Genomic DNA, 72,089 nt, shown 5'->3' with positions numbered 1-72,089 from the left:
GATGAAGTTGCTGACAGACCCTGAAAACGAAACTGACAACCCAGCAGTAGCAGTCAGGGAGAGGGGCAGCTCAACTGCTCTAAAAAAGTGAGCGTGGGATTGTCAGATAAATTGGAATTCATTGGTAGCTGGGCAAGTAACTCCCTTTAGACTTCCTGAAAATCCCAGTCTTTGGGAAAATGATCAGAGATGACTGTGTTATGAGCACATCATGGAAGGAGCTGGAAATGAAGAGAGAAGAAACAGAAGATGCGTAAGGGAGATGCAGGGGGTAAATGCATCATGCACTCATAGTCAGTAGATACAAATAGAGCTCTGCTTCACTGCCATTGGAAAAACTGACAGCAAGGATATACTGTAGAATGTTAGCATACCATTACCAGTTTGGTCACTCGTTTATCTTTCTTACATCTTCCAAGCTTCTAATCATCACCCCAAGATGTTCCTAAGTATCGCCTCTGTGTCCTCTGCCCAATCCACTCTTTGCCAGATCATCAGCTTTCTTTAGTTTCTCAGATACACTTTAGATACCATGAATCTCAGTAGCAGAGACCTCTGGACCATCCCTTGAAATTAGGTTTGTCTGTTTGTTCATTTAAAGTTGTGTTATAAAACATGCTGAAGTGTTCTTTCTTTAATTAAGCTATGTAAAAAAAGGAAACTATGCTATCAGAAATGACTTAATAAGTCTTGCTGTTACTCTCACACAACTGCTAATTATAAGGTCATAAAACCATTCTCCTCCCACTTAGGCTAAAATAGTCAAGTCTCACACATAACCAAGTACCCAAGAAGCAACTAATGCTTCATCACTTACTTGTAGCCCATCACCGTCAATATCTGCTGCTTGAACCTAGCATACTCCTGAAAAAGGTTGGCAGAAGAACACTTGTACCACACTACTTTTCCTAACATTACGGTTAGAATCTCTAAAGAGTAAGAGGCAAATCCTCAGTGGTCTCTGGGGCACTTAGGAATGTTGTCTATGGCACTAATTGTACTTTTTTTAAAAAAGGAAGTAATAATGGAAGCAGAGGTTGGAGGCCAGGCCCCTTTGCCAGCCCAGCAGCCAAATACTTTTCACCATTACAGGCACATCCTCTAGCCATCAGTGAAGCCTGCTCCCTGCACTCTTTGCCCCTCAGAAGTGGCAGGGAGTAACTCGTGCATCAGATGAGCCGTTCTGACAGCCCAACACCTAGGAAACCTGGAGTTTGGGGTGTCCCACTGTCTCTCCTTTATCTTATATGCTATTGTTCAACTAAAATGCGTGTGACCCTAGCCAGTGACTTCCATCAGCATGTCCACCCCCATGCAAGGCTGGCACGTATCCTAGTTCTCATAGCCAAAGGGCCTTTTGCATTCCCTACATGGGTCTCCGAGATGAGTGCGCTGGCCATTACACTGCTGAATAAAAGGCTCTGAACTGCAGCAGAGCAGCTTCCCTCTCCTGCTACTATGCTGACTTCAAAAGGGTGCTTTCTGTTTGCTCACTTCAAAATAACCACAAGCATTTCTTCTTGGGAGAGGATTTTGGAAGTGCCTGTCCAAAGCCCTGAGTCCATCACTAGCACTCGAGAGAAGAGGAGAGATTGCAACAACCTCCTGCATTTGCAAGCTTCCAGCTGGCTGCCTTTTGGGTGTTCCTCATTCAGCATGCAGCTTCCTTATGGTGCCCATGCCTTGTCACACACTGGAGACCAGAGGTCTGGCTGTGGGACCTTAATCAGGGCAGTCAAACATACTGAAGCTCAAAACTTTGCCTCCACATTTAAAGCAGCCCTTGTGTTCTCTATTGGTTCCCACCCTGGTACAAATCCCTGCTCAGAGCAGATCCTGCTTCATCTGCTGCTGAGGTGCAGAGTACAGGGTGCTGATAGGAAACAGTCACTTTTCTCTTTGGCCATGTGCTTCTCTTCAGCTTTAATTGTGTTGGCACCCTCAGCTGGGCTCCCCCCTCCCTCTTCTGCCAACTTCATGTACATATCTCTGCATCTGAGCTCTGCAGATGTGAACTCCAGCTGCAGAGCCATCCCACTGGCAAAATGTAGTTCAGTCCCACCAATCACCCAGCCCTTCTTGATCACTACTGCAATGCCAGTTAGCATAAATTTTTGGGGGGGGGGTAGTTTCTGTCATGCAGACGTATCATGGATGTGTGTCTACATAAAGGCTTTCCCCAGGGAAACCTCCATGAGATTATTCAGGATAGAATGTCTACTAGCCTGCATCTGCTCTAAAAATCAGGAGAAAGTGTAGAGGCAATGAGTTAGGTAGCTCCTTTCCCTACGGCAGGACTAGGACATGCACATAGGTCAGTTGATTTGGCATAAGTCACAGAGAATCCGTCAAACAGTAATTAATAGCCCAAGCTCTGGAGTCTTAATAACAGACCACAATAAAGAACTGATGTCCAAATCCTCCAAGGTATTCAGATGCCTAAGTTCCTTTGGTTTCAGCACCATTAAGTATCTGGGCCTGACCTACAAAACTTTGCCTGCAAAAGCAAGGCCACACTCACGGATAACATAATTGTTTTCTCCATTGAGTTCATAAAGACTTCAGAACCAGCTTGCATAGAAGCATGGTAGTAGGTGGTCTTTAACAACCCTAGAACAAGCTGCAAGGGCAGGCTAATTGAGAAGCATCCTTTTTTTTGTATAACAGAAATACAAGTTTTTTTCATTGCTGCCTGTGCTACTCTTTAAATGAATCCCACATAGACAGTTAGTTGGATCCTATGAAACAAGAAGGCTACACTTGGCACCTGCTGTGTTACAGATTGTGCCTGTGAAATTGAATTTACAAGGACAAGACCAGAGAGAATGGCAAAAAACAAGGAGCTGTTGAAATGACGTATTTGCCTATATTATATTAATAATTTGTCATTAAGAATAAGCAAAGACTGCCATGCACTTAGCAGTGAACATCTCCTTCAATAAGTCTTCAGCATGGGACCTAAGCTATTTACAAAATCAGTGTTTTGGGAGAATGACTCTCTCTATCATACATTGCCAATGCACAAGAAACTAAAACCAGCTGACTTGTAAGTACTACTATAGTGTACATATTTATTAGACAATGCCTATGAAAAGTTTACATTGTGAGTGACAGGTGGCGTTACCAATGTAACTTCACTCTGCAGAACTGAAACCCAGGCTCATTGCTAATTCATAGATTTAAAACCACCACATCCCTAAACAAAAGAAGTATAAAGACTATCGGACAGCTGCCTGATGTTTGGGCTTGTCTGTTGAGAGCAGAGAAGAAATCTCAGTAAGTCAAAGCTAACTATTCACTTGAACAATTGTTAGTAGGGGAAGAACTTTATGCAACTCATCAGAAACCCCCTCCAGGACATGTAGAGTGTGTGTGCATGTGTGTAATGTATACAGAAAAGATAACTGTGTTTGTGTGAGTAACTTTTTCCCAGTTTGTAAGCTTGCTCATGTAGACCAGCCAAGGGTCACCGACATAGTCAGAAGAAAGATTTCAAAAAGTGTGGCATTAAAATACATAGCATCTTGTAATACTGCATAGTGTCAAGCTTGATGAAAAAGCACCAGTGTCTGGAGTCATGCAGTAACACGGGAAGCAACTTGGTGTTAGGAAATCAAATCTATGCTTGAAAAAAAAAAGGAATATTATTAGAATACAAAAAACAAGGGGACAACCAAAATTCAGATTTCACTACATGAACCTCAAACAACTTGGGGACCCACAGGACCCACACTGGTGGTGACTGTCTGCCTTTGCAGTGGGGGTGTTCCCTGCGTGGAAGAGCCTCTGGCGGGCAGCTCCCAGCTCTTCATGGGGTTGTTGCTGCAGCACGTGCTTTGCAGGTGGGCTCGGAGCAGCGGTGAGGAGACGCCGGCACCCCCGCAAAGGGATGCAGGCAACCCGGGGCATGAAGACCCTCGGTGCTCGCAAAGGGCTGCCCGCCGCCACACGGCGAGCAGCGCTTCGCCCGCCCTCAAAGCCGCGGCGGACGCACAAAGGGAGGGAGGGAGGGAGGGAGGGAGCGGGAAGGGAAGGGAAGGGAAACCGGCACCTGCTCCCGCCGCTCGCCGCTCCTCCCGCTTGCAACACGGGCGGCGGCGGGCGGGGCGGCGCGGGGGGGGCGTGCTTGCTCGCAGCGGGAGCGGCGGGGAGGGCACGGCGGCAGCGCTCCCCCCGCCCCCGGTGCCTTCCGCAGGGAGGACAGCGGACCGGGACCGGGACCGGGACCGGCACCGGGACCGGGACTGGGACGGCGCCGTGCCCCGGGGCCGACCGGGCGGCGGCAGCGGCGGGCGCGCGCCACCTGCCGGCGGGCGCGCGGCGGCGGCGCGGCCACGTGGCGCCGCCCGGGCCGGGGCGCGCCCGCGCGCGCGCTTTCCCGCGCCCGCCTCCCCTCGCCCCTCCCGCCCTCCCCCCCGGTAAATCCCCTTCCTCCTCGTCCCCCGGGTAGCCGTGGGCCCCGTGGTCCCGCGGGGAAGCGGATGCTGCAGCCTTCCCCGAGGAACAGCCGTGCGGGAAGACCGTGGGAGGCTGGAGACACCCTCCCTTCCCCCGCCATCCCAGAAGTTTTCCTGTGTTCCCAACCCAACCTTCAAAACCAAGTTGCACTTTACATCTTTGTTACAGCCCGACCGGCATATGCTTTCACACGTGCTGGACTTTCAACTTGTCCAACCCCACCCCCTGCCTCTCCTCGTCTCAAAAATGCACGGTCCCTTTTCAACGTTAGCCACCTGGGTGTCCAATTTAGCGAGTTTATCTGCAAGAACGTCGGCGGCGCCATCCAGGGTTATCAAAGCGTTTGCAGCTTTTCTGTTCTGCCGAGGATGGCTTCAAACATGGGGTCCTTCGTTTCAGCATCTACAATCAGGTCAGCATAGATTCAGAGGCCAAGGTGGCAGTTTTACTCTAAAGTTGTACTCTAAATACTTCAGTTTGATTGGCTTTGGGTGTACTTTTTTGTATTTGTTTGTCTTGCAGAAATAACAGCTCTGAGCTTCAAAATAAGTAAAAGCCCTGAAGCCATCTATACTGTCTGTGGGCACAAGAAGATTCTGTGGCAGATCATTTGCCATCCAGAAAAGACTTTCGGGGGAGGAGAGTGTGCAAAATTCATCAAAACAAATTCTGCAAAATGAAGCCAAAGTAGACAAGAGATCAGCATGGGAAGCTTAGCCAAGTAGGTTATTTCCCACCAACTCTATTGCCAATTGTTAGAGGGGGCTTAAACAAAGCTAATTTTTCAGCTTTAATCCAGAACCATTGCAGAAACAGAGAACTGACATAGAAGTATCTGTGCTCCGGAGTCTCACTTGTTTTAAATTGGGACAACACTTGCATCTGTTGACAATCAACTGCTGTGTTAGAGCATATCCTTAAGAGATAATAGAGAAATAATTTCTGACAGTATCCATCTTTTGAGATCTTTATTACATGGTTTCTTTTTAAAATTCTGTACCATGTCATAATACATCCCAGTGCAGAAAGATTTATGTAAACAATTCTGTCACGCTACCGCCTGCACTGAAGGAGCTGATAACCCACCTGTACTCGATTCCCCTCCGGGCACGACAGAACAGATGGGTTCCTTCGATGCTCAGTTCCAGGTGATTACCTAAGGATGGCAGTAGCATGGGCAAGACACTCCAATATTGGCCTCCGTCTTCCATATCCTCCAAGATTTCTGGTGAAAATGTACGGTCAGGTACAGCCTGCACCCACTATAAATAACAAGAATTTGTCAGAGTCTTGCTGCTACTCTAGAATGACATTATAAATACATGAAAGTACTGCAGCCCATACACGCAGATGTGTATCCTTTGAATTCTTCTGGCATCCACACAGCAGTATCTTGGAAACACAGGACTGAAAAGGCCCCCTCAGTTCTCAAATAGAGTCCCTATTATTGTAGGTAACTGCATCTTATGGTTCCCTTCATAAACATTTCAAGCTCTACCTTAAATCAAGTTAGTTTTCTCAGGCTTATCGTTTACATGGGTGGGGAGTGACCAAGGTATAAAGATGCAAATGCTGATTTTTGATAGGGAAAGTGTAAAGAAAAGTGAATGAAAAGGAAGATTTTAATAACAGAAAACATTATCAAAGTACTTCTGGCAGTACCTTTTTTTACCTCTTTTGAACAATATCCTGGTCTGTTAGCAGTTCCCCCAAGATCATGTTAGTAACCTACTGCAGAATTGATCTGGCCATCAGGTTGCCTGTAGACACTTCCTGGCTTCACCACTGATTTAGGGTACATGCTGCTAGATGGAGACCTTCCACTGATTCCAGTAAATTTGACATCTAAGCATTGCTGAGAAACACTGAAAAACAACCAAGTACATGTATGGAATATAATAATCGTCTGGGTCACTACGAGTTTGCTAAGCTTGATACTTAGAAGGCCAAGAGTAAGATACATTGTGCATGCAGCCCATCTGAAATTTCAGCACACAGTAATTTCTAAGAATCAAGTGTCGTCCACAGAGATACTAAGGTGACTACCTCCCATTTATCAATCAGTTAGTGGGAGTTTCAGGATCAAAAGAGACTTGCAGGCAGGTTCCTGTTCATATCCCCAGGGCATTGCTGGAAAAGGAGCTTCAGCATGCACAAAAATCCTTGACTTCTGCTCTGATAACCGAAGGACGCATGCCAGAGCCATCATCTGCAGAACAAAATACTGATGGAAAAGCCAAAGTCTCAGACTTCCCAGGGAGATCTTCCAAGAAGAGACTGTTACTCATGGCAATTGATGGTACTTTAAGCTGATTGGAGCCAGCAGTAGCAGTGGGACAGGAGGATATAGTGGGAGAGGAAGGGTTGCTAGAAGAGGCGTTGTTACAGTTAACTTCTAGCATAGCTGTAACAGCAGAGGTCCTTAGGTTCTTGAGACGCTTGGGTGTTAGGAGTCTGCTACGAAAGGTAGAAAGCATTGCTGGTGGGCAAGGGCAGGATGGGAAAAAAGCACATGAATGCAACAGTGGTGTAAATGCTCTTAAAAAGTCCTAACAAAGGCATATTTTAAACATGTCAATTTTACACGTGTCAGTTTTATACACAGGTCTTGGTTAGGTAAACAAGTCTAGGACTAGTGTGCCACACCACCACTACCCACTAAGTCAAATATACACTTCTGTGTACAAAGGGAAAAGGATATCTGACTTACATTGCATGGGAAATACTGTCAGCATTCTGTACAGCCCAGCCAAGTTTGTGGCAGACCTTGCAGCCTAGCAAAGTGCCAAAATACATGACCTAATGGGTTTTGCAGTGTACATGGTCTCATATTTTATTTGGTGATGAATACTTGCCATAAAGTGTTTGTGGAGACAAAGAGAATAAAGCAAGAGTGGTATTCATGTTGTTTGCCAAGAATAATACCACAATATTTGTTTATGTAGTTTGCCAAAAATATCAAGTATCACAATATACAGGCATTAGGCCAAATTTATCTGTTACTGACTCCATCTACCCAGCTGACTGCAGCTGAAACCATCATTTGGTCCTCTATTTTAAATATTTCAAAGAATACAGGGCATCTCTTTTTGATTTTACTCAAACACTCTTTGCATACGTATATATTATACATCACACATACACACTTTACTCTTGCAGGATACAACATGAACAACCATTCCAAAGAGAATGACACAGAGCCAAAGCCTCCTCTAATTAAAGTTAACAAGGAAGCATAACCAGTACCTAAAGTGAATGCATTCATGAACACGTGCAAATCAAAGAGACATAACAGCAGTAGAAAGTTACTTTCACCATTCTCCGTCTTCTCTGGGATCAGCCAGCCCTGTCAGCTGAATTATAAATGAGCCTTGTGACACAGACATATTTTAAGTTTGTTTACCTTGATTTAATTTTTTTTTTTTTAAAGGGAGAAGAGGGGTAATTTCAAAACAAAACCCCAAACTTGAAAAACAATAGCTCAGGAAAAAATTGTACAACATAATCCAAGCTTAAATATTTTGCTCCTTTTTACCTCTTTTATTAACAAAAGTCCATAAGGAATCAAGCTCCCAGATACAATTTCTGAGCTACTTTGGACCTAGACTGAAATTTTGTGACTGGACATTGCCTCCAATGAGTTCCCAGATGAAGTACTACCACACTTTCAGGAAAGATGTTTTTACATCCCGGCCCAGATTGTGGAACTGAAAATTACAAGGAGCAGGAGGAATGAGTAGTGTTAAAAATTGTAAAGAAGACTAATGCATTTCAAATTAGATTCTGGTAGAATATAAAACAGTGAACGTGAAATATCATTTGCAATAGAAAAGCAGAAGGAAATGAGAGAAAACCTGAATAACAAGCAATGGAATAATCACATCTGACACATAGCTGTATGCTGTAGAGGGTGAAATGATTCAAAGGATCATAGTTGAGCAGTAATGACGTAAGGTCCACTGCTGCTGAAGTCAGTGAAGACATTGCTTCTGACTTTACCAAGATAAGGATTATACAGCTCAGAGTTTGAAGGCCAAGTGTCAGATATCTGTAAACTGATAACCTTGGAAAAAGATCACTTGTCCATTTAAATCACCTTGACTTCAAGGACTTTGGATTAATTTTGCCAGCCTGCTCCAGCTGGGATTCAGTCGTCAGTGGATAAAATGACCACATGAAAATGTGTTGTGAGGAAAGAAACTCATGATGGAACACAGTTTTAATTGTACTTAATTAAATTGAGTATTTCTTACTGATGCTGAGTAATATTTTCTCACACTGTAACTACTGTCATGAGCAATGAAGAAGAAGAGCACTTGATTTGGCCACAAACAAAGGCTGCTGAATTTCATCGTATCGAAAAGGGAGCTTCAAGAGAGGCTTCAGGACTCCAGATGAACACTTGGAAGTGATGGGGAACCCTCTGTGTCCACTGAAGATTTATTTCTGAAACTAATCACTTTCCCTTTTCAGCTGTGTACCTTAAGCACAGCACATGCCTCCTTCTCAAGGCTTTGCCATCAGGCTGTCCTTTTCATCAAGAACAACTCAGGCTTCCCTTGAACAAAGTAGTTGAGCTTGAAGTCCTAAAATCCATTCCTCTCCCAGTTCCTTGTCACGTATTTTCCAATACTCATAAGCTATAAATAGAGAGAGAGAGAAAAATAAAGACACTCATTCCCTTGAAACCTTTTGGGCCAGAAGAACTTTCTGGCAGGAAGCAATGGAAGAATGGTAACTATTTTGCTTTTAAAAACGTTTGAGTTGTTCCTCCTAAGTAAGGCCAGCTGATGTGTAAGGCAGTCAACTATTTTAGTACTGTCGTGGAATTGGCCAAGGAGTTGCTGAAATACTAATTCCTTTTGACAGAATCCCTGTAAGTCAACTCCAGACAATTACCTCTGGAACTTCCCAAAAGACAGACTTCAACCATGGCAAATTTTGTATACATACAGGAAGGCACAGAGAAGGTGACTGTTACTTGTATAATATTGCCAGTTTCAGGGATGCACAATAGCTACGGGAGATAGCTTTCACAAGGCCATTTTCACATCCAGATACTTATTGTCAGGAGGAGACTTGTTTTGAAAATGTGCTGTGGGGGATTGTTCCAAAGACCTGACGCTTGTCCTCTAGAGCAACTCTGATCTCTGGCTATGCTTCAGCTAGTTGATAGTGCAGATTTCTATCCTCCATCAAATTTCAGTGAAAGACACAGAACTTTTGCATGCATATATGGTTGGAGACAGGTTGACCGTATTTTAACTAGCAAAGCTGCTACGTGAAAGATAAATTGTAATTTATAAGCAACTTAAATTATATGCAATTTACATGCAATTTAAATTATATATGTCTCAATTCTAATGCAAACCTCTTCCTTGGAAGTAACAGTTAAACAAACATGCAAATCAACTACTAGATCTATGTTACTGTTGATGGTTTTCACCTTGCCTATTTTGTACGGATGTAACAATTTAAATGTAGGAGGTGAAATGCAAAGCTTTTGTTCCTCAAAACAGGACCTCCATGCTGTTTGGTCACCATATTTTCCTAGTTTTGGAAAAGAAAAATGTGACAGCTTTTGGACTAGGTCATCAGCCAATTTGGACTAGCACAGCTCCTTTAAAGCAAATACTGTTTCTTTGTTTTGGAAAAGAAATAAAAAATCAGTCCCTACTTTTACCAAAAGAAACAATAAGTCCTACAATATGTTGATGGATCCCATGACCCTTTCAGATGGGTCAAGAAGCACCTTTTGATTGCATAAACGTGAGGCTGAACACACCCATTTGCTTTCAAACCAGGGCAGCAGTTGTGTATGCAAAAAGTGCATTTACACAATTAGACAGTTGGTTAAGTTGGACTAGTTATCTGCCTCTGTACTTACTAGTTTTCTGTTAACCTTTTCCTCCTTGAATTGCTTGACATGTGTGATATTACTGCCATCTCTGTCATTACTGTCTAGACTGCCTGCGTTTCAAATTCGGTATTCATGCAAAATGCTACAATAGCTTTCACCAGCAGATGTCTCTCAGGCTGTGCAGAAGCGCAGCCTGAAAGCATGTGTGGTAAGACAGTAAGGCAGCTGAACAGCTACAAACCCTGTTACAATTCCAGGATGTGACATACGGAAATTTTAATGAACATGCTTCAGCAGCATGACTACTGCATATAAAAAGTAGCAAACCCTAGTTCAATGCATCTCATGCTCTACACTAAATCGTGCATACCTTTCACTGTTCAGCATGAGAGTTCCCTTGCTCCGTGAATAGCCACCACCACTTCTTTGCAACATCCTCCATGATTCCTTGTGGCCAGACAAATTAAAAAGCTAAACCGAGCTCTCTGCTTCTGTTTTCAGGGCTGACAGGGCTACCTCAATGTTGCTCACGGTACATCGCTTTATCAGTACTGCTGCCCATAGGCCAGACAAGGCTGCAAATGCCTGGACTAATACATGTCTTTTCAGAGCCATGGGGATGCTCTAGGAAGAACCCAGACGGTGGCAGAAAACACAACAAGGAACCAAGTTGCAGACTCTTCCTCCCCTTGAGGCATTGGGATACTGGGACTACCGGAACTGCAGAGACAAGAATGGAGATTACCTCCGTAAATGAAGAGAGCAGCTTAGTGGTGTACTCCACCACCTCAAGCTCAGCCTCTCCCCTACACAGGTCTGACACAGTTCAGAAGGCATGTGTACCACCCCTCATGCTTCTTGGCAAAATCCATACCTTGACAATCATAACTTTAGCTTCTGAGGGGTGGGAATGCTCGACTGTGGAGGTGAGCACTGGAAGACAAGTATTTGTCACTGCAAGTGGAGTATTACTCCATGGATAACACTTCCCACATTCTGGTCCATGCTGTCCTAATTAAGGATTACAAGTGTATCTGTGCTAGTGTAATACCTTCCATGCTGGGTAATTGACTGACTTGGTCTTTTTCATCAGAGTCTTAGCCATGACACACAAAACCTATACACTCCTACTCTACACACTGATCTTCAGGTTCACATCTGTCTCAGCTGACATTAAGATGACTCCTCCCTTCTTAAATCAAGCATGTTGTGTATTTACAGGCTCATGGGTTTACTTTCACATTCCTTTTGTACTTTTCTCCCATATTTTGCAGGATGACACTATTGCATGCCACCCAACAACGTTCTATGTTGTTAGAGCTCCTAAGATTGAATGTCTCACAGGCTAAGTAATTTCATTCTTTTTAAAAATAATTATGATATTGTTACTTTGTAATGTGAATATCAAAGGAGATAAAGGAAAATAACCATGGGAAGGTGGAAAGAACAGTTTAATTTAGCAGGCAGTTAAAAATCTACCAGTCAGAGTGTGGACAAAGGGCTGCCATGGCTTAACAAGCTACAGCTCATCAGTTGAAACACATTTAACTAGGCAAGCTGCAAATACAAAACAGAACAGGTTAGTTTAATCTATTTTTGGTTAAAAACTGTCTTAGATGATGACAGTGAGCGGAGAGAAAGGGTAAAATGCGAACATTTTGTGTTGATGGAAGTAGCATGGCTTTATTAGCAGCAGAGAAAATACTAGGAATGCCTATTCCATAGAAAGAGGAAGACTTTCTAAAGGACACTAGGCATCCAGCTTTGGTCCATGCCACTGGGAATTGTGGATGTCATTTCCCACTGTGCTCCTTCCCCCTCCAAATGCCTATGAGCAGCAAGATGTTCACAGTACAGTGGAGCCAGGAATTGCTACGGCAAGGCCTATTCTCCAGCTGGATCCTCAGCACATCCATATGGGCTTGTAAATACATGTTGGAAAAGCCCTAAATAGAGTACTTACAAGACAGAATGCAACCACTCAAAGAAGATTTCATGGCTGAGGAAATAAAGGCTTTAAAATGTGCCCAAACATGCATGTACAGAAGAGACTGTAATGGCTCCAGAGAACTGTCCTTCCACTTTCCCAAATTATTTCTAAAAGCAGAGGCACATGCAAACCCAGAACCCAGCACCTCTTCTCACCTGACTGCGAGCCAAGGACACACAGTCCCTCAGACAATATGCTCAGTGCTGGATCTCCAGGCCAAGATTATCAAAGCCACTTTGGAAATTTGCACACCCAAGGGGAATAAAACATTAAATGCGTTCAGCATCTTTCCAAGCATTCTCTGTTAAGTGTTCACACTAAAGCTTTAAATGAGCATAGATGAATCTAGAGCCTTCAATGCACTGCCAATGCCTAATCACACAGAGCTGGAAACAGGATCTGCATTTTTTGATCTTGCTAGTTATAACACATCTTAAATGTTTTTGGGGCACATGGGGACGATTTTTTTTGCTATGGGAATGCCATCACAGTTGGTGATGGTCATATCAAAGGAGATTTTGACTCAAGCTTTCTCATGGTTTATCTGTAATTCCTTTGGCAAAGAGCTTTGGGAATAATAGCAAAACTGTTCACATCAAGCTCTCCAGACAATTCAACAACAGCATTCAGGCTATTTCACAGGTTACACTGGAGGCGCCTGACCCACTCACTTCATACTGAACAGTCCTGCATTTATTGGCTGTATGAAAGAGCATACTTTTGTGTGAAGAGGAGCACACTAAGCAGCAAAACTTCTGCACACCCACTAACCAATCATAATAATATGAGGCAAAATAACACCAGGCAATTAAAGGAGAGGTTTGTAGCACTCTTCATAGTTCAGATTCAGTAAACATAACAAAATAAACATAACAAGAGGTAGGGTTCTCTAATTAGATCCAAGAGAGCCATGGAGGGTAACCCATGGCTTTTCACTGTTCATATCCAGGCCGATCTTCTTGTTCAGCGAATGCTAAACACAGCTCCCAGCCCTGACTCCGTAGGAAGATGGTTCCCAGATTTTATAGCTGCTCATATCACACAAGTCACAATCCTGACAACCATTAGGTAATACCCTTGCGTTGGGCACCACGGACCAAAGAATAAGAAAACTCGCCTTCCTCTGCTGCTGATGTTCCTTCTGGTTGCTGAGGCTTCACTACTGAGGTAGAAACTTAGCACTGGATCCATGCCAGTTTCAACACTTCTCATTTTGCTTTGTCTTTCAGGAGTGTTTATGTTTCCATAGCACCAACCACAAGGCAGGTAAACAAACACTTTTCCCACTTGCTTGAGATGCTCTGTTCTTATAAAATGAGAAGTAGAATAGCATGAGTTCGTACAAGTTAAAAAAATCAATACCCTTTCACTATTAATAGCACTATGTGATAGGCTTAAACAAGTACTTTTAGCCTCAGCTTAACATTGGAAGGGAAAAGGGACAGGACTGCGGTAAATAAGACTAGACCATTCTTTTTTTTTTTTTTTCAGCCTGAAGCTTTTTGAGGCTCTCCAACATAAGAACAATGCTTATTTTAATGTGGCTTACATCAGAAAATAACAAAACCTCTTTTATGACCAGAGTATTGAAATAAAACCATTTGCAACCTAAACAATTAAGGCAAGTCATCAGTAATATTACCACATGACCACACGCTGAAAAGGTAAGAATTTTTCTCCCTACTACCCAAGATTTCAAAATATTGTATTATCACAGAAAATTTCCAGCTGCAGTATGATGATTCTCTCAAAAACATATTTGGCTTGAAAAAAAAAAAGATGGACGCATTTTACGCACAGAGCAGATATTTGCTGAAAATTTTCATTAACCTTAAAGTCTGCTTTCTGAATGAGATGACAGCTTCAAAGAAAATTTTCTGTCGATACCTAAGCAAATGGATACAATGCAACTGATTCATTTTGTTTAAGGTCTTTACCATTTTCCCATGATGAATTAAACATCAGTTTTCCATAAATAATACTACTTCTAATTAAAATAAAGGGGAAAATAATTTTCACAAAACTAAATCCATTTTTTAAAATAAAAATAGTTTTATTGGCTTTCTTTGCTACCCAGAGTTAAAAACAAGTTCCACCAATAGTTTTGCAAAAATACATTTCCTTTCAGTCAAACCCATTTTCAACTGGAAAAAAGCCCTCAACAAAACAACCGTGCTCAATACTAATAGTAATAATTCATGCATCTAGAATACCCTTTTGCCTAGGCTCCTGAAAGCATTCTACAAATAACAGAATGAACTGCACAGAGGCAAAAGAATGACTTCTATTTTATAAGAGAGGAAACACTAACAGAGCAAGGGCCCACATTTCAGAAGCAAATATAAACACTACTACTGCAACACAGGTCAGCCCAACGGTCTCTCTAGCCCAGTAGCCTTTTGTTTGTCTGGTAGGGGAGACACCATGGTCATGGAAGGTGGGTTTTCTAGGGTGAAGCCAATCCTTCGCACTGCAGATGTGCTGATCCTTGTGATTTCCCAGGTGCTGATCTCTGTAATTTCCCAGGAACCTCAGCTGCATCATTTTTGCTAGGAGGAGACTGTCTGCACCTTTCCCTGGCTAACAGGGTCTGCCAAGAGTTGATGCCAAGAGTACATGCCTAGAGAAAATCTGAGGTCAGGCATGTACTATATAATGTACGTATAACACTCTTCCACTGTCTGACAAAACACTCTGAGGCCTGCCTGAGTCAGAACTGCTATCTAATTGCTTTCCATTTCTAGCATTTCTACCTGAGGCAATGAGTTCCACAGCTTAATTATACATCATGCAACTTAAGTAGTAGCGCTCAGGGTCCATTACCTACCAGTTTCACTTGAAGTTGCTGTATTATGCGAAAATCATTCCATGTGCATCAGGTTCAATTTTGATTTTACAGACCTTTGTGATAGCCAGTGTTCTCTCTCTTCTCTAGCAGTCCTGATTTTCTGAGTCAGTCAGTTTCTGTGCTGAAGACAACCCATAATTTTTGTAAGTTTTCTTGCTCTTTACTTTCACCATAAATAAGATCTAGTAGCTGCATCAGTCTGATGCCCTTGGAGAAGCAATGAGAAGCTCCGTATTGCCCACACTAGAGGTGGTTAAATTCTGTATTGCCTGACAGGACTACTTTACTGCGTACCAAGAAGCAAGGATGCATTTCACTAGGAGTATCTTGTTCAACACCCTCACTTATTTTTTTCTGACATTAATGAACTGCTTAAACATAATCCCACTCTTCTCCACATCATTTCAGCCTGGGTAAAAAAAAAAAAATCAGCACTGTTTAAAGATATCAGAAGCACATCTCATTAATAACTTGAAATGCCCAATCGCATTCTTGTAGTTCATGCTGCAAACATATCCCCAGGGTCTTACCCAGCTTGACCTTCTTAATCATTGCTTTTCCTTACAGCATTGATGTTCTAATTTCATAGACATCCATATAGACCAGCTACAGACTGAGAAATACAGCATGTCACCTCTTAGGTCAGCAACAATAAGGTTTACTAGTGTTATAACCATATTCCTAGTTCATTTCTGACAGCAGTCTAGGTTTCCTCCTCTTGCTATAGTAATAGCACGCTCTGCAGCATTTCCAGGAGTTACTCCAATTTGTCCAGACTCTTTGTGTGCTTGCTTCAGCTTGGTCTGAAGCTGATGAACCTTGTGCTCCATTCAGTTTGCATTTGAGGACAAGAACACATACATAGCAATGCACAATTTGGAAACTTGTTTCCTGTGTCCATATACAGCAATTTCTCTCAATAGCAATGCATGGGTTTGTTTTCTGAAATTTCTCTGCTTTTCTTAAGTATAGCCTTTTAGCACTAAATTTTTGTTGGTTTTCGGTAAACTCTTTAGCATTTGGCATCTGTATCTTCTTACTTAATAGCTATTAGCATTGAAGCTTTTTTTTTAAACAGCCTTTGTGTTTCAGCTTCTAAACTCCATTATGATCCAGTTCCTGCCAAACTTACTCACATAAAGCTTCAGTCTGAAATAAGCAGGAGATTTAGGTAAAGATAAGGGAATGAAAAAATCATCACATTTGATTTCTAAGGAACTATTCTTTTGGCAAGACAGTTCTAAACCAAAGCCAGCTACAAGACATCTGGATTACGCTTGGGAGAGATGGATTCAGAAGAATCCAACCTGATCCTGAACTTTTTAATTCAGAAGGTCCAGTATAAAAATAAAGCATATGTGTACTAGTTACAGGAGAGGATACCCAAATTATCAGAATGTAAATCTTCAGAACCATGCAACATTTCTTCAAAACTTGGATTTGAGTTTGGTGATAAGGTCACCAGCTCTTCTTTGCATATTATCAGACTCTGCAGCCTACATAGATTTAAAAAATCCACAAACCCTATAGAAGAGGCTATTGTTAAAAGGGCAATTCACTGTTGATCCTTCTTCCTGACATGCTGGTTCTGAGCGCCGCTGGTGGGGTCTGCTATGAGCTAAACACCACATGAGCTACTCCTCCTTGTTTTCAGCTGCTATACTGAATTAAAGGGGCCTAAAAATATATTGGATAATTGGATTGAAGCCAAAGAACATGCCCCAACTAATACAAAGGCAGCTGCTCAGAAAGATGGGTCTTTCTCCCATGCTCCATTCCTTCCCTTGGCTCATCTTGAAAATATCAAGTAAAGCACTAAGCCTCTCCTGCTGTTTTAACCTTTCATGAGCTAGAAAGCAAACACCAAAGAAAAATCACCTCCTTGGCAGGACAACAGCTCACTTTGGGAGAGTCAGAACCAAGCTTTGGTACATGATGGGTGACTGGTAAGTAAAGATAGCAAAGTTTTCATACAAACAACATTTGAACTACAGAAATCACTCCTGTGAGAGAGAAGTTGCCATGAAACTGTACTCTCTTCAATACAAAACTCATTTCTTCACCTTGCATTTTTCTGACATTCTGCTATAACAATAGAAGAACCACATAAATTCATGTCTTGAACTTGCTCAGCATAATCTTCTTGTTAAGTGCCTTAAAGGTAAACTCAGATTCCACTGCCAGACACTCAAAAATACTTCCATGTAATTCCATAAACATCCCAGGACCACAAATGGATGTAATTTTCAGAAAACAGAATGTGTGCCAAAGAGCTTTGGATCAAAAAATCTTTCAGTGATTTTATTCCAAATTTGCCCCAAAAAAGCCCAACCAAAAAAAAAAAAAAAATCCACAAGACTATCTAATCCAGCCTTGATATTCAACTGTTTGATAGTGGTCTTCTTTTAAGGGAAGGAAAAAATCTGACCAAACTGAAGGTGACTCTGATTGAAGTGACTACCACAAGGAACAATCTGTATATAATATCCTGTGGAAAAGTATGCCAGAAAGCATGATAAACTTTCAGCCAAAGACAACAAAGTAGATGCACCTTTCTTGCTTTTAGGGTCCTTTCATAAGAACTACATGCCACTGGCACTATCAGCTTCCAGGGTCAGTAAGGCTGTCTCAACCACCTTGACAGCATGCTTCAACAACTTTGAAGAAACTTTTTTTCATAGAATCAAAGAATCATAAAATGGTTTGGTTGGAAGGGACCTTTAAAGATCATCTAGTCCAACCCCCCTGCAATAAGCAGGGACATCTTCAACTAGATCAGGTTGCTCAGAGACCCGTCCAACCTGACCTTGAATGTTTCCAGGGATGAGGCATCTACCACCTCTCTGGGCAACCTGTTCCAGTGTTTCACCACCCTCATTGTAAAAAAATTCTTCCTTATATCTGGTCTGAATCTACCCTCCTTTAGTTTAAAACCGTTACCCCTTGTCCTATCACTACAGGCCCTACTAAAAACTCTGTCTCCATCTTTCTTATAAGCCCCCTTTAAGTATTGAAAGGCTGCAATAAGGTCTCCCCAGACCCTTCTCCTCTCCAGGCTGAACAACCCCAACTCTCTCAGCCTGTCCTCATAGGAGAGGTGTTTCATCCCTCTGATCATTTTTGTAGCCTTCCTCTGGACCCGCTCCAACAGGTCCATGTCTGTCCTGTACTGGGGACTCCAGAGCTGGATGCAGTACTCCAGGTGGGGTCTCAGCAGTGCGGAGTAGAGGGGCAGAATCATCTCCCTCAACCTGCTGGCCACGCTTCTCGTTATGCAGCCCAGGATGTGGTGGACCTTCCAGGCTGTGAGCTCATGTTGCTGGCTCATGTCCAGTTTTCCATCCACCAGTACCCCCAAGTCCTCCACAGGGCTGCTCTCAATCCCTTCATCCCCCAGCCTGTACTGACACCGGGGGTTGCCCTGACCCAGATGCAGGACCTTGCATTTGGTCTTGTTGAAACTCATGAAGTTCACATGGGCCCACTTCTCGAGCTTGTCCAGGTTCCTCTGAATGGCATCCCATCCCTCAGGCGTGTCAACTGTACCACTCAGCTTGGTGTCATCTGCAAACTTGCTGAGGGTGCACTCGATCGCACTGTCTATGTCGTCGATCACATTAAACAGCACTGGTCCCAATACGCAATACAGACCCCTGAGGGACACCACTCGTCACTGATCTCCATCTGGACAACCTATTCTGTTCCTCCTCTATTAGCAATCTATTATGTTCCTCCTTCACAGTTGTTGTTGGACATATGCATGCACTAGTTTATCAAACTTGGTTGCAGCAGTTTTTATTTGGTATGGTATTTTGATCATGATATTCTTACTTCTTGAGTGTAGATAAAACCCACTTGCAGATCAGTGTGGAACAGGCTCTTCTTGCCTGAGAATATTAATGTATTTCTCCGTCAGTGTTCATATTGCTAGCTGTTCCTTGCTGGACATTTTCACACATTTCACAAAAGGCATTTGACTTTGAAAATGGGGGCCGTTTTATCAGAACAAATGCAAATTACTATTTACAACACATTTTTGATTCTCATCTTAGTGTCAAATGCTGCTTCTCTGTTGCTACTCTGTAAGACTTCATTTAGACCTTAGAAATGAGGATTCACCTTATAAATTAAAAGTATTTATTCTGAGTAAAGCTTGCATTCACTGTCTAGATTGTTGGAAGATGTTAGACTCCAGCACAGCCCTTATGTTGAGCAAATTCAGATTCCTACAGAAGACAGATGTTTGGAATTCTTGAACAACTGTGTCTTGCCTAATAATACACTGAAGAATCAAGTTGGAAATGAAGGCACTGTCTATATGATATCCTCCTATCTCCAATTCTTTCCAATAAAATGAAATGGAGAAAATACAGAAGAGGGAAGCAAAACACATTTATCATCTAAAGCAACTTTGGTTGTTCATTAATCACATCTTAAGGTATTTCTTTTTACAGAAGTTTGGCATACTGAATAGAAATGAAGACCCAGAACAGCAATTGGATTAATCAGGAACAGTCCCTTCCAGCCCGAGAATTGAGCTGATAAAACAATTCCTTCAAGCCTTAGTTTATATTAGCACAAGAGAACTACTTCTAATTTTACCAGGCTAATGACAAAATTAGATACAGCCAACTAGTTCACGTATGCAGTTCTGCTGAATCTGACATGATTTACCAGAACAGAACAGTTATAAGGAATTCTTACCAATCTCACACAGAGAAGTTTAGCAGAAATACAGAACTATCAGCATGAAAGCTAGGAAGCAATTGTGTATTTAAGGCATCCTGGACAGCCTGTATTAAAGTCTCCCACAGAATTCAGGTTAAACCCTGAGCAACTGGTTATCTTTTTTGTATTATAAAAAAATAGTTTTCAGAACACTTGCATGTAACTGTTCAGTATGGAGCTCTTTTGAGCACCCATCCTTCACAAGCTTGTGAGATCTTTAAACATGAAGATTTGTTTTCATGGTGCTTACAACGGGATTTCTTTCAGCATAACTTATGTTCTGTCTCACAACAATATACATTTTTAGTGTGATGTGTATTTCTCTTAAGGTGTTCAGTCAAGAAAAACAACTTTTTTTTTTTTTTTAATATTGTCATCTTTAAGTCCAAAATGAACACAAAACCATTTTTTTCTTTCAAATTGTCAACTTGTTAAAGAATTAGTCTAAGCACATTTTCACATTTATTTGGGCTAAGAGTAGCCAGTTATCAGCCAGAATTTCACAGTTGTGCAATGTAGTTCCACACCACAATCCAATTCTGTATGGTTCTTGTGATCTAGTATACACAATTACACCTTTTCAAAAAAACATCGAGAAGTTTTAAAAACTGTGGACATAAAACTTTTGCTGGTGTTGCTGAGTAACTGGTTGATCATTAACTAGTTAGTTGGCAGCTTCAAGTTTATCCATACATCCATGATACCAAGCTACAAAAAACTGAGACACCCTGCAAGAGAACACTCCAAGTACCTATACCTGTACACTGAGTTTCAGTGTAAAATGTCAGGAATACGATTGCTATTTTGTCCAAAGAGTTGGGGGTTCTTTTTTTTTTTTTTTTTTTTAAATTCTTCTCTGTTGAAGAAAATACTCATTTTAGCTGTCAAGGTACAACACATTTGCTATAAAGTTGGATTCCAAACTGAGGAGTTCAATGGTTTTGGTCACTACCACAGAAATGTGACTAGACAGGCACAAGAAATTTCCTGGGTAGTTTTTTTCTTTTTCTTTTCTCTAAGCACAGCACTGGTGACAGTTTTTCTAAATTTAGATACATACCTGGAACTAGAACTTTCTCTTTTCAAATCGGATCTCCCTCCACATTCTCCTTGGCATCCTTGTACAAAGATTAACCTACCTCCTCTTGCTGAAGAATACTCTTCAAAGCAGTACTCTCTGAAGACAAATAGTCTAATTCTGTAAAAATAGTTTTATTTATTCTAAAAATTGGCACATCAATGAAAGATTCCCCTGAAAAGATTCTATTCTTATGAAATGTAATACTTCTAAAACGTCAAAGTTTTCAGTTCTGAAGTGTATGCCACTTAGAACTGTTCCACATCGTGCAAAAAAAGATGCAACAAGCAGGAAGCAGCAGATTTCGGCAAACACTAATAAATAGTTCCAGTACTTCTGATATTATAGAATCATAGAATCATTTAGGTTGGAAAGGACCTTTAAGGTCATCGACTCCAACCATTAACTTAGCACTGCCAAGTCCACCACTAAACCATGTCCCTAAGCATCACATCTACAAGTCTTTTAAACACCTCCGGGGATGGTGACTCAACCACTTCCCTGGGCAGCCTGTTCCACTGCTTGACAACCCTTTCAGTGAAGAAATTTTTCCTAATATCCCATCTAAACCTCCCCTGGTGCAACTTGAGGCTGTTTCCTCTCATCCTATCACTTGCTACTTGGGAGAAGAGACAGACACCCACCTCGCTACAACCTCCTTTCAGGTAATGGTAGAGAGCGATAAGGTCTCCCCTCAGCCTCCTTTTCTCCACACTAAACAACCCCAGTTCCCTCAGCTGCTCCTCATAAGACTTGTTCTCTAGGCCCTTCACCAGCTTCGTTGCCCTTCTTTGGACATGCTCCAGCACCTCAATGTCTTTCTTGGGGGGCCCAAAACTGAACACAGTATTCAAGGCACGGCCTCACCAGTGCCGAGTACAAAGGGACAATCATTTCCCTAGTCCTGCTGGCCACACTATTTCTGATACAAGCCAGGATGCCATTGACCTTCTTGGCCACCTGGGCACACTGCCGGCTCATATTCAGCCAGCTGTCGACCAATACCCCCAGGTCCCTTTCTGCCAGGCAGCTTTCTAGTCACTCTTCCCCAAGCCTGTAGCGTTGCATGACATTGTTGTGACCCAAGTGCAGGACCCAGCACTTAACCTTGTTGAATCTCATACCGTTGGCCTCGGCCCATTGATCCAGCCTGTCCAGATCCCTCTGAAGAGCCTTTCCACCCTCAAGCAGATCAACTCTCCTGCCCAACTTGGTGTTGTCTGCAGACTTACTGAGGGTGCACTCGATCCCCTCATCCAGATCTTTGATAAAGATATTAAACAGAACTGGCCCCAATACTTAGCCCTGGGGAGCACCACTTGTGACTGGCCGCCAACTGGATTTAACTCCATTCACCACAACTCTTTGGGCTCAGCCATCCAGCCAGTTTTTTACCCAGCGAAGAGTATGCCCATCGAAGCCATGAGCAGCCAGTTTCTCCAGGAGAATGCTGTGGGAAATGGTGTCAAAGGCTTTACTAAAGTCCAGGTACACAACATCCACAGCCTTTCCCTCATCCACTAAGCAGGTCACCTTGTCATAGAAAGAGATCAGCTTAGTCAAGCAGGACCTGCCTTTCATAAACCTGCCTGCTTGTCCTGTATGTGCCACATGATGGCACTCAAGATGATCTGCTCCATAACCTTCCCTGGCACCAAGGTCAGGCTGACAGGCCTGTAGTTCCCTGGATCCTCCTTCCAGCCCTTCTTGTAGATGGGCATCACATTTGCTAACCTCCAGTCAACTGGGACCTCCCTGGTTAGCCAGGACTGCTGATAAATGACGGAACGTGGCTTGGTGAGCGCTGCCACCAGCTCCCTCAGTACCCTTGGGTGGATCCCATCCAGCCCCGTAGACTCGTGTGTGTCTAAGTGGTGTAGCAGGTCGCTAACCATATCCCCTTGGATTATAGGGGCTTCATTCTGTCTCTGTCTTCCAGCTCAGGGGACTGAGTACCCGGAGAACAATTGGTCTTACTATTAAAGACTGAGGCAAAGAAGTCATTAAGTACCTCAGCCTTTTCCTTATCCTGTGTCACTATGTTTCCCCCCGCATCCAATAAAGGATGGAGATTCTCCTTAGTGCTCCTTTTGTTGCTAATGTATTTATAGAAACATCTTTTGTTGTCTTTTACAACAATAGCTAGATTAAGTTCTAGCTGGGCTTTGGCCCTTCTCATTTTCTCCCTGCATAACCTCATGACCTCCTTCTAGTCCTCCTGAGTGGCTTGCCCCTTCTTCCAAAAACCATAAGCTTTTTTTCCCTGAGTTCCAGCCAAAGCCCTCTGTTCAGCCAGGCCAGTCTTCTTCCCAGCTGGCTTGTCTTTCAGCACATGGGGACAGCCTGCTCCTGTGCTTTTAAGATACCCTTCTTGAAGAATGTCCAGCCTTCCTGGACTCCTTTGCCCTTCAGGACTGCCTCCCAATGGACTCTGTCAACCAGGCACCTACACAGGCCAAAGTCTGCCCTCCAGAATGTCCAAGGTAGCAGTTCTGCTGACTCCCCTCCTTACTTCTCCAAGAATCAAAACCTCTATCATTTCGTGATTGCTGTGCCCAAGACAGCCTCCAACCATCACATCACCCAGAAGTCCTTCTCTGTTCGTGAACAACAGGTCCAGCAGGGTGCCCTCCCTAGTTGGCTCACTCACCAGCTGTGTCAGGAAGTTATCTTCCACACACTTCCAAGAACCTCCTGGACTGTTGCTACTCCGCTGTATTGTATTGCCAGCAGACACCTGGTAAGCTGAAGTCCCTCACAAGAACAAGGGCTAGCAATTGTGAGACTTCTCCCAGCTGCTCACAGAATATTTCATCTGCCTTTTCATCCTCGTTGGGCAGTCTATAACAGACTCCCACCATGATATCTGCCTTGTTGGCCTTTCCCCTGATTCTCACCCATAAACACTCAACTCTATCATCACCATCATCAAGCTCTAGACAGTCAAAACACTCCCTACCATATAGGGCGACCCCAGGGCCTCTCCTTCTTTGCCTATCCCTTCTGAAGAATTTATAGCCATCCATTGCAGCACTCCAGTTGTGCCAGTCATCCCACCATGTTTTCATGATGGCAACTATATCATAGTTTTCCCACTGCACAACGGTTTCCAGCTCCTCCTGTTTGCTGCCCATGCTGCGTGCATTGGTGTAGATGCACTTCAGTTGGGTTATTGATCCCACCACCTTTTGGGGGGCAGAAGCCCTAATTCCTACGTGACCATTCTCAGGTGCTTCCATGGTTTCTAACACATCAATAACCCTTGGATCTTTGCTGTTCCATGGCTCTCCATCCCCTACTGCCACTGAGACGGCAGACGAAAGGACCTCGCTAGCACACCATCCCTCAAACATCGGCATGCTGCCCCCAGGCTTATCTCTAGCGAGCCTGATTTTATCCCTTTCCCCTTCAAATCTAGTTTAAAGCTCTTTCAATGAGCCCTGCTAACTCCTGTGCAAAGATCCTTCTCCCCCTTCAAGACAGGTGTACCCCATCTGTCGCCAGCAGGCCTGGTGTAATGTAAACCAACCCATGATCAAAAAAAACAAAATTCTGCCAGTGACACCAGGCTTCTTCCTCAATAGCACCAGAGGTAATTGCTGCAAACTAGTGCTGGTGTTTATTAACAGAAGGCACAATAGGGCTGAACTCACGAGAAACAAGGTAAATGTACTGTCCGGTATTCTGTTTTAAAAGGAAATTTGGCTCTGAAAAGAAAAAAAAAGCGTATGCTTGGATAAAAGCGCAGGTGGAGATGTCTAGTTCAGTCAAACTGAAAGCTAACTACAAGTCTCATGTAAATCACCTATGTAACATGAAAAAGATATATATCAAATGCTTGCAAATGAAGTGTCAAAGCAAGCCAACAACAAAAACATTGAAATGTTTCTACTTGCTAATTGTAAAGATATTTAAAAGTGCCAGATAATTCACTCTTATTTTAAAAAAAGAAAAATATGAAAAATATTTACTTAAGTAAATTAAGAAAAATCTAGACCAGTGCAATGTGAATTACAACAGTAATTCAGTTATTTTTCTAGTAAAAGGCATTAGTTCAGTACATTTTCATGGTTTTACACTGCAATGTGATTAAGCCTTACTTAGACGATGACTTTCTTATTTGGGACATGCTATTGTGAACACTTGGCAGTGCAAATCCATGCTATCCAAATGAAACATAAGAATTGGCGGGGAGGGGAAGAGGTGAAACAAGTAATATAGCAGAAAAAAATAACACAGCTGATTGTCACATTTTGAAACTCTTTTTAGCATGTAAGCATTTAAAGTTATCATAAATACAAAATTTAGTAAACTTATAAAAACTACAAATTTTTATAGTGGTTAACTTAGAAATCCAACATGTGCATTTAGACACCTGAACAGTAGCTTACAAAACACATTCTGAAGGCAAACAACACAGTAGTATACAGCCCTTTTCTCTCCTCACATGCATTTCTTTAAACAAATTTTTCAGCCAGCCTAATCTGAAATACAAACATCTTCAAAGGTTACGACCATCAAGGATTTTAAGCCACTTAATCTGTTTTCTTTGCCTGTCTTTTCTTAACACCATCATGGTGCTGTTCAGAAGAAGACCGGTCACAGACTGATGAGCCATTGGAAGATGTGGCACCTTCACCCTTCACTTTGGATGGTGTCTTTTGCAAGCCAAAGAACATATGGCCTAACGCAGCCTCAAAGGGAGCAAACGGAGAAGCTGCAGATCTTGTCAACATCATTGTTACCTATGAAGAACAAGGATCAAGTTACCATAAAGTTTTAATGACTTCATAGTGACTGAAAACAAGTTCAAAGCTGAATGGATGTATGGCATTTCTAACTTCCTACATGAGCATGAGGCCATGCCACCAAGAACAGAAATATGTTCATTTTAGCTTGAATTGATCAAAGAATCCTTTTCTTTCTGACCTACACTCTTTACACAGCTATACACAATGTCCACAAAAAACTTTCTGTGTAAGTTTACTAAAATCATCCTAAGAGTAAACCACATCTAATGTCATACAACTAAGCTGAAGAGCAACTTTTATGTGTAAGTTTTGTACCTTGTTCAAACTGAAAAACTGTAAAGAGTGGCTACTTCCATTTAAATTATAAGAATGCAATGTGTAAGCACCTAAACATATACGCACAGCCAGACTTTAGTTAGAATTCCAGACAGCCATACTCATTCCATAAAGTTGAGAGATTTAGGTGGAAACTCCTTAGAATACATAACTTGGAATCAGGATAGAAAAAACTGTTTTGTAGATCCAGGTACTGGACAAGTTTATATTGCAAGTTTCTACAGTTTTCAGAGACATGAAAAGTTTCTAAAACAAGACACTACTACAGGACTATGCCAGATCCACAACTGTTGCTTTATTAGTTAAGTGGATGTTCAAGTTCCTGATTGTCAGCATGACCATCAGTTTAAGAACTTACTCACTTCAGTGCAGCCTGACAGCCAGCTTCTGAAGACAGCTGTAATTTCTCACTTCCAGAATAACATTCCTTTCCTTCTCCATTCCCAGCACCCCCAGTTCAACAATGCTTTTATTGGTTTAGGTGGAGAATCATGAGCGCCAACTTGAAGTCTTGGCTCCCTACAGCAACTTCTCTAGAACTAAACTTGTCAGCTAATTCACAGAAAGGAGACTGGCAACCACCAGTTTAAGACAGTCTCTAGTCTGTTCACCAGCAGCTCTGAAGCTCTTAAAATCGCCAGACTTCTGCTAACACTGAGACTACACTTTCTTATTAGCTAATAATCCTGAAGACAGGCATCATCCTGGAAATGAACGAGACTGGAGGGATTAAAGGATTCAACAGAGAAGTAGTATCTGTTTTATTATAAAAGTAGTTACAGCTACTTCAAAGTGGTTTTGATACGCTTTCTCTTCCCACCTAAACAGTTATGTTGTGAACACTTTAAGCTAGATAAGAACCTAGTTGGCTTGTTTTGCAAACCCACAGATGACTGCACAGGTGCAAGGAAGGCATTAAGCAGCTAGCAAAAGGCAGAGAACAGGAGAGTTTCTTTCTACAAGCATAAGCTTTGTTTGAGATTATGGACATACAAGCCTGGCATATCAAGTGTTGGGTGCCAAAATTCCTGATTTTTTTTCTTTTTTTTCCCCCCCGTACGTTGAACAGTATCAGTAACAGAATAGGTCTTCTGTTCTGCTCATGTATAGAAGACTAAACACAGGTTTAAGACTTCAGCAGGAGCCGGCCTTCCCATCCAGAATCACACATTCTAACTTCTGGTAGAATGTTTGAGGGCATATTTTTTGCTCTGAAATAATGAAATAAAGTATTTTCTGTTATTCAGTTACTTACAACACTTCACACTCTTACCTTGGAGACGACAAGAAAGATGGTGTATAAAAACACGAGGTTGTGTCTTGCTATTGGCAAGCACTGGCTGTGTTGCAGGGTGAAAAGAACTGCTCCTATCAAAGTTACCTTCACAGGGCTGGAAATCAAACAAACAACATTAATTTCTCTTCTCTACTCTACAGTGAAAGCTGCCATGGCCTGGAAAGCAATAAATGTTCTTAGTGTGCAGAAGAATTATTTCTGAATAGAACTAATGAATACTTGTGATAACAGTGACAAGGTCCAAAACCTAGCTGTAATTAAACTAAGACTTTCACTTTATACACTATTACTATGCTTTCTGTCCATAATATGGACAAGCATCAAGTTCAGCACTACTTTACACACCCAGCAAACTCATATTTGACAAATCCTCAAATCAATGCCTCTATTCAGACTCTATATGTCAGCTTGCTTCCCTTCTTCCTCTCCCAATATATCTTACCAAAGAGTTAAATCACAAAGCTTGCAGGACTTGGACTAGACTTAAAAATAGGTTTCTCTCCTATACTCCAGGTGTTAGTTACTCCAAGGAGCTGCTAAGGTGTTCAAGAACAACATAGTCCAAGTCTCGGTTCACTGTGACACTCCAGCAGTTCTAGGGTTGTAGTCAGCTTATACTTGACTTGAGCCAGGCCTATGTTACCAGGTTTTGCCAACATAGCTGTATTGACCTGAGACATGCAAAGATTTACATCTTCTAGCTGTCTTCATTGTGGTGGTAAATCCCTTGCTAGGTATGCAGTCAGAAAACAAGAGAACTTCAGTCAGTTATCTAAAATCATCTGAAGAGAGAGCACTAATATACTGGCGGAAAAATTCCGTGCATTTCTTAATCTGCATCTACATGTGGCATGTACAGGTGACATTCTGTTATCACAGACCATCTAGCGTAGACAAATTCTTCACTGTCTTTTCAGTAACTCAGAGATTTACTGCATCAACTTCCTGCTCAGAAGTCCAAAAAACAACTCTGTATACAGGCATCTCATCCATTTGCAGAATGTTTTGTCCATTTAACTTTGTGACTGACTTCTATTTAATATTCTTAAGCTTTAAATATTAAACAAAATTTTAAAAACCCTTTTTGAGTTACTTGAAGCCACATCCACCATGGAGAAGGAGAATATATGCAAGTGCTGCCACAGTCGGTAAGCATTGTTCTAGTGTCGCACCTGTAAGTACAGTGTTATTTGGGTTTACAGTGCTATTATTGACAGTGACCTCTTCCTTCTGGAAGTTTGCTTTCAAGACTGCCACTTAGGCACCGACAGAGGGAGAGAAATTCTAAATACCTGGAATTTCAGAAAAAGCCAACAACTAACATAAGGCATAAGAAGTTGAAAAATTGCCAAAGGAAAGGCTACAAATTTCTCTTCTGTTATTTTGTTGCTAAGAGTGGCTGCAGAAAAGCAAGATAACTTTAAAAAAAAAAACTATTTCTAAAGACCTGAGAGTAACATGGGAAAGATCAAACGAATTTTAGGAAATTACCACAGTGAGCTTATCTTGACTTACAATAATAGCTTGTGGCTTTCTAGCCTGTCTCAATTCTCCTTTTACTGTACAGACTAAACCGGGAGCCATGTACTATTCCCATTCTTAGCTTCTGCAAGAGAAGTAACATTTCGTATCTTGCAGTGCGTTTTTGCTATATTGAATAACCAATCTGCACCTTCTCAAATAATTGATATCTATGGAGGAAGACAGTACTGGCAGAGAAAGTAAAAGTGACAACACTTTGCAAAGGAAGCCATCTTAGTCATGCTCAGAACATGCACCAAAAATGCAGACTTCACTTGTATACTTCTGGTATCACTGTCCTTTCATTTTGGATAAAAGACCCTGTCCCTCTAAGACAAATTAAGTCAATACTGCTTTCCAGCAACTTCCTACTGACACAATACTGCTTTCTGCCAAATATTTTTTGTTGACTCATCTTCCCATTTGGTGTTCTTGTGCTGTGAACCTAAAATGATTAAAACATCTGCTAAAATTACAGAATATCATCAACCAATCTTTCACACGATACACACCAAAGCATTGAGTACAAACATGTCCAACCACTTTTTTTTTCATCTGAACTACTAAAAGTGAGTGTCAACACAAGGAGTTAGCAAAACAACAGTTAACATCCTGCAGTCTTTTTTAAAAACTTACTAGGACATCTTCAGTAGTTCATTGGTTTCAGGTTTCCACACTCCTCTCACCAGCTGCTCAAAGTTGGAAATTAGGCCACCACCAGCTCCTGAAATTGCAGAGATTTACAATAAGCCTCCACTGACTGCTACCACTACTGCACAACCTATTATTGCTCCCAGCAAAACTTGTTACACCAGGTGCCAAATGTGGCACCCAAAGCTCAGACTTAAAGAGACTAATCCAATCTTTTATACGTGCATGACTTGAGCAACCGACATGAAACCTCAGAGGCTTAGCTACTTAGCAAGAACCTCAGGTTTAGCTTTATGTGATAGCATCTGAACTGATGCACTCATCACTACAAACAAATGCCTGAATTGCCAAAGTAAATATCCAGAGAGGCTTCTATCATTCCATTCTTCATGTCATCATGTAAGTACAGAGAGTGTCTCTATAAACTATGAGGACCCTCTGCGAGAAAAGCGGATATGTATTTTTACATTAAAAGAATAGAAGACATAAGGAAGTGTTAGACACTCTGGCCAATGAGACTGCTCTGTATTATAACCTGGGAAAATAACACGTTAGATCATCACACTAACATGTGTGGTTTCCCAAAGCAGAACAGAATCAAGCAGATAGAAACAAGAGCTGCACTACTACTTCCTGAAGTGGTTCTAACATTGTGACTACAAATACAGCTGCTAGGAAAGTAGCTTCCAGAGTTGTACTCCAAACAGCAAGCAGGCAAGAAGGTTCATTCCTGTGTTTAAAATCAGCTAATGGTTACAACCCAAAAAGCTAAGAAAATAAGTTCTCTTCTTCAGCCACATGCAAGGAAAACAGCTCTGAGGAAATATCCTGTTAGAAAGTTTAGTAATGGCACTGAAGCTACACGGGAGATCTATTTCTTTATTGCCATCAACTGCCCATCCTACACGTCCTCACAAGACCTTCTGAAGGGATAAGACCAACTTCCCTCAAAGTCATTCAATGTCACCCTTAATCCAGGCAGAAAAACTGCTGCACAGGCTTTTCCCTTGAGGGGATAACAGACTGTATTAGGACTATCATATCCAGCTCAGCTACAGTTACACTGAAGGGCTAGCCATTTAAATACCACTCCAAAACATCACAATCCATCAGAACAAGATGTTATGCATGTTACCTCTAGCCCAGCCCACAGCTACCATGACAAGCCAGGCATCTTTGAAGCGACTGTCTGCATGTGCAATGCCAGCTGTTATCTTCCAAGTCCTAGTCACTTCTTTCATTCCTGCAACCAGAAGCCGCAGAGGCAGAAAGGCAAAGCACCGGTAGAATATGTCTTGTGGGCAGTAAAACACAAGATACCTGAAAATCATGAGAAAACCCATTAGCAGCATTCAAAAGTTTTTGCTAAGGAGTTCATTTTCTAATAAACTTTAAAGATATTTTTGGAATATGACTAGCAATGCATGATATACTACTCATAACTCACTGTCTTGTGTGGTAGACATATTGGAACAAATCTGAAATGCTTTTGAGCATGCTTGAGCTCTTGCACCAAAATCATCAAACATTATTTGAAATTGTTCGTACTGACTCATTGTCCCAGAGAAGAATCCATTAAAGTACATGAGAAACAGCTTTAAATTTTACCAACTGTTCTATGGTTTACATATCACGTTTTTATAATTCAAATTATTAAATTAGTGTCTGACTGACTTTGTGTGGTTTGGTTTTTTGTGGGTTATTTTTTGTTTGGTTTGTGGGTTTTTTTGTTTTGGGGTTTTTTTTTTATAGGATTACAACATGGTGGTAAATTACATGCTGACACCATGCTTTCATACTGATAGGTACATGGCATTATATAACTTCAGCAAGAATGCCTCCACTAGTTAGTGTCATGCCAGATGAAATGCACAGCTATTTTCAAACACATTTCACATCTTAGTAACCACCAATTCTAGCTTTTCCAGCTTTCCAATTACAAGCACATTTCTTTTTTCAAAGCGTTGAAAGCACTGTACTCAAAATTTAATAATATCTTTTATCAACTTGCTTTTAAAACAAAGTAAAGATGGCTAACAACGAAATCCTAAGCTGACAGTAAATTTTAAAAGATTAGATTATGTGGTGTTTTATTGTATCTCTTCAATCATAAACAAAATTCAGTTCTTATAGAGACATTCAAAGTCTCAAAAAAAAAAAAACAAACAAAACCCAAGTATCTAGATTATTTCAGCACAGGAATAAGACAGTAACAATTAAGTAAAAGCAGAGAAAGCCTTTAAAAGATGGGAAGGGTACTTTTTCATTTTCTGAAAAAAAGATACTTGCCTGTTGGTTTAGGCTTCTGAGCTCAATCCTGTCTACCAAGAATTTCTAAGGCTGTATCCTTCTCCTGCTTACTCAGGCCACTATGCAGAGATGCACCTCTCGTATCTAGTTTACTTCATTAGAACTACTAGCAGACATCACAACTAGGAAGAGTCATGCTTCATGGTTAGAGATTAGAAATCAGGACAGCACTTGGGCTTTGGGGGTTTTTTTCTGGAAAAAAATGCTTATCCTTTACAGCAGAATGCCAGGAAGCTTCCTCCCCAGAACGGCAAAGTTTAGCTGAAGTCCTGTCCTAGTTATATATTTTCTTTTTCTGCAATGGATATAGTACCTTGCCACTGAAAACTTCTAAAGTTTCTTCTCTTCAAGACCTCCCAGAGTGGGGCATGCAATAGCCTATTTCTCACATACAAGTAAGTTATTGGAATTTACATCAATAGCTAACTACTGCTCTGGTGTTCAGTTTTAGCTTTACTTTTGACTACTTATATTCTTCCTTTTTCTCCTATTGTGAAGTCATTTGCCTTTGTATGCAACCAAGCTTCAGGTGATATGAAGTCAAAGATGTATAGAGAGCATGTATTTTAATGGCTACTGCAAATAGCCATTTAAGCCATGTACTCAACAGACAACACTAACTAGAATTAGTTTACAGTGGCAGAATGTGGGTTTAGGACGCTGAAGCACAGGCAACAGGATCGAACCCAGCATTGCAGTCCCACCGTGGCATTTTTGCCTGTAATTTCTGCTAGCAACACTTGCTAACAGTAGATGTCGCTGTCCTACAGACTATTTAGGAGCATTTCTCAAGCGCAGCACAAACCCTCTTATTTTCCAGTTATATGTATGGCTTGGGGAATTTCGTTTCACGTGATTGGGGACCAAGAATTAAAGTCATTATACTCATGAAGAGAGAACTTTGTAAAAGTAGAAGCTTAAAAAGTTCCATAACATTCATAGCTCCTCATTAAAACCTCATTTTATTTCTGCACAGCAAATCACATTTGGTCACGTTAAGTTCAACAGAAATCATGTTCTGTTTACGTGTACTCCTAACTCGTGTCATTTGTTAACAAGCAGTCATGTTGCCCGCATCAGACTAATATGAACCATAAGCAGATTCTATAAGTTTTGTTAATACTGCACTATTTATTCCATTTTATTCACTATTATTCATTTCACCGATTTGCCTAAATGAAATCTGTCATCTTCCATTGCAACATGAAGACCAGAAGACTAATATATAGATATACACAGACAGATACAAACACTTACTTTCATTTTAATGAATTTGCAATTATAAAACTTAAGCTTGATGCTATAATATCAGTTTACAAAGTATAGCTTCCTCAGAACCAATACTACTCATCTAACTCAATTGTGGCTGCTTACCAGACTGAAGATGCCAGTAGAATATTTGTGCCCTTTGCCAGAAATGCTACTGGAGGTTCTGCAAGCATCAATGAAGACAAAACTGAACCACCAAAGCAATACAGCATAGCACTAAACCAGCAGGCAACCGGACTTCGGACTGACACTTCCACAGCTCCTGAAACAAAGGGAAAAGGTGCATGAATAGAAATAAACATTTAAGAATCATATAATGTTTTAAAAGTCAGTATTTTTCAAATCATTCACTCCAACGTTGTTCCTTTAGGTAATGAAAAATCCTACAGAAATCTGTAGACTTTCACAGGAAGAATCTTCAGAAATACAAGCTTCAGAGTACACTGACTTAAGCATATGGTATCTAAATAAAAGTGAAAGACTGACATTGTGTTCTCTGAACATCTTTTGTGGGTTGGTTTGTTATAACTATTTGGCTACCAAGAGGAAAAAGCTTTCAGAGCATGGCTAAGAGGTCTCATTGTTAATAATCTGGCATAGATACACAGTTGCTTTCAAATTTGTATTAAAAATACACAAGTGGCTTTGCTGACCTAGACAGGATTGGTATTGGTAAGTTTTGGGGTGTTATTCTACAAATTCCATTTCTGCTTTTGAGTGTTCATGAATTCAAGGTCACTGTTTTCCTTTTTCCTCATAATGCCCTGCTAACTGTGTTTGCTGACCAAAATGAAAAAAGTATCCAAAACAATTATTAAATAGTTTCACCTGCAATCCTGAACAGAGAAAAAAGGTTACCTGAAGCCATAACAATAAATGTAAGTTTCCCTTGTTATTAAAAGGTTCACAATTTGGTTTATTTTGTTATCTTTAAAATGAATTATCCCTTTTAAATTGCAATTGAACTATGCCAAGAGAGTATTCAATATTAAAAGATTATGCTGGAGGTAATGGGAAGCCTTAACCAGTTTCAGGGGCAAATGACACTTTATCAAAGCCAGAAATATCCTCAAGTATTGTTTTGACTATTTCCTTCCACTTCAAAAGTCCAATGTTGCCAAAGCTTCCCCTTTACACAGGTGCAAAACTGTTTGCCTGAACTAGTTTCATTTTCCATAGTCCAAAGGCTGAAGTTCACAAAAGCAGAGATGAAACCTAGTGTCTGCCCCAAAATGTAATTTTACATATGTTCCCAATTAAGAGGAGAAGCTTTTGGTTTTTCAGGCATTTCTATTGGAAAAGAAGCTTCTTACCCAAGATGAAAAGCTCAAAAGTATCAAAGAGAATACAGCACTCTCAATACAATTCACTTCATACAAGAGTATTAACAAGATTGTTCCAGTTCTAGCGCTGGCACAGCTATCACGTATTGCAGCACTATCTAAATTCCTATGTAACAGCCAATTTATAAAAATGAGCACTCCTAAGTATTACAGAATATCTGAATATAAAATAACTTTTTTTTTTTTAAAAAACTATTGCATAATTTATTTTCCATACTGCAGTACCTGGTGCTCCAAGTCGGTTACGCTCAGCTTTGTTATTGCATATTACTGCTTCTCCAAAGTAGCTATCAATTATGTTTGTGTGCATAAAATTAACAGGAGAAAAAATTCTAAAGCCTGCTAATGTTACTTAACAGTAAAAGTAAAAATATAAAGTGGGCCACTACATCCAGATCCCACATAACTGAATGTAGACCTATTTTCACCAACATATTTGAAAAGGGTAAGACACTTGCAGAATATTAATGGTTTGTGCTTACTACATTGAGGTTTCCTCAATTAAAAAAAAAAAAATCTAAAAATGGTGACAGCTATTGCATTCAGGAAGAAACTGCAAAATTACATTAAGTAGACACTCACTGGTCCAAAAGAACTACAGTAGCTTCCTTCTCACATGTAATTATTCTCATTTGTTGACACAGCTGCATTACAAGTACTACTATATACCTACTTTAGCATGAAAGGACTGAATTCCTTTTCGTGCAACAACAAGAGAACATCATACCCCCACATTCGGCAGTAGTCCCTCTGTTGAGTAACTCCACTAAATGCTGCTGTGGCATTATAGCACAAAATGACCATATAGAGAAGAAACATCCCAAACTTTACAGGACAATGAGAAAACCCACCTAACAGAGGCAGCCACTGTAAATCACAAATCACAAGGGAACACGTGCTGGAACTGGGGAGTACTGCTAATAGATCAGCTCTTGTCTTATGCACAAGCTTTAACTCCTGCATAGATGTAATACAGGATGTTATCTGCACAGTCTTGGAGCAAGACCGGTAACCTGATCATGATAGGAGGTTCCACATCCAAGAACTGTCAACCTCCAGACCAGGTTTTTAAAAAAAAAAAAAAATCTTACACTTCAGACATCCATTGTCAGGTGGGTGTGCACCAACCTCTCTTTCACTAGGATGAAGCTTCTCACCTTGCATTAGCAGAGAAGTAATCATCTTAACATCTTACTGGCAGCCTTCATCAGAATATCGAGCTACCTCCTCCCTCCCCACAAATGGCAGCATGACTGAAAGCTAGCTAAATGAAACTCAGCTGCTTCTTCACTTCACCAGTGTCCTGGTTTCAGCTGGGATAGAGTTAACTCTCTTCTTAGTAGCTGGTACAGTGCTGTGTTTTGGATCTAGTGTGAGAATAATGTTGATTGATAACACAGTGATGTTTTAGTTGTTGCTAAGTAGCACTTATCCTAAGTTAAGGACTTTTCAGTTTCCCATGCTGTGCCAGCAAGCAGGTGTACAAGAAGCTGGGAGGGAGCATAGCCAGGGCAGCTGACCCAAACTAGCCAAAAAGGGGTATTCCATACCATGGAATGTCATGCCCAGTATATAAACTGGGGGGAGCTGGCTGGGAGGGGCGGATCGCTGCTCTGGCATCAGTCAGTGGGTGGTGAGCAATTGCATTGTGCATCACTTCTCTTTTCTTGGGTTTTATTTCTCTCTTTTTTTTGTTATATTCATTTTCATTATTATTATTATATTTTTATTATTCTTAGTTAGTAGTATATTTTATTTTACTGCGGTTATTAAACTGCTTTTATCTCAACCCATGAGTTTTACTTTTTTTTCCGATCCTCCTCCCCATCCCACAGGGAGGGGGGAGGAGTGAGTGAGTGGCTGCGTGGTGCTTAGTTGCCGGCTGGGGTTAAACCACGACAACCAGGTGTTCGGTCAGATTACTAACATAACAAAAGGAAACTATTCCAGGTGCTGTGTCTTTGAATTTAACACACTGCATTTTATTTTTCACGCACATGGACGTTGACTGCAATTAATGAAACACAGCTAGTAACAACTAGTTTTAAGGAAAAAAATGGAAGATTCTCATGTATCAGGTTTTAAAAGGTTTAAATTGATTTCTGTTGTACATTTGACATGGTTTCTAGTTAAACTTGCCTTCTCTCCCACATACTTTGTGAAAATATTTTCATGTTTTTTCACTTCCTATACTAAAGGCCAGATTAAAGAAAAAAAAACTTTAAAAGAATAAAATTCAATTAAATGTTGAAGTTGTTTTAAAATTAGTTAGCTATCTGTTCTCTTTTCAAATCCATTCCCCTGCCTTTCACCAGTCACTGCTTCTCCACTCTTCCTTTCCCTCACGACTACCAGCAAGTGGTTTCCAGTTTTGAGGACTGTCGTGGTTTAACCCCAGTCAGCAGCCAAGCACGACGCAGCCACTCCCCCCCCGCCCCCCTCCCTTCCTCCCACCCACCCCCACCCCACCCCCGGCTCTCAACGGGATGGGGAGGAGAATCGGGAAATAAGGTAGAACTCGTGGGTTGAGATAAGAACAGTTTAATAACTAAAGTAAAATATAATACTAACAATAATAATAATGAAATATAATAATAATAGTAATGAAAAGGAATATAACAAAAAAAGAAGAGGGGGAAAAAAAGGAAAAAAAACCCCAGTGATGCACAATGCAGTTGCTCACCACCCGCTGACCGATGCCAGAGCAGTGATCCACCCCCCTCCCGGCCAACTCCCTCCAGTTTATATACTGGGCATGACGTTCTATGGTATGAAATATTGCTTTGGCTAGTTCGGATCAGCTGCCCCGGCTATGCTCCCTCCCAGCTTCTTGTACACCTGCTTGCTGGCACAGCATGGGAAACTGAAAAGTCCTTAACTTAGGATAAGTGCTACTTAGCAACAACTAAAACATCACTGTGTTATCATCAGTATTCTCACACTAGATCCAAAACACAGCACTGTACCAGCTACTAAGAAGAGAGTTAACTCTGTCCCAGCCAAAACCAGGACAAGGACACATATAGGAATTACTATTATTATTATCAGCTTGCCCTCTATGAGCAAGCTCCACAACAAAGCATGTAAATTTCTTCATTAAGCTATTACATGTAAAAGGACCAGAGACTGGAAACTCTACTGGACTTCAAGATTTTTCTGTTGGTCAATATTAGAACTTTCTTGGCTCAAACACCAGTATTTAACAATTCGTACCTGCTTTCTAACAAGGTATATACCCAACATAGAAGGCAATGAGGCAAAAAATGCTGATATTAATTTAAAGCTCATCTTAGCGTTGCTACCAAAATTATGACTGGCATGTAACCTTTCAGAAAACAAACTCAATTTTAAGTGGGTCACGTTTTTAAACAAGTGGTCATTTATATTTGTCCTCTGATGCATCCTGTAAAACTAATGAGGCATCACACAACCACGCAAAATATGATCTGCCAAAAGGCCACTAGTCCTGCAAATGGTATACTTTAGAAAGTAAAGATAAGGTTTCAAAATGCAAGGACTATTGTTGAATAGTTTTAAATGTTGTTTCTAGACAACAGTAATAAAGAAAAACCCTTGCCAGCAAACTCTTTCTGTCAGTAGGATAAGATCTGCTTTAACCTTTCCAATATTCCAAATAGGCAATCAGGAATACATATCACATACGCATCTAAAGAGCAAACCAGAAGGACTTGTAGAAGTTTTTCTAGCACCCCTATTCAACTATATATAATAACATCAACTAAGCTAAAGGATTTATACAGTCAGATTTAATTTAGCAAAACTATGCCAAAAAAAAATTAGTTCTCTTCAAATTATCAGAATCATGTCACAGAAAACTTGCAAGAACAAGACCAGCACATTCCTTCCAAATATGACACATCCTCAACCCTCAACACCTTTTGCTGTCCCTCCATCACAAAATAAGAAAATTGCCAGTTCTGCAACTGACTGGAGTTACAAATGAGCAACTCATAGGGAATCCCAAACACACTAACCAAGAACTCTTAGTTTAAAACATGTGGAAAGCAACATGTTGGTTGTCACTGCTGTAGTTCACCAGCACTCACAAGTAAGCAAGAAAATCTAGCTAGGACTGGAAAAGTCCCAGTCAGTGTGCGCCCATCTATGATACAAATACCCACACTGAATCTGATTTTAAGCTGGAGGGGGGGAGTATCTTAATGAGACAGTAATCTGGGATAAAACAAATGTGGCTCTGACTTTACCACATACTTCTTTTATCACCAGCCGCTTAAGGTTACCCAGTTATTCCCCTGTGAAATGTAGCTACCATTTTAAGTTTCTAAAAAGAATATATAGTAATGCCTAGAGAATATTAATCAATGATAATATATTCACCCTATTTCATAATGACTGCTATTTCAGTTATGATTTAATATTCAGTTCAAACTGCTTGCAAGTGAGCAACAGACCAGCATGCAGTCACCTGAATTAGTTATTAATTCTAAGTATTAGAGGATACTCAAGAGTTCTGAACCTTCCAGCTATTAAGCCAAGAAGAAAAAATTATCGGCACAGATCTGACCAGACTTCTGACAGCACTTCTGCTGTCCAGAAGTGCTGCTTCACTAAAGCTATGTTGATGCTAGCAAAGCGGAGGGACTCCTCTTGTCCTGGTCTTCAAGCGTGTCCATTCCAGAGGAAAGTTTAAAGGTAGTGCATGATAACATCAAATACTTTTAGACAGGAAGTCCCTTTTTGAATGGAACAGTTATATTACACAATGCCACAAGTCAGCACCCAGAAACAATTTTAGCAGTAGCAACAAAATTTGGTGAAGACACTAGCACCCATAAGCTTTTTGTATCAGTCTTCACAGTCTGCTAAGTGCACTTACTCAGCAGGAAGTAAAAATTCACCGTGACACACTTAGGAAGGGACCAAAGAACAAGCTCTCACTAAACAAACAGCACAGAGCCTTAAAAATATGAAGCAAGCAGAAGCTCCCATATCTGCACTATAATCCTGAAAGCCAGCTTAGTTTCCTACACAGTTATCAGCTGGGATGCACAGTTACTGTAACTGTCCAGAGCCACACCACAAGTAGTTATTCTAAACATTAAAACAAGGCTAGTCTCTACATTTGTGACAACTGAAAACTAGTCTTGGGGTTAACAACCATAGTGCAAAAGATTTTCTAGAAAAGAATCTGTAGAGACTGAAGTGTCATTATGTGCACTCATACAAAATCCAGAATCCTGTTACTGGGAGTGAAAAGCTTTCCTAATTTAATTTTACAATCTACGGATACAACATGAAAAGTCATGAGCACACAACCTGCCCACTGGATTCCCAAGCTGTGTTTCCTAGAAGACAGAATTGCCTTAACAGCTTCCTGCATATCCAGGGCATGTGAAGGATATAAACCCGTGAGCTGAGCAGCTCTCCTCTCACCTCTCGGATGTAATACCTGACAGCAAGTCATTGGCCTATGATCTGCACTCCTTCTCTGCATGCATAAACCTAACTTCAGGGTGTTCAGCCCTTTTATTCTTAGGACTTTTAAAATCTTTAACTGCAAAAAGGTTTTCAGCAAAACTCCTGGCTGATTTCACCAGTGCATCTAGTTCTGAGAAAGCAAGAAAAGTTCTGCTGGGTGCTTCCTATGTGGTTTCTGCAGTCAATTAGACATTATTTATTGACGGACGGACTAATGAAGACTGCCGACAATCTTATTTGCATGCTTACAGACTAACAGAGAACATCTGGATTCTGATGCAAGAACAGCACCCAGCAGGGGCAGAGCGGGGAGAGGCACGCCACTGCCAGCAGAGCCCCCCAGCAGCACCTGGGCTCAGGTCTGTGCCACACTTCGGCATAAAAGTTGAAACTTTTGCTCACGGGGTTCTCGCTTCAGAGGCCACGAGGAGTGCTGACAAACCTCTCGCTACACCAAACGAAACACAAGCCACCTGAGATTTTGTGGGAGCACGCACAGGAACTGAGACTTAGCCACTCGCCGTCATTAAGAACAAATAAAAACAAAAACAACAACAACAAAAAAAAACCCCAACACTCTCCAGCATTGTGCAGGCTGGACGGGCCTCGAGGCGAAATTGCCCAGAGGTGCTCCAACACCCCACCCCGGGCGAGACACCTACAGCTCCCGCAGAGACCCAGCGGCAAAGCCCAGGCAAACGCAGGTCACCCCGGGCACCGCCGGGCACCCCCCGGCCCAGCCCCGCTGCCGCGGGCCGCCCCGCTCCCGGCACCCCAGCTCCCCTCAGGCACCCCCCGCCATCTTGTGCGACGGCCACCCTTGCCCAGCCGGCGCTGGGGTGGCCGGCGGCAGGGGGCTCCCCGGCCCCCGCCTCTGGCCTGGCCCGGCCGGGGGACGGGGGACACGGGGGTGGGGTGGGGTGGGGGGCACACGGGGGAACACGGCGGGAGGGACGGGGAAACACGGGGGGACGACAGCGGAACACGGGCGGGGGGGGACCTGCGTCCCGCCCCGCCAACCGCCCTCGCTCACCCCGCTGCTCCTTCAGCGCCATGACGGAGACCACATAGTGCGCCAGGTCGAAGAAGGGGAACATGGGCAGGCGCGAGAAGAGCAGCGGCACCTGCCACAGCTCCATGGCCGGGCAGCGCCGGGACGGAGGACCGGGGAACGACTGCCCGGCAGCGGCGGCGGGGGGCGCCCCAGCCGAAGCTTGGCCCTTGCCGGCCGCCGTCAGCGGCGGGGCGGGGCGGGGCCGTCGGCTCGGTTAAGGCAGCAGCGGGCCGGTATGGGCGGCGGCGCGGCCGGCTGCCTTCAGGCGGTGCCGGGGACTTGCAGCCGCGCTTCGTGGCGGCTGTAGCTCGCGGGGCTTGGTGTGCCTGTCCTTGTGCGCTGCCGGGCTCCCTTGGTCCGGCCGAGCCCGGCCAGGTCCTCCCCAGGTCCTGAGGGGTGTTCCCGCCACCCTGCCTACTCGGGGGCAGTTCCGGGTAACCCCCGCAAAGACTGGGGGGCGGCTTGTGAAAGCATCGCCTTTAGCTCTTTGTCCAAACCGCCTTGGGCCGCGGCCGTGCCGTTCCCGGTGGGTAGGAGCAGGCTGTGCTTGCAGGCCCGCGGGAGGGAGGATCGGCGCCCACCCGGCGGGCCTGCCTCGGCACCGGCTGCTACGAGCTGTTCCCCCTGAGCGCGTCTCCCTGCACCTCGTCCTGGGAGCCTTGAACACGGCAGACGGCTGATTCCCTTCACCTTTATAGCTGTATTTTGCCTATCTGAACACTTAACATCTCTACCGGGTCTTTTGTTTGCCTTTTTTTACAAAATCCTGATAGTCCTGGCTCATAATCGGCTTGAGATTGGTTGTGCCCCCAGAGCCTTTTCTACTCTTGGGCTTCATCCCTGTCCTAAATCGCTGCGGCTGGCTGTTCTTATGCACAGGGCACTATACTTACCAGGTGTAAGTGTGATACCTTACCTTTATCCCTTTTTTCTTTTCTCCCCGCCGCCCCTCCCCCCCCCCCCCCCCAATATTTCTTCAGTTTATCAAGAGTATTTAGGATTACCAACATGGATGCTCCAATGTGTGGTCTTTCCCAGGTTGATGTCATCTGTTTATCACCTGCCTGGTAACTACTGAGGGTATTAATGTATACCAGATCCTGGTCAGACCTCAGCAGAAACCGACATGTATTAAAAATACATCTTTACATCCATTTTGATAGTGAAGGCCATTGTTAACTGTTCTGTCTTCTAGAAGTAGATCTCTAACCAGTTTTGCATCAATCCTACAGTATTTTCAACAAAACTAGTTTGCTCGTGAGCTTCCCAAGTGAAACATTATCAAAGATCTACTAACTCCAACATACATGACACCTGTGTTTTCTTTGTCCACCAAACTGCCTAACTTGTGATAGAACGAAATTACATTGATGTGACGTTGTTCTTGATGGACCCGTGTTAGGGGTGGTTGGTCTCCTCATTTTTTCAGCCTATTAACTTCTTTTTTTCCTGGGGATGGAAGTTAAGTTCATTTGTTTGTCAGTCTTTGGCTGTTTTTCCTACTAAAGAAAGGCACCATTTTTGCCTTTTCCATTCCATTTCCACAAGCTGGTGAAAAGAACTGTTAATGGCCCTAAGATTTGCACGCTGTGTGGTAGAGTTAATCAAGCTAAGCAGTCTGAAAAAATAGAAATTCTGCAGGTACTCTTAAACTTGTTCTTTGCCTACCAAGAACTGATTTCAGGAAATAACTGGAATAACTTTAGGATCATTTTTGGGAAAAGGTTTACGCAGGGAAAGATAGCAAACATCTGAACTTTTCCCAGAATAATTTTACCTTGCCATGAATAGTAAGCCATTCTTTTCATTGATTTTCCTCTTATCAGTACCACATTCACAGAATAAGTTCTCTTTATTCTCAACACCTCTTCCTTTCTGTTTGTCCAGTGACTCATTTTCTCCCTAACGCTTGCGCCATATGCTTGTACCTGGTTTCTGTTTTCTGGACATTTCCATCCTGCATTTCATCTACATGAAGAGCTCAAGGTTTAGCCAAAAAGTGACCCGTTACTAGTCTTATTATTAACATTTCTAATTCTTATTTTCTGTTGTGCTTATGTGGAGACATGGACGCTACAGTTCGTTTTGTAAAGCAGAATACTGCTTTGCCACAGTTGATAGATGGCAAGACATTATAAATTAGTAAGCTGCATTCTCTGGCAGAAATCAGTTCAGCATCATTTTGTTTCCCACTGAAGAGTGACGTGCCTATGCAGCTGCAGCAACAGAGGAGTTACTGACAGAGTTTTATACGATGTAGCAATCCTCTACCCATAGGCTGTAGAAATGCTAGACCGTTTCTACTCCTTGCAATACTACTTTATTCCCACTAAGCGGCATCAGGTTCATTGCTAGAAAGTGAAAACTATTCAGACTATCATCTTGTGTGTGATCATAGAAGGAGAGGGAGAGAAATAAAAATGGCAATGACCACAAGGAATCTACAGTGACACGAAAGAAAATCGTAATTTGGGCCAGCAACGTGTTGTGCCTGATGGCAATGTCTGCACTGCAGCTACCGCCGTGCCTACAACTCACGTAGACATACCCAAGTTCTCTAAAATGCCAGCAATGATACCACTACCAGTGCTATCATGTAGCAGATTGGCAATAGCTACCTGAATCTTTAGTCAGGTCCTCAAATACATACTGCATCTTCTTTCATGGGGTCTGCACTGCACCTGAAGCACTGTTTTCCAAGCAGAGATAGCTAGTGTGAAGGTGGATCTCCACAAGCCACCTTCGCAGCAGTTAGGTGGGAAATGTGTGTTAACTGACACAGCTAAACTAGAAAGAAGTTCTGGTGGGTTTTCTACCTCCAGCACCAGCAGGAAATAAGAATAGCAGTTTCTCTAAGTTTGCTGATAACCAAGGAGAGATTCCTGAGATTTCTGTGCATTCAGGGTAGCATCTTAGCAGAGCATAGGACAGAGGAACCTACCAAAGAGAAATCAGATCAAGAAACACAGTCTGTGTAATAAAAGCAGAGTAACAAATAAGAAAACTTAAAATTGGTCCTTGATTTTCCGGCTGTCCCAGATATTTCAGGAATAATTTAAAGATAACAGAGGATAAGCACCTCTGAAATAATCCTGTTCATCCTTGGAGAAAATATGCTGATGCTGAGAGAATTGTGGCAGTGTGAGAGAATGGTATTAGTGTGTAAGCTAGGTACACGTGTGTGTGTGTGTGTGTGTGTGCGCGCGCGTGTTACACAATTGTTTGTTTTGCTGATTTCAAACTGGAAGAACAGATACCCCTTTCTTCATTTCTTGGGGGTAGGCTAATAAAAAGAGCTGAGCATGCTATGCATATAAGAAATTTAAAGATGGACTGATTAGTATTCTACTCTGTTGCATGAGCGTAAAGCTCAACATGAAAACAAAGCACAAGCCTGAACTGACTCTCTTGCCCAAGGAATGTTAGCATGACCTTAAAAATAACCACTGTAGACACCTGCTGATTAGCTACCCAACTTCCACATGCGCCAGAGTACTTTTTGGCAGGATTAGTTGTCCTTTCCAAGAGGACACTGGTAAATTAATACAAGTATTTTCTGAATTTACTTCAGAAAACATTCCAGCTGTTCATGAAGTCACCACATTTTTACTTCTGAAACAGCTGTGAAAGTCTAGGATGTTACATGCCTGTCAGCTATTCCTGACGGCTGCCTTGCTGCATGTCGTAACTGATCCTGGATAGACAGTTGTTCTTTGTCCATTCTAGGCAAAGCTGAAACCACCATATAACACCTGACAGTAACAAAGAGAGAAGTAATGAAGACAGTTGGTTTCAAAGTGAGTGCATGTCCACATCTTTCATCTTCACGGAGCATGACATCAGTAACCCATTACTCCCTAGATCTTACAGAAGCTGTGGATAACGTGAACTAGAGCTGTCATACCAGATTCATTTGTTGTGTCCATTTCATATGGCAATTATGCTAATTTAGTGTTTGAAAAGAAGGTCTGTGTACCTAGCATGAAAGCATGGCTGGTGAAGTTGCTGCTAAATGTGGGATATGTTTATTTAGTGTTTTATTTTGTAATGTCTGTGATCCTGTAGACATTGACCTGGAACTCAAAAATGGTGCCTTAGGAAAAAAAAGGAGGACTTCTTTAGTCATCAGTATGCCTCAAAACTCATACATCTGTACTCTACTTCCCAAAATTAGGAAATTAGAAATATTCCTATTTTATGGATTATTAGATTAAATTTATTTACCTTTCTTAGAAGATCTCTCAAACTCAAGTCTATGCATGAGAATCAAGTCAGGTGAAAATAGTAATCTTTGCCACATACGAAAATGGACATTCCCATTGTCTGCTCTCATCCTGCCATGTTTGTGATTTGTAGTCATCTGCCACACTGCTATCTGTCTTCCAATCCAGTTCCCGCTCTTCACTGTAGTTTTCTGCCTCATTCATATTTCCCCATTTTCCAACAGTCTCTTATCCCCCTCAAGCTGATTACTTTGATCTTCTAGTACATTTTCTTCTCTTTCCTCTCTCTCTAACACCATGTATTCATCAACCTTGACTATTTCTTTCAGTGTCACTCCTCACAGTTATTATCACATTCCCAGTTTCCCTGCTTTTCTTGCTTTCTCCATGCCATCCTCAGCATTTAGTACACCTCTCAATCTCCCCTCTCCCTCTGAGAATCTGCCTGTTCATCCCATCTTTGTCACCTTACTTGTGCACGCTTTCAATGAACACTCATATACTCAGGCCTCACCTTTACCTCTGCATACCTTCCAACTTTGTGTTTTACTACTGTTACTCTCCTTCTTTTCCACAATCTTCCTGCAGCAGGTCACCTTCTCCTGTCTCCCTTCAGTTTTTTCTATGAACTTGTTTGCTAAAGTGCTTTGAAGAAATTAGCTGAGAAAATAAATCATAGGAAGTTCACACGGCCATTTATCCCCCAACAAAACATTACTTTGGTTTATTTTCCTTATGTGCTGGTTGATGCCAACCTAGATTGCAAAGTGGAGAAATAGAAGTGCTCCTTAAGCTGAGCAGTAGCGTTGCTTAGACTTACATCTGCCTCAGATCCCTCCTTCCTCACACCAGATTAGTTTCTCACAAATATTTAAGAATCCATTTAAAATTTCTCTTCTCCTACAACCTTTAAAGCAGTAGCATTGCGTTGATTCCTAGGTGAAGCCTGGGACTGGGGACTGGACCAGCTTGTAGCCAATGCTGCTAGCTCTATCCAGGAGCTCCCTAGCATATACCCTTAGGTTATGTCCACACAATTAGGCAAAGCATGTGCTTCAGGCTCTTGAGTTACATACTCTATGTCTTTTCTATCTTTATTGCAGCAGTAAACTCAGTCATGACTTCGTGTAGAGCTGAATTCAGGTGCTAGAGGTATCCCATACAAAAGTTATGATGTTGGCTGCAGGGATGTAGCTCTTCTAGAAATGGTCACTAGACTCCTGAGTGCTCAGTTCTTTTCACCTTTGCTTAGGTTTCAGTGTTGGGTTAAGCCTCTTCTTAGCACATCTTGTTCCTTAACAGTATACTTTTTGAACAGAGCTGATTTCCAGAGTGGGCTTGAACTCTTACTCATCTTCTTTATCTCCCTACTGCATCACTAGATGTATCACTAGACGCTTAGTTCACAGGACTGAAACAGGTTCCAGCACTCTGTTGATCCAATCAAGGTTCAAAGATATCTTTCCTTACAGTCATGACTTGCCTTCAGCAGACACATGGGCCAAGGCAATGGCATGCATGCCGCAGTGTCACTCTCCTGTAATGTTCCCTGGTTGAACTTTTAGCCATTGTATTGACTTTTGGTTCAGCTCCGACAAGCACTGAGCAGCCTCTCTCTCCTCTCACCACATGCATGGTTCCCGAGAGTGTGCTCAATACACCTTCTGTACCTTTCATCTCTACATGACTGTCATTGTACTTAATGGACTGGTCCCACTCTATCCACATGACAGTCTGCTCTGGATCTGAAAGTTGTGGACCTACTTCAACCAACTTCTCAGGCTTTTTTCTGGAAAAATCCATGTCATTAATAATCACTGCTAGCTAGTTTCAAGGTTATTGCCAATAATGGTTGGCTATACATTCCTTATATATTCCTGTTACTGTAACTGTTATTGTATTAGTATTATATGTCACAATATTACTTAGGAGTTTCAAATGAGGCCAAAGCCCATTGCATTAAATTCCCTATATATGCACAGCAAGAGAAACATTCTTGCTTAGTACAACTCAGTACCTCTATAAACAAAAAGTTAGGAAAAGCAGTGGTCTGGGCAAGGTCATCCCTCAGGTCAGGAGAAAGACAAGGCGACAGAGCAAGACCTTCTCCTCTAGATTATGCTACTTGCTCTGTTTATCTCCTTTGTCAAATCCTTGCCAGTCTCACCCAAGGGAAGGGAAGGGAAGAAAAGGATACAGTAAGACCTCATACAGTACAAATCACCATGCCTCAAGCTACTCCTGTGCATTAAGTCCTGCTGCATGCACTGACTTTTCTCTGCTAGATGCATCAGTAGGGCAAAAGCCCAGGTCTTTAAAATTCATTAGATACCAGTGGATTTTAGGTGTTCCAATAGCTTCAAGAATCTGGCCTTCAGGGAGCATAGGATCTGGGATTACTGATTTTCTCAAATTTCAAACTATTTGTTTAATCAGATGTATTTATGTATAATATAACACAGTTCATAAAAATACGGTTTGGTTTGGCTCACATTTGATAAGCTTCCCTGCTCCCCAGGGAAAAGAAGAAAAGCAAGGGACATTTCCATGCATATTATGAACGTAGAAGCTCCAGTCAGCATGTGGTAATTTCAAAAAGCATACTCTTTATATTTGAATTTAACCTGTTAATCTTATATTTCTGATATTTTTCCAGCTCCTTTTCTTAGTCGCTCCACTTATAGTGTTATTTAGAGCTAGTTTTGTTAAATACTGATATATACATTGTAATGCACTACACATTCAGCAAATGAGATCTCAGATATAAAAGAGTAATGCTGGCAAGATACTGCATATTTTCTACCCTATCAAATAAGCTACATGTAATCCCCTCTCTGAAACATAATGCAAATGCAGCTGAACCTGAGACTGGACCCGAGACGACAGCTTTAAAAGACAGTCATTTTTCCTCCTCCTTGCTTTCATAAAATGGTGTCCTGAAATATTCTGCTTAGGGCTGCAGGACTGAACAAATAGTCTGCTCTGCATGAGAAAGGGGAGCTGTCCTATTTAAGGTGGAGTGCAGAGCAAATGTCTTCCTTCCATCTCCCATTTTCCCTCTCAATAGCAAATGATTTGTCTTCACCAGAGGCAGGAATTGTCTCTCAGAAACTAACTTTCTGAATTTTTGCCTGAAAGGAGCACAGAACAAAAAATGGACATTAAGGAAACAGTTAATATTTCCGTGTATGCCTTTGGCTAGTAAATGATGTTCACCAGAGTTTTAGGGACAGCAAGTTCAGGCCCATGTCTTTCTGGAAGTGTTGTAATGCCCCCTTCTCTCTCTTGTCATCTCTGCAGGCATGTACATATAGACAGTGCTTTTATTACGTGTGGAAACGAGGTGCCTCCCTCCCATGATTTCCAGTTTGAAAGACAAAATATACTTCTCGTTTGTGACAAGTATACTCAGCAGAGGCAGTGGTAGAGTTGTGCTCACTCACACCATCCTTGGAACCAGCTCTGACTAACACTCAGTCTTGATCCTGCACCGATATCCTGAGGAACAATCAGGGTCCTGCAAGCAGGTCGAGGGAGGTGATCCGTCCCCTCTCTGCAGCACTGGTGAGGCCACATCTGGAGTGCTGTGTCCAGTTCCGGGCTTCCCAGTATAAGAGAGACATGGCCTTACTGGAGGAAGTCCAGTGGAGGACCACAAAGATGATTAAGGGACGGGAACATCTTTCATAGAAGGAGAGGCTGAGAGAGATGGGACTGTTCAGCCGGAGAAGAGATGGTTGAAGGGAAGCTTCTCAATGTGTACCAGTATGTATTGGGAGGTAATGACATATAGGGAGCCGGACTCTTCTCAATGGTGTCCACTGACCGGACAAGAGGCAATGGACACAAATTAAAAACCATGAAAATCCATCTGAACACATGAAAAAACTTTTTTAATATGAAGGTGGTCAAACACAGGAATGGGTTTGCCAGAGAGGTTGTGGACTCTCCGTCTGTGGCGATATTCAAAATTTGACTGGGCACAGTCCTGAGCAACCAGCTCTAGGTGACATGGCTTGAGCAGGGGGGTTGGTCCAGATGATGCCAGGAGGCCCATGCCAATGCAAACAATTCTGTGATTGCCAAAACTCTACCATAGGTTTGCTTTAATCTTGAAAACAATTTTTTCCATACCCTTTGTATGTTTCCTGTCAGGACTGTTTTCTGACCAATTCCAGCTGTAGCAAAGGTAATGTTGGTAAAACGAGGTTGGGGACACTGTCAGCTCCTGCAAAGGGGGGGGTGTCCATATTTAGAGTTGTGAGTGTGTGTCTGCAAAGTCACTGCCCATTATTCAATAAATTTCAAGTGCAGCATCAGTCTAGTTGGACAGATGAGGTTGTATGTGCTCAGAAGCCATCTAGTGCCATAGCTACCATCCAACAGACAATTTGTGGACCATACTTCAACGACTAGATTCTGGGAAGGATTAGTTAAGGAGAAAGAAAAGCAACGTTCAACAGGAAACAGACTTCTCATTGTGCCCCTTCATTGTATATTCTCTGTGCTCCCTTTTCTGCTCAGTAGCACCGGCCAGTTTGGGACACTCTAAATTGTCAAGAGCAGCAAGGGGTTACCCGGAGTGTGCTTTGTTTGGCAATACAGACAGCTTTTTTTGTTAACTGACTTGAACCCATTGTCTGTGCCCTCCCCCCGCCATACCCTCTCTCCTGTCCTCACCACCCTCATCCCCAACCCAGCTCACCCTCCGCAGATCCCCTTACAGTCTTTGGGTTCATGAAGTACAAATTAGCATAATCAGATTAGCTGCATGGGGTTGTTCAGCATGGAGCTGAAAAGGAAGAAAAAGAAAAAGTGATTCACAAAAAGAAGCCCTGAGGAGGGCAGAAGGGGGTGGTATTGCTGTTGTGCTGTGGTGCTGAAAACTTGCACCTGCATAGCAAGCAGATCCTCTTCTCACTAAGGACTCTTAGATGGTATTAAAGCATAGGAATTAGTTGGGGGGAGGGTAAGGAGGCAGAGAAAGGATGGCAGGAGAGCTGGGAAGGAGAGGAGAGGAAAGGAGAGGAGACGACACATTCTATTAATTGAATTATCTGGACTGGGAATGTATGGTTTGCTGACAGTGGAAAACATTGTTTGATTCCTATTCATCATGGAGAGGAGATCAGCTTGGTAATCTGGCCTATCAAGATAAGAGTTTTAGAGTCTCTGCAGGAGACTGATAAGAAACATGGTAAGAAAAAAGCAAACTGGCTACGGGCAGGGGGTGGGTTTGTTTTTTTTTTCCTGGGCATTTTCTGTGGTGGGCTTGCATCCCTAAGAGTAGTAAACAATCTGCTTGATTGCCTTAGTGCCTGCCCTAATCTTCTCTTTTCTATCCTTGCTGGGAGAAGAACCCTCCCAAAGGACTTAAGACTCAAATCCATAGCCACAGGTTTTAAAAGCAGCTAGGGGCTTTATATGTTTATATATTCAGGAACACAAGATGAAATTACTTGAAGGTAAAAGGTTTTTAAAAAAATCTTCAGATACCTTCCAAGGCTGCTTCCACATTGCCAGCTCTTCCAGCTGAATTCCCTGACCAGTCACCCTCGTCTTTCTGAGGTGTCTTAATAGCATGCATGGACAGAGATTACAAGAAAAGCACCCCAAAAAGCAGTCATGACAACCCTAAAATGTTTTAAGTTGAGCCCTCAAGATCAAGAGTCTTACTGACAGCCTTAGCCCTAGACTTTTTCAGTATTTCACAGAGTCAGGATAAAAGCAAACATAAATGTCAGGATAAGTCAAGCTTTGAGGCAGTATTTATGACAAGCCCCTGGCTAACTTGGACCTGCAGTTTTCAAGAAGAAAGACTGTCTTTGGTTTGATTTACCTTAACAGCACATGGCAAGAGAACTGCTGGAAGTATTTAACTGATGAAGTTGTGATAAAAAGCAAAGAAACTTTTTTTTACTATTATTTTAACAGCATTTTCATGTATTTGACTTTAGAAATAAGCAATTAACTTACAACTATATTGTTAAGGGAAATATAAAACATATTTAGATAGCCAAAAACATATAATCAATGTTTGTCTGTATTGGTTCAGCAGCCTATACTCTTGGGAAATACTTGAAATTAATAGGAGCCACTATATCAGGGCTTTCAGAATTACCTAACTGGTAGTTTTTGTTAGATGTAACAGAAACAAGGTGGTGGTGTTCTGTTTTCTGTAGATGATATATAGAGAAGTAATATAGAAGAAATCTGCTCCCCTACAACAAGAGTAGTATCCATCCAGGTATGTCAGACATGGAAGAACCATCCTACACGCTTTCTCCCACTTTCACTGACAATTGGTCTTGTTTTCACTCTTGTCATTTTTCTTTTTCCTTAGTCTGAAAGAAGAATAATTTTGATTTTAAAGGCAAAATTTGTGGTTTTTCCCCTTGCATGTGACCTTAAGTGAACTTTGGCATGTACTTCAAGGAGATGATAAGGGTAAGATAGATAGACAGACAGACAGACACACAGACATATATATATATATGTATGTGTATATATATATATGTTTTCTAATCTACTCAGCTAGTCAGTGCAAAATTGACAGGTAAAATCATGCTGCTGAAGTTACCTGCCATGAATTTCTCCCCTTGCTTCCAAATCTGAGAGCTGGGGAACAGCCGTTTGCATTCCACATGTCTATGCAGAAAGGTGGCCTTTGAGACTGGGCTGTCCTGTGCCAAACACAGTGGCTGGGCATGTTCACCAGACAGCAGCTGGCCGCTCTTCTGTGCCTGAAAATTTAGGGAAAACATTTGCAGCATAGCTCAGGAGGAAGAGCGAGAGCGGGCAGCTCCCTTCAGCATTGAATTATTTCGGTTCCCATTCAAGTGGTGGGAACGTTTCCCACCCAAGCAGGCTGTGCCAGCACCGAGTGCTTTTGGCAAGTCCAACCTGCCAGGCTCACTTGCTCTGTCAGGAACTCTCAACAGGCAACTGACTTTTTGCCATTCAGTCCCGTAGCAATCACTGCAGAGCCTCTTAGCAGGGCCAGATACTTCCTTCCGAAACACCTTTTAACCTACAGGCAGTAAAACATTTCAGGTCACAGTCAGCTGGCCTGAGCTTCTGTGGTTATCTGGGTCTAATAGCTTCCACTCAAGGTGCTTTTAGGCATTGTAGTTTCCTCTTGAGAGTCTTCAGGTCTTTCCAGTAAGTGTAAAGCCTTTTAAAGCTTGAATTTAATACTGTGTAGTCTTGAGTTGGGGGAATCTATAGGTTATGTTTTGGTTGGTTGTACGTCTATGTATCAGAGCACAGAAATTCTGCTGTGATTTGAAAGAAGATTTAATATTGGCTGCTCTTAGCCTTTCTCAGCTCAAGGACTGAGCACTGCTGTCTACCAGGGTTTGCCAAATACAGTCACCAAGAGAAAATCAGTGCTAAACGTTGTCTACACCCAGGGTTGGAGGCAGAATGCCTCCCTGGAGACTTGCTGACTGTGGGCCATCATCCTTTAGCTTTCCGTTAAAGTTTTAGGCTACCTAAGAAAGAGTCTGTCTTTCAAGGTGCAGAGTAGGGAATTTCAAAGAAAGTGAGGGATCTTCCCCAGGCCTGAGATATTCAGTGTTGTTCACTGTGCCCCCAGCCATCTGTAATGGGACTGAAAGGTGGGTGCATGGGAAAACCTCTCCTGCCTTGTGCTTGTGAATACTTCTCTGCATTGCTTGCCAGCATAAAAGTTGGAAACTTCATCTGAGGTCCCATGCAGTCCATGCTGAGGTACACAGGAGTCCCACTGACTTCTTTCTGCCCTTCATCCTGAGCCACTTCTGTGCTATTTTGTGGCACTGACATTCAGCAGGGATGTACCCACGGAAAGGCTGGTTGCTGGTTTGCCTCTCTTTTTGGCTCTCAGTGCCTAGGGGGTCCCTTTTCCAAAAGGCGCTCCCAAAAGAGTCTTATCGCAGGGTCCTCAGTTGTGCACTGTTGGATTTGCAATCCGTGGCAGCAAAACAAACCGTGGAGGCATGGGATGTGCATTTGTTTGCACACATGGGAAGGGGGTGGAGGGAGAATACAATGGGATGAGACTAACTATTTTTCTTATAGAGAAGAGCTGGACCAACTCAGAGTGCAATGAAAATGCTACCCGTGGCTTATGGATGGAACAATAATGAATAAATTCAACCAGATACATGTATTGATCAGATACAGGGCAATCTCTACCTTCTGTAACCCAAATACTTGTCTGAGCTGCTTCCTCCACCCACCTTCTCCTCTCTGATTCTCTCAGCACCTGCTGTATTAAAAATACAATTACACCCCTGAAAAGTGATGGATTTAGACTCTGTCACTTTGTCGATGACCTTTAGATTTAAGACTGGCTCCCAAGTGAACCCTGCCCCACAGGTCAGTAGTTAAGTCGCCCATTATCTCCACCTCCTTTCATCACCCAGCTTTCAAAGAATAGAAGTCAGATCTGCCTTCCTTACACACTTTAGCCATGGTCACTGCATATCATTCCCTAGCAGCAAAGAAGTTTGTAGGAGCCAGTTAGATACTGGAAGATAAATTAGTAAATGATTCATGAATTGTATGCCTCTGAAACGCATGGGTCCTGCAGCTTCTGCTTCTTGCTCAGAGCAAGATGCTAGGATGGATCTTAGTGTCCTGAAACAACTCTGTTTGCCATTTAATTTGGCTGGCTCAGGAATCCTGTGAGTCTCCCTCTGCTACGCTCATCGTACCCTCCTCCTCCCTGATTCAGTACAACTAACAAGGCTGCTGAGTACATGCCTCACCACAAAGTCTTCCTCACTGTGGGCAACACTCCAGAAAAAACAAGGCACCATGCAGATCTAGGATTTCGCAGTGCAATGTCCAGTTCTAGGCACAGTGTGTTCACATCAGCCAGGATTTGAATCCACCGAATCTCAGGCCAAAACCCTGACTGCAGACCTGCCCTTCCTCTAACCATAGGCTGGCCATCACTAGGATTCATGCACAAGACTACAGCGTCCTTGCAAGACACAGTTGCAACATATTTCTTTCCTTACTCAACCCAAATATCCAACTTCAATTATACTCCATAGCCACAAAGGAGATACTGAGAAAGTGCACACGATGAACAGCAGTCTGCACAGCAGGCTTGTTCCTGGTGATGTGTGGGTTACTTTTAAGGACAGTGTACATTGCACCTCTCCTGGCATCAGTTCTCTTAGGTTCTGTGATAGCTGAAGAGTGGCATTTGTCTCCTAGCACCCAGCCACTGAAGAAAGTAATCCTCATTTGACCTGAAATGTGGAGCTATATTCTTCCGTTGATGCTGTTGGAAATTCCAAGTAAAGGAATGTCTCACTGGGATTTCTGCATCACAAAGGCATGGGAGGACACCTCATACCCTCTGTGCAGGGTAGGAGTACCATGGTTTGGAGTGAGCCATGACCCTTTTAACTTTGCATCATGCTTTTTTGTATCAGGAGATACTAAAGATGCTTCTAGAAGATACCACCTTAGCTGGTCTTCCTTGCAATGTTGACAGCCATATCCTCACCAAAAAAATTATAAAAGGAAAAAAAAGTGCTATTCACATAACTCTATTTAGCACTGCTAGTTACAACTAGGAGACTCAGTAGGGTCCTTAGGATGAGGGACATTTTTGTCATTCATTCTAAGGTTTTGCCAGTGCTGCAACATATGTGAGACATTTTCAGCCAGCTCCAAATGACTTGGTGCATCTCCATGCCACAGGTCCCATTATTTCACAGCACAGCACCATGTTAACATGGCTATACCACTGTGGCGTGCCCACTTCCAGAGGAGGCATTCCCGCATTATCCTGAGCATACTAACTAGTTTGGCATTACCTTCTGTAACCAGAGGGTTCTCTCTAAGATGGCATTGCCTTGCTTAGTATAAATACATATTTTGAACCTCACATTTGCTGATTTCATGACTTTTATACATAATCTCTTGAGATGATACCTTTCTCAGGCACATATTGTGCAGAAATCCCTCTCTTGGTGTATCATAGAGCAGTGTCAGGGCTGTGAGACACCCAGTTAAGCATGAAACTGAAACTGGACCTGTGTCCCAGTGATTTCCCATCTTTTCCTCACAACTTTGCATCTGTCATCCTAGTGATTCCTCTCCTTCTCCCAGCCTCATATTCAATTGGGGATTAAGTTGTTCCCACCAGGTGTTAGCCAGAAAGAGCAGCTTTACATCCTAAGCTCCCCTCAACTTTGGATGAGTTTTTATATCTGAACCTGGACTCCAGTCCGAATCTGTAGGTTGTGCCTATCTGAACATCTCCAGATAACGATAGACTCAAATCAGAGCCCAAACTAATTCTTTAGGGTGACTTCTACTTTTTAAAATGGAGTTGGTTAAAATCTTTTGAATTGTGAATATTTGGAAGAAAAACACAACTGTGTTGCACAATGAAATTTTATTTATCTGTCTTTTTCAAGACCTGGTCAAAATCTTCTTAGCATGTACATTGAAATACAATTCAACCAAAAAGTGTAAGAAATCATAATAAACAAAGAATTCCTGTCATTCTTCATCATCTGATAATGTTGTTTCTAACATCAAGACTCCTGCATAAGTGCTGAACAATAGAACGATCCTCTACTGGAAATTCCGTTGTAATGTTTTTGGTATCCTCTACCAAGTGGTATGCAAATGTAAAATGAAATTTTAGAGAAGTTTAAAAAGACAAAGATCAGTTTCTTAAATAATTTATTTGGAATATATTAGATGCTAAATAACATCATATAGCACAAAATATGATCAGTTACACTGTATTTGTTCATGATCATACAGATAAGAAATCCACAAAAAATGAAGAAGAAACTTGACCAAAAAAAATATCTTTGGTAAATATATCTAGTGAATTACACGCTGAACATGAGAGTAGGGAGCTCCTAAATGGAAAAGAGAACAAAGAAAGCGCTGATATGAACCAAAGCAATAACAAGAAGGGAAGCTTTTTAGGATAGAAAATATAACAAGCATGTTACGTCACAAAATTGCCAGGGTTTCTTTCCCCTTCCCTGGACAATAACTCTGCTCACAAGATGTTTTCGCTTGCCTTGGTGACCTGTGTTTCCTAGGATAGCAAGTGGCTGATAGACCAAATAGCACCACCACACCTCGCCAGTAAGTGCTCTGATTTACTTGGACTAATTTATCCTGCTGTAACTCCCAGCGAGTCAACAGAAAGCTAGGAGGAGGACTTGGCTCATTACCTTTGAGGCACTGTGCAGAAGAGGCTGTGACTCTATTCCGTAACATTAAAGTGGGCAGAGGCGGGGAGAAAGCAGTACTGATTTCACAAACCGTGCAAAAGACTCTTAGTGTGTTTCCACTCAGCTGCTCTCCAGCGCAGTCCTCAGCCCTGACAGCTCAGAAATGCAGGGATAAGCGAACTGAAGATTAGCAGTGTTCAGAAACAAAATGAAATCACCATGAACCCTTTCGTTTTGTTTTTTTTTATTTTGGTCAAAATCTGTCCACTGGCATGCCTGTACCTTACAGCACCAGCCCTGGATGGGGTGAGCTGTCTTCCTGCCAAACCTTGGTCTTTGTCAATGCTGGCTGCTGGCTGGGGTTAAACCATGACAACAGGACAGCTCAATAGATGCTTAGCAGCCCTGGCTTCTTTGGTGCACCTGGTGGTTGGTGAGGCTTAAAAAGGCAGCTCAGCTTTGGGTGCCAAATCCCCTCATGCAGAAGGGCTGTACGTGTTATGTGCACAAACCCTATCTCTGCTTCCTGAAGGCAGCTCATTGTCTCACGAATAAACAGAAACAGCCCAGGGGTGTGCCTTGGCACATGGGAGCTCCATTTCTTCACCAGTGGTGAATAGTTGTCTTTTCTAAGCATTAACATGTACCTTGGTCCACATGGAAATCATAAGGACCTGTGTCAGTGGGAGCAAGATCTGACCAGGAAGCAGTTCTACTTAAACCTGGTGTCATTTTTTCTGTTGCTCTAGGCAGCTTTATAATTTGCATGAGAAGTCCAGACCTTTGCTGGCACAGGTTATAACTCACTCAGGAAATTAAATTGATTTGTGGGCAACAACCCACAATGGTCACCTTCATGAAACCTCTTTTCATCCTGCTTATCATCTAAACACCTACAGCATGGCGGTTGGCGTTCCTTACAGGGAACTGACCCACTGAATCAAATGGAAGACATTTACATCAATTTCTTTGTCCTTGCTCCATCAACACATTTGGGATAGTGTCCAGATGGAGGAACCTCAACTACAGCAGGCCAAAGCGGGGAGTTTAAAGACAGTCAGCTGGGTATGCAGGCAGCATGCCCCTAGTCTTGTCCCTGGTCTTGGTACCCCGCCTGGGGCAGACATCAACCCAGCTTCACGCAGCCCAGCATCACAGCACCAGGGCCTTACAGGTGACAGCAGGGATGTGGGCAGCTCAGTTCTGCCTCCCGCAGCAGCAAAAGCAGGGCTGGTTCAGGAACTTGATGCCCAAGACCCGTGGCACACAGCCTGTGCCCAGCACCTCCTGTCAGGCTCGGGCATGCTCCAGCTGCTTCTGTACCCCGGCATGAGAAGGGGTACTGCTCACTGGCGTTTCCATGAAGGTTTTCACAGTGCATCATTGAGGCCTTTCTCCTGGGACCTCCCTCCCAAAACAGGACCTCCCCCATTGCTACAGCTGTTGAAGAACAAAGACGTTTATCCACCAACCTGTTTGATGGGCATTTAAGGCAGGTGGAGCGTAGCTGACCAGCTTCCTTCACATGCACACTGTCACTGCTACGGAGGAGGTTTACTTTGCCTGTTGAACCCACTGAAACTCATCTATGACTATGTCTTCTTTTATTTTAAATTGGCATTTTTGCTTTAACCTAATGTCTAATTTTGTTTAATAATGGTTTGCTCTGACACTAGAGATCCCTCCAGTCTGGTGGAGAAAGATGTAGCCAGGTTCAAGGGCTAGGACTTGTATTTTCAAAAAGAAGGATCAAGCTGGAAATAAGATTCACAGGCTCAAGATGGAGTGCAATTAGCCCCTGGAACCACTGGTGGAGGACTGTGGCAAATATCACATCTCTCAAAATCTTTCACTACCGAGGCCAGATGTCTGTCTTGGACAAATTTTGTGGTGCAGTCATCATTCTTGAGCTCAGTAGTGCTTCCTTGAAATAGCATGGGAGAATAATCTCTTTCCCTGCCAGAAACACTGGATGAATTTCTATGGCCTTATTTATGGAGGAGATCAGGGCAGAAGGCCATTCTGTCTTCGGCTCTGCTGTGACAGCAGTGAGTCCTTCCCAGTTCCCAGGGGCTACAAGTTCTCTGTCTGGTATTCCAGGTTGTTGGCTGACCAAGGATTTCCTTTCCTATTAAATAAAAATGTATACTAAATGAAACAGTAATAAATATAAATAAATAATCACAATAATAGAGGAGCAACCCACAGATTCTGCAAAAAGAGGGGGACTATCAGACTAACACCAGGACCGCAAGTCTCATTGTCTGCTAGGGAGATGATGTCTCTGACCAGCACTCTGCTATATTGCTGCTCACGCCAGGAGAAGAGACACCACAGTTTTCCATCAGTGTCAGCTCCTCCATGCTTTGCAAGCATGGGGCTTGCTGGAAGAACCCCAGGATGCTGCCCCGTGCTGCCGCTGCCGTCTGCTGCAGACCTGGCTCTCCCAGGACCTTGACGAGGAAGTTGATGTATCTCATAGCTAACCGGAGTGTCTCATTCTTGCTCAGTTTTTTGTCTGGCGGGTGGGTGGGAATGAGTTTCCTCAGCTTGGCAAAGGCGCTGTTGACATTTTGCTGCCTCCATCGCTCCCTGGTGTTGGTGAAGATCTTCCTTGTCATTCTCAAGGTGCTGCAAAGCAAAGGAGATGGTGAGTGAATGCTAGATGCCCCAGGCTTTCACGTAGGCTGCTGCTCTGGGGGCACTGTAACCTCTGGGCCAGCAGCAAGCACACAGTGGTGGTGCTAGGCATTTCTAGTTTTTGCCCTCTGTGGCTGATGCCCTTGTCCTGCATGTCCTGCACAGATTCCCTAATCCCTAAAGTCATGTCCCCATTCACAGCCATGATCATAAGCACTGCAGCTGCAACCAGATGCCAGAGTCCAGTAAGGACTTCACAAAGGAGTAAATGGAGTTTAATTTCCTCATACAACCATTTGGTGCTGCTACGAGCCCAGCTCCTGAGAGTTCCCCTGCAGCAGAGTTCCCAATAGCCAATGCATTAGTCATCCCACCAGGCTGTGTGAGGGAGACCCAGGCACTTTTTATGGGGGAAGGCAGGCAGGCCCAGGGCAGAACACATCCATGCTCTCCCAGCCCCAGTTCACACGTTCTTGGGGGCTGCTCCCAGCTGGCCCAAGCTTAGCGACTCGTGGCTGGAGCTAAGCCAGGCAGACCTTCATCATGGGCCTTCAGTGAGCAGACAACTGACACTACAGACACATGTGATTATGGTTATTTCAGGAGACTTCTGCGGGGAAGCAACAGTCTGATTCCCTGCCCAGCCCACACTGACTGCTCACTGCTGGTGGCAGACACTCTTCAGTCTGATCCACTCAGGCTTCTGCTTTAGCCTCTGAGAGCTGCCAAAACTAAGCCACAAGTGCCATGAGTGCAGGCTGCAGAGGGGAAGTGCAGTTCCTACAAAATGTCTACGTAGGTGTTACCTGTCCACCCTGCCTCACAGAGCTGAGCAGCAAAGGGAACCCAGTGCCCAGAGCAGACCTGGCAACAGAAGAGCGCTGTGCAAGGGGTGCACAGTAATTCTAAATGCCATTTACCAGAAAGGATGTAAAAAGCTCTTGGGGTTGCCCTAACCCTGCTCCCACTGCCATTGGAAAGAGTCTTCCCTTCTTTCCCACAGCCCTGCAGGAGACACTCACTTCTCCATTTCTGAAGCTGCTTTTTATGCCAATGGCACACAGACAGTTGGAGCAAGGAAAAACTATCCGCAGCCAAGAGACTAAAGGACAAATGTTTCCACTTACCCTCTTATGCATGTGAAAACCTCAGCTTTTTATATTCATTGGCAAACCCATCCTTACAGCAGTCCCACAGGGGACTGGGGAGCAGGAGGTATAGCACCCTTCACCCCCAGAAAGAGGAAACTTTGGGGTGACAGCCCAGCTGTGATCCCGTGTCTGTGTGAAACAGCCTCATACCTGCAACCAGCCATATGTGCAAGACACTTGGGGTGCACCAAAGTACATGGTAATAGTCCGGGTGAATAAAGAAATCCCAGTGTGACTCAGAGGTTAATTGGGGTGCCTTGGCAGGGAGACAAGACATGCATGGCAGACAGAGAAGTTCCCTCCCAGCTCCTTCAAGTCCCAGTCCAGCACTGATTACAAATCACCCGGGAAACACAGTTACAGCATTGTAAATTATGTCAGAGCCGTGTTCAGAGACCTTGGTCAGAGATGCAGCTAATACAGATGCGCCCATGTATACTATATATGGCTACGCTCATGCCACCCATACTTTGCAGGCTCCTCTTGGACGTAGCCTTTACAGAGCTAACACATTTCTATTTTGGTAGAAGTCTGAAATTACTGTCAGGCCCAGTTGTCTGCTCTGCCTTCAGGGGACGAGAAAATTGTCTCACCATAATGTCCTTGCTTCGTGAGAGGCTCATTTAAAAAACAAACCCTCATATTTCAGGTTGCTGACAGTTTTTCATATTTTTTGTGGACTTATGTTGAGACCCATTGCTTGATCCAAATGGGGATTGTATCTATTTTTTTAATGATTCTCCTACTCCATCTATTACTTTTGGTTTGTGCTCTGGGAACAAAACTACTTGGTACTTTGCACCTACCTGAAACAGCTAGCATGTACCTTTTTGGCAAGAACACTGCCACATCAGTGACAGGGATTTTAAACACTGTCTTCCTGTGCTCCTCTGTAATGCAGCGCATTCACTCCTCAAGGCAAAACTTTTGCCTTTACAGTTTTATTCTTCCAAGCAGCTGCTTGGATCCAGGTGAAATTCAGAGTGCCACCTGCTTCTCTCTCTCTCTTCTGTTTTTGGTGTTTGTTGTTTGGGGTTTTTTAACACAAATTTATCTGTGTACAAAGGGATTTATTTTTTATAACATAGGGAAAGTTATTTGGGTTTCCTTGTTTCTTGTAATGGGTTGGGTGGATTGTATTTTGCCAGGCCTTTCAGTCTCTGCACTGTAATTCTGGTATGTGGGTCTGGGTTTGCTGGATGCCTGTTTACATCTCAGCTACAAATACCAACAGAGGGTCTGCTCCTTCTCTTTGTCCTGCAGACAGTCCCCAGCACAGCACTCCAGGAAACCAGGTTAGCATCCAGCCCTGGTGCTGTGAACATGTCATCTTGTCCTGATAGCGGTATTATTGGTGGAAAAATAACCCCAGCCTACTCCTTCACACCATGATTTCTTTGTCTCTCTTCTCTTGCCTTTGGAAAGGACAATGCTACCTTTGTGGTCACAAGCCTTGTCAGCAAACAGATGCCTTTGTGAGACCAGCTCATGCTTTACACTTCAAAAACGTGTGTTTGTATTTCTGACATTTATTCAAGATCAGCAAACAACAGCTCCTTCCCTCTCCCAGAGCCTCCTCTTGCGCTGATAGCTCTATGGGGAGCTTCATTTCAGGTGTAATCCACCTCCGTACGTCTCTCCACCTTAAATTCCTCTCTGCTTTTTCCCTTTACTGGTGCGAGTTTCCTGTTGTTGTGCTCAGAGTTTCACCTAGAAACATAAGAGAAAAACGAGCCTGGTCCAGTCCTGCAGTAATTGTAATGTTTCAGCACAGCTTCTTTTCTCGTATCATCACCTACAGATCTCTCAAGTTCTCTGTAACCACAGCACCTTCCAGTTAAAGTGCAGCCAGTTTACTGACAAGGGATCTGATTTTCATTCCTTTTGTCTCATTCCCTTCCTCCTCTTCCCTCCTTCTCTCCAACCCTCCCCATGAAGCTTGGCTTTCAATATGATATTACTAGCAGCTTCAGGTCTTCGCTAATCTTGCACATCTGAGCAATGTATTCTTTAGCTTTCTCTAATGCACTGTATAAAATATGTATTGTCTAGTGGCTGCGTGCGGCTTATATCCCACTGGTGCATTTTAAATCTGTGCAGAAATCACCTGATTGTACATATCATGGACAGATAAATTGCACTAACCTGCAAGCCTGGATTCTGTGCTTTCTGGTCACCTTCCCTAACCACAGGTTAACAGCCCCACATCTAGCTACCAATAAAGAAACCCAGGAAGACAGAAGCTTAAATTCAAGAGGATTAATTTTGCTCTCAGGAATGTAAATCTGGAAGGTTACACCATTTTCACTGGAGGAATTACTTCGAAGGGCAAAATGTTGCCACTGAGGAGAGGATTTAACTCAGATCAAGAAGACACGTCCAGAAGTAGCCGGTAAGTGCAGTTTCATGAGCTAAGATCCACATCTGCAGGGTGTAAAGAGAATTGTGCAAAGAAATAACCCCAGCCCAGCAGTGAATCGGCTCCAAGAGCCAGAAAGAGAAAAAACAAAACACCACCACCCACCAAAAAGATAACTGAAGCTCTTTCCACCCCCCTGCCTACGCCTTTGAAAAATATAAAAATGGGGGGGGAAATACTGGCTGTGGTTAATGCAGCCCCAAGTGTCACCAGACAAAAGACTAAACAATAGAAAAGATGAAGATCTCTCCCTCGGTAGCAGCAGTTCTCACAGCCTCTCTATGCAAAAGCCATTCAGGCAATTCAGGCAGCAGCAGCCAAGCAGCTTAGGCACAAAGCACCATCTCTGCTAGGACATCCCCCAGCAAATGGCCCCTGAGCCAGCGGTTACTGTCTGAGGGCTGGCAGGGGACTCGCCGGGAGCCCAGCACTCAGTCATAATTAGCAGGCTGCTATTAAATAAAGCTCTTGGATGAGAAAGTTCCTCCCTCAAGCTATACCTTTGACCTCCGTGAAGTTAAATCCATGTTGAAACTGGCCACTGGAGACCTACTCCTGCAAATCTTAATCAGACAGCAGATGCCTGCTGCCAGCAAGAATTGGAGTGCTTCTAAGTAAACCTGCAGTGCCACACCGTTACTCCGTGGGAGAAACCCAGTGCCTGCTAAAATTGGTTATTTAACATATTGTATTGGATTTTGTGAAGTCCCCTCAGCCCTTAAGTAAATGGCAACAGAAGAGCAGATGGTGCCTGTTTCCTGTATCAGGCAGGTGCTTGTGAGCCTGACCTACCACAGGGAGCAGATTCCCCAGCTATGACTCCTCGCTGCTGTGCTCTGTTCACTTTGCATCAGTGTGATCTGGAGAAGAGGAGAAAGAGGAAGCTCATTGTTTCCCTCTTCAGTTTCATGCGAGCCTCAGAGCATGGGACTCAGCTCCATGCAGAGGGGAAGATGGAGCATGGATGTCACAAGACATTACACTGTCTATCCATAACGTGTGACTTTTTTTTTCCCCCACCCCCTAGGAGGAATAAGCTCAAACTCTTTGCAGCTGAACCATGCTCTATTTGCTGCGCAGTTGCCTGGATTGCAAGGACTTCCTTTGGGTTGGGAGAGGAAGGAAGAGGAGAGGGGACAATGCATCCCAGCTTGACAGCTTGCAAGAGGAGCAGCACACCTCTAGGCACAGCCTCTTCCCTCCCAGCTTTCCTCAGCCCTCTCTCTCCATCGCCGCCTCCCTGTATCTTGGCACTATACCCCTCTCCAAGTGCCTCCCACCTGAAATCCCACAGGTGTGCTGGTGGACAAGAACACAGAGAGAGCGCGCAGTGCAGCGAGCCAAATGCTGGGCTGGCAATCAGAGAATTGAACTTCTGCCCTCATTTCTGCTGTTCTTTGCCTCAGGCAAATTCCCTTTTTTTGCTGCTCCTCCATGTCCCTCCTGCGTGTAATTACTCTGTCTCAGCTGCAAGGTTTGTGGAAAGGAAAGCATTTTTGTGTGTGTGTGTTACAGCAGCCACCAGCACACAGTGGCCCAGCCTTGCTCAGCATTGGTAGCTGCTGTGTTTGTGTAATGAAAGAGAAGAGCCTGTCCTAGCTCTCGCAGGGCAGTTCCTAACACCAGCAGTGAACTTCATTTTATTTCAAGTAAGATGTGGGAAGAGGAGCTACTTCAGGAGTAAACAAGGGCTCCTTTCACTGCCTCATGCCTCTGTTGGGAGTGTTATCTGACAATCATACCACAGTACAAAGTACAGCAGAGCAGCAAAAGCGCTATAAAAACCAGTCAGTGCTGACAGAGTGATTTACCTTTTTTAGAGTCTGTAAATCTGGGACAAAACACACAAAGTGGAATCTCTGCTTCTGGGAGCCCTCCTGTCTAAAAGGGCAGCATTTACAGAAACTCTCACAGCTACACTGTGCTCTCGTTGAACTTTTAGGAAAAGGAAATCGCTGGAGTCTTCAAAAGCAACTGTGTAAAGGTCTCAAGCTTAAGTCAGCCTTCGTGTTTGGGGATACTAGTCTATCTGTGATCACAGTTTCAAAAATCAAGTTTTTCGCCTGACCCAGTGTTGCCCCAGGGTTGCTTAGCTTTGTAATCCGCTTGCCCTCTGAGAGAGTGCAGATCTTCAGTGGGGGAGAAAGCTCCCTGCTTTCTGAGAAATCAGCCTAGCCTGCAGACTTCATAAGCTGGACACCCTGGCATCGTGTCACCTAAGGCTGCCTCAGGAAAGGTAGGTCTGTAAAGCAATGGGCTGCCACCCAGCAAGCATTTGGGAGAGCACAAAATGTGCGGTTAAGAACTTACTGATAGTGATGAAGAGGTTGACTCAAGGAAAGGTTTACTCTGCACATGGGAGTGGTTTGGGGTTTTTTCCTGTGGCTCCCTGTTGTCAATGCGCAAAACAAAGAACCCACTCATGGGCTGCAACAGCTTTTGCTAAACGGAGGTCTAGTGTATTGGTATGGACATGACAGCTTGCAAAGCTGAGAAAGGAACACTCTGCCAGGAGGTTTAGCCTTTATTTGCTGAACTTGCACTTGTATTATTTTCTGTTCAAGAAGATCTGAGAGTCTTTCTTGGAAAAGTGTGGCTCTGTCCTCCTGGTCCCTTCTCCAGTAAGGCCCTCTTGTGTCAACGTGTGAACTACAGTTCCAGCGGGTTTCCTTTAAAAACAGTCTCTGCCAAATTAACTTCCCAAATACTACATACAGACACTATCCCTGTGCTTCAGTGTTAACACAGAGAAGAAAAACAGCTTGGCGGTCTTCCGGGAGTTCTTCAGGGACTCATTCTTTCCAGATCCAGTCTGTAAAACCCTGTTCCACACAGACACTTGCTCCCACCTCGTTACAAGCACTCATTCCCGCATGCGTCGCTCTGCACCTGCCACTATGAGGCAGTAAGGCAGCTGTGAATAGCAGAAACACGTCCATTTTGCTTTAACTTCCTTGCCTTGCCTGAAGATGTAGGAAAGTCCATATCCTCCTTACCGAAAGGCTGTCGTGTAAAGAAGGAGGGGGGACCAGATGCTGCATGTCTTAGAACTCGGCAAAGACCGGTCTGCAGCAGCTCACACTGTTACAGGAGTTGTTAGGAGCAGAGAAGGGAAAATCCAGCGCTGTAAGGGGTGTTTGCATCAGGGGGAAGGTAGATCTCGTATTATGTTTGGATATGACCCCCAGCGAACATTTGCTTTTGCATTTTTTCCAGGTCTGCTCTGAGGCAAATCTCTCTGTGACTTCAGCAAAAGCAAGATTGGAAGTTTGACAGCATCCTGATAGCGGCGTGCAGTGCCCTGTCTTCCTACCAAACACGAGTTAAAACCAGTCTACTGACCACCATGGCATCACCCCAGGAATTAACTGAGTCTGCTGTGCATAAGACTAGAGGTCACCATAAGCACGGAGAAACATAACCACCATGGCAAATCCTAATTTCCAAAAGTGTGATACAAACCACTGCAAGACAAGGACCACAATCCTGTTTTCCCCTAAACGTCATGCCGCTAACCTCCATGGGGCTACGCCTGATAGAAAGATCAGCATGAAGATCATCCCTGCCTCAACCACACTCTCATGGGCACCTGCATTTAGTCCCCAAGCCTGGCATGCTGACTCTGTGAGCACTTAATTTCTTGGATCAGCTGCTCATATCACAACTACTTTAATGATTTATGTAAACAGGCAGCAAAAACAAGCTGCATTTATTTTAGTTATTTTTTGTGAAACAATATAGAAAGGCATGGTGGAAAAAGGTTCTAAAAATCAAATATCGTCTTACACTGTTCTATGGAAATCAGGAAGGATAGAGACAGCTACTTCGAAAAATGCTTGGTTTATTGTTTATCAACTTTCTCAGGCAAATACAGCTTTATGCAGAAGGCTACCCCTGGAAATATAAACATGTTCTAGACTGGCAGTTTCAAAAGTTTTTTTACAAATCTGAGAGTTATTAATATTTACCAGCAGAAATGAAATTAATAAAATTGCTAAACTTTTCCTCCGAAGTGAACTATTGAACTGAGTAAAATTCAAAAGCCTATGTATTTTACATACGCATCAGCTGTAAGACAGATGACCAATAAAGTAGCGGGGATATTTTTAAATATGTGTGGATTGGAATTTAAAACTGTTTCTTTACATCTTTACATGTTGACACTGTCATAGGATTTCCACACAGTCTAGTGCATAAGCATACAGTAAAGTCTAACAAATGCATGATTATCTGTGCTTTTGCAAATTATTTGTTTTAAATATCAAACACTATTGGAGAATTCTGTTAAGTTTTAGTTCTAAACTCAGAGAGTCTATGATGCTCTCTGTGTAATCATTTTGCACCAGTGCAATAACTCTGATTTACATCACTTTGCAGTGGTATAAATATATTTGCCTAGTGTTGATTAAACGCAGCCACATGTAAGTGGCCGTTTCTGTAACTATTCTGTTTGACAGATCAGGTGGCTTCCTTACTCAACTTTTTGATTACAAGGTCCAGAGGTGCCATGATAAGAAATAAAAAGCCAGTGGATGGTAAAAGGCTATTGCAGAAATTCCTTCCTTTAAGGATATTCCCTGCTCCGAGAGGAAATTTTGGCATTCCTAAGAAAGTTGCAAGATAAGCCCAAAAGAGAGGAGGCAACACTGTAAAGAGAAGAGGCCGTTGTCACTTACTTTTCCAGTCACAGGTGCTTGTGGCTCTTGAAACCTGGTCAGCAGGTGAACGGACAGCAAAATCGGATGCTTCCTATTTTTCTTTCCTGACTGCTCTTGCAGTGCCTGGCCGCAGAGCCTGCTCTCGCTGGAGTCAGCCTAGCGCTGGTCCTGGCTGCTTCATTTATAGAGTAGCAGGTCCTTTGTCTGGCGCGTGTCACCACTAGTCCTAGCAATCCAGGGAGCTTGTTTTGCATCTCCCAGGAGATTCTCTCTGTCCTGCCTTTTCTCTCCCCATATTGCCCTTTTCTGGGGCTGGTATGGGGCAGTAGCTGAGACCATGCTTACTAGCCTTAGTGACTCCGGCTAGGTCAGGTGCACTTTGCAGGAAAGGATGGAAGCTGCTTGTGGCAAGAATCTAATTTTTCTCTTTTTTTTCTTCTTTTGGGGGGGGATTTTTTTAAAAATCTATTTACTCAGCTCTGAGCTTGTTAATGTTTCCAGAGACAGAGATGCAGTACTCATTCAAAAGCCAGCTTTAACATGACTCAGTACTGAGGAACAGGCTGGTGTATTTATTGTATTCCTAAGCAGAAGATTCCCTCTCTGCTCTGACAGTAAGTGCGGTGAGGTTGTGGGGGTGATCATGTGCAGGCAAATCGGTCCTGCGCTACCTTTTGTGGTGAGAGCTCCCTTTCACTTAGAGTCACGGCTAGCACCTTCTGCAGCCTGGAGGACAGCTACAGCTGCTGCAGTCTCAGCACTGCCCCAAGCCCTGCGCTGGCCCTCTGCCTGAGTCCGCATGACAACAGGAGGCTGCAGGTGTGAATTCACAAGTCTACCAGCTTGCCCTTCACTTCGGGGCCCACGCAGTGCACTAAGGGTAGGTTTAATTCATGCTTTTACAGCAAAGATGAGCCAGCTCCATACCCCTGTGGCTAGGACACAGGGTCAGAGAAACAGAGACTTCTTTCTCCACTGCTGGGGTGGCCCCAAAACTACCTCGCAGCTCAGGGACAACAGGCAAGCAAGCTGACATCTGACTGCAAAAAAACCAAAAATTGCAGACTAACACCATCTCCACCACTGGAGCACACGCATCGTGTCCATGACAGAGACTGGTCCATCCAGCCTCACCCTTCCCTGGGTAACAACTCTCTTCATATGTGAAACACTGGAACAGGTTGCCCAAAGAGGTGGTAGATGCCCCATCCCTGGAAACATTCAAGGTCAGGTTGGACCGGGCTCTGAGGCACCTGATCTGGTTGAAGATGTCGCTGCTCATTGCAGGGGGGTTGGACTAGATGACCTTTAAAGGTCCCTTGCAACCCAAACTATTCTATGATTCTGTGAAAATAGTCACAAAATTGCCCCAGGCACAAGCCAACAAGGGCATAGCCTTGTTACAAACATACAAAGCCTTTGGGACCCATATGACCTTGTCTGCCCTTCCATCCACTTCTCCATTAGGTACCTGGAGTTTGCTTTGGGTGGAGATAAGAGTAAACAGGGCAACCAAGAACAAGACACCTATTTATGCACTGGGAGCAACAGGATACTAAAGGGGAGCAAGGGATGGGGAAGGAGAAGCCCCAGCTAATCACCCCACTACAGTCATGGGGCAGGAAAATGCCTGCATGCAGGATAAGGCAGCTTTAAGCACGCTCCACTGCTTTCCTCTGCCAAGCCCCAAGAAAGCTCAGCTCTTACCCAGACCACCTCACCCAAAACAGCAAGCGGGCTAGGTAGGGCTCACCTACCAGGTTTTTAAAAGCACTGTGAATGTTTCAGTTAACAGGATTGCCCCCATAAATATTAACAACCCAGCAGTGGAATGATGTGGTTGCTCTCCGGAGAGAGAACGAGCCCCAGGTCCCCGCCGGAGCAAGTCGTCCCCCGCAGAGCTCGACTGAAGGTTCAGCCCTTTCACATGGTAAATTAACAGCGGCACTACAGCCTGAAAGCTGTGTCAACCGCTTCATTTAGCACAAGTGTTATGTTAACTAAAGGCCCTATTCCGGAGGGGCCTTTGGCCTCACAGAAGCCTAATTTCCATGTAATTTACATTGGAAAGTTGCGGAGTGCCCCTCCTTTCTGTTACATCTCCAACCCATTATTTACCCAAAATCTGCCCTGAGATGCTCCAGCCAGCAGTCACGGTAGGGAAGCAGGCTTGCCAGTCCAGCAAGGGGAGGGAGGTGAAGCTCTTTATCCCTAACTAACTGCTTGGATACTTCACTGCCTAGGGCTTTCAAAACCTGGCCAGATGAAGCACTATAAAATATAGCCAGGAAAGTATCTGTCCTTGCAAGGAGAGGGCCTGGATGGGCTGCTATTCATTCTCACTCATGTATCCATGCAAGAGAGCTGGTTCCTGCTGCTGTTGCTGTCAGATACATGCCCTCTCCAGAGGCAGGCTCATGGCGAGAAACCTGCCTCACTGGGGAAACTGGAGGAGAAAAAAGGGACATCCTAGCCCCCTCCCGTGTACTTCAGAAAAGCTACCACCACATCTGTTTAGTGTTTCAGCCACATCCCAAGGTCTCCTCGTCTCCCTTCTGTTGTACGAGGGAATTACTCCTCCTGAACACCTCTGCGGCAGCCCAGCTGAGGCTGTGCAACCCACAGCACTCGGGAGGCCCTCGCCTTCCCCTTGCTCTCCTGGTCCCCACTGTCCTCTGGCACCCTGCAGCCCCGACTTCTTTCCTCCTCTAAGAAGCCATCACAGCAAAGCTCTGCGTCTGCTGCAAGCACAGCAGCACTTTCTCCTGCACTGCTGGGACACTCCATGACCCACTGTCAGGCCCTGGGCAGGAGGTCCCAGGTGCCGAGCCGGCATTGGTGTCAAGTCATTGGGAATGCTGATGAGATGGCACCGGGATACTGACTTTTACGCCAAATTTAAGGTTCTTTTCCACCCTGTCAGATTGCTCTGAAGGGGTCATACATGAGTGTCTACTTCACTGTCTTTTTATTAAGCTTCCTATTGAACTGTGATTACTTGGCACCGATGAACCACACCAGTCACATTCAACTTCCTCTCCGTACTTGGCAGTGACATGGCAGCAGGGGGAATACATTATCAATACATCCCTGAAGTCCTGGGATTACTTTTCCCTAGAGCAATCCACAGTTGCCAGGATAGTATAGCTCAGCCAGGGGCAAGGAGAGGGGAACAAGAGCAGTGAAAGCAATATTGCACGCTGGGCATGCTCTTCCTCACAAAAATTTCTGCCAGGATCCATCCTGACAGTTTCCTTGGAGTCTGGGGCAATTCTTTACCTGCAACAGGTCTGGTTTTTAGCAGCCACCCATTATCAGTTCATGAAAAGTCAAGGGGAAACAATATATTTTGTAACTTGCACTCTGCCTCTAGACTGCAGTGGATATTAGCATATTTGCTGGTGTAATGGCCACATTTTCCCTCCTCAGATACTTCTCTCAGAAAGCAGAGTCCCAGTGCCGTTACAGCACCAACAAGGAGAGGAGGCTGGGGAACACTGCGTGTGCAAATGGGGTAACTAGGGACATACAGCTGTTGTGTCTGCAGATGCAGAAACCTCTATTTTATTGCAGCAGTGCTGGCGGGCCCTTGCTGAAATGCAGAGCCACTCTGCCAGGCAGGTACACATTTTTCCTAGCAGAGGGACATTCCTCGGCAAGTTTGATGAAACAAAAGCAGGGAGAGAGAAGAAAATGTAGTGTCAGCCCTCTCAAGGGTAAGAACTGAGGCTGAAGAGGAGAACAGGAGGACACTCTTTCCCCGTTTCTGCTATCATGCCCAGCATGTCCTCCCACCAGAGGCAGTGCTGAACTCACATTTAGTGCACTCGCTTTCTGAAGAACCAAACTTCAGTCAGCTCATCAGCTTGCCTCAGCACCACAGATACTGGTAACAGTTAGACCTGGATGAAGCAACAGACTGCCTGCATTGTCAGTCATTTATGCAACAGCATTTACATGTGTGGCTCTGCAAAGCCACAGTGTAGATGTAAGAGCTGGCCAGTTTGAAGAAGTCAACAACACGTGGGTGGTTGCAAAGTGTGAACGTCCTCACAACTGGGTTTCTCATGTCCGTTTTTGAAATTCGGCATGCCGGCATTTAAATTCCAGCCCCTGAAACATCCTAGGGGAGTAACCCTAGTTATTCCTCTTCCTAAAAGGAAGAAAAGCTGTTCCTGGTGTATGTGACTGTGTGGCATGCAAGCAGGAGCAAAAGGCTTCATCCTGCTGCTACACAGCTTCCAGGGCCAACAGAAGCCTCTCCAAGATAGAGTAATGGTCAGCTGGAAAAAAAAAAGTTTGTGTTTCACACTGGGCCAGACCTCAAACCCTGTCTTTCTCCAGCAAAACTCTCACTGCAGGTGAGCAGGAAATCAAAGAGAATCCTGCCTAAATATGGGCAGAGGTTTCAGAAAATGGGCCTGGGTTCAAATTATTTTTCCCCCTTTGTGGGGTGACCCCTTTCAGTCTGATGAAAGCAGCACACAGAAAGTGATGGACAGAAAAAGGACAGCAAGAGGCTGCAAACACACAGCCACATTATCACTGTGAGTTCAGAGCCACGCTCTACAGATGGGAACAATAAGAAGTGATTATACACATCTGGGCTCCTGCCCTTTAAAATCAAAATTTAGATCAATAGATTTTGAATATAGTGAGCTGGAGGTGGCTGCTTGAGGTTCAGAACAGCAGCTGCATTCAGACTGCTGAAATATTAAACTTCCATCATCTGAAGTTTTTTGTAACGTTTTGAATCTCTTATTAGTGTTAACAAAACACTCACATCAGGGGGTGCTTTAAATTCTGCCCACACTTTTCGGCTTAATTCCAGAAGCCAAAA

At 43.3% G+C, this 72,089-nt stretch overlaps 2 protein-coding genes across 3 annotated transcripts; both read right to left on the bottom strand.

Annotated features, from left to right (window-relative positions):
- Positions 1-24,962: 24,962 nt before the first annotated feature.
- TMEM38B (transmembrane protein 38B) lies at positions 24,963-41,039 on the bottom strand. Of its 2 annotated transcripts, none has more exons than XM_050913161.1 (6): positions 40,934-41,039; positions 33,203-33,359; positions 30,654-30,838; positions 29,504-29,591; positions 27,323-27,440; positions 24,963-25,707 (listed from the first exon to the last, which is right to left on the bottom strand). In XM_050913161.1, the coding sequence occupies exons 1-6, from the start codon at positions 41,037-41,039 to the stop codon at positions 25,498-25,500; spliced, it is 864 nt and encodes a 287-aa protein (XP_050769118.1). In that variant the 3' UTR covers positions 24,963-25,497. The 2 variants fall into 2 exon arrangements, with proteins under 2 accessions (XP_050769118.1, XP_050769119.1); XM_050913162.1 differs by lacking the exon at positions 40,934-41,039 and adding an exon at positions 35,598-35,631.
- Positions 41,040-58,648: 17,609 nt separating this feature from the next.
- On the bottom strand, positions 58,649-59,002 carry TAL2 (TAL bHLH transcription factor 2). The gene has a single exon (XM_050913667.1). It carries the CDS (start codon positions 59,000-59,002, stop codon positions 58,649-58,651), a length of 354 nt encoding a protein of 117 aa, XP_050769624.1.
- Positions 59,003-72,089: the final 13,087 nt, after the last annotated feature.

This window comes from Gymnogyps californianus, chromosome Z, assembly GCF_018139145.2.
Source record: "Gymnogyps californianus isolate 813 chromosome Z, ASM1813914v2, whole genome shotgun sequence".
NCBI lineage: Eukaryota > Metazoa > Chordata > Aves > Accipitriformes > Cathartidae > Gymnogyps > Gymnogyps californianus.
The sequence above is the reverse complement of the archived record's forward strand: the minus strand, read 5'-3'. Positions and strand labels throughout refer to the sequence as shown.

Coding starts and splice junctions, on each gene's coding strand:
- TMEM38B (XM_050913161.1), bottom strand. CDS start 41,039: ATGGAGCTGTGGCAGGTGCCGCTGCTCTTCTCGCGCCTGCCCATGTTC. Junction 29,592..30,653: donor AGCTGTGGGCTGGGCTAGAG/GTAACATGCATA, acceptor CTGCAATTTCAG/GAGCTGGTGGTGGCCTAATT. Junction 27,441..29,503: donor GAACTACTGAAGATGTCCTA/GTAAGTTTTTAA, acceptor TTTGATTTCCAG/CCCTGTGAAGGTAACTTTGA.
- TAL2 (XM_050913667.1), bottom strand. CDS start 59,002: ATGACAAGGAAGATCTTCACCAACACCAGGGAGCGATGGAGGCAGCAA.